The sequence below is a fragment of the Bubalus bubalis genome, chromosome 17, assembly GCF_019923935.1.
Source record: "Bubalus bubalis isolate 160015118507 breed Murrah chromosome 17, NDDB_SH_1, whole genome shotgun sequence".
In the NCBI taxonomy this organism is placed as follows: Eukaryota; Metazoa; Chordata; class Mammalia; order Artiodactyla; family Bovidae; genus Bubalus; species Bubalus bubalis.
The window spans coordinates 12,334,761-12,405,335 of record NC_059173.1 but is presented as its reverse complement, the minus strand read 5'-3'; the positions used below and the strand labels follow the sequence as shown (position 1 = coordinate 12,405,335).

The 70,575-nt window shown below is 48.6% G+C and overlaps 1 protein-coding gene and 1 long non-coding RNA gene across 5 annotated transcripts; one reads left to right on the top strand and one right to left on the bottom strand.

The window, feature by feature from the left end:
- Positions 1-11,308: 11,308 nt before the first annotated feature.
- LOC102390951 lies at positions 11,309-17,513 on the bottom strand. Of its 3 annotated transcripts, none has more exons than XR_006545520.2 (4): positions 16,908-17,513; positions 14,578-16,309; positions 13,315-14,502; positions 11,309-12,117 (listed from the first exon to the last, which is right to left on the bottom strand). It is a non-coding gene; the product is annotated as an uncharacterized LOC102390951 (long non-coding RNA). The 3 variants fall into 3 exon arrangements; XR_006545521.2 differs by having other exon boundaries at positions 13,315-16,114; positions 16,192-16,309; XR_006545519.2 differs by having other exon boundaries at positions 13,315-16,309.
- Positions 16,217-69,786, top strand: TBX5 (T-box transcription factor 5). 2 transcript variants are annotated; one of them, XM_006053037.4, is made up of 9 exons: positions 16,217-16,337; positions 20,324-20,508; positions 22,189-22,283; positions 24,421-24,540; positions 25,379-25,526; positions 29,371-29,523; positions 38,017-38,108; positions 56,325-56,551; positions 67,608-69,786. In XM_006053037.4, exons 2-9 carry the CDS (start codon positions 20,362-20,364, stop codon positions 68,183-68,185), a joined length of 1,560 nt encoding a protein of 519 aa, XP_006053099.1. In that variant the 5' UTR covers positions 16,217-16,337; positions 20,324-20,361; the 3' UTR covers positions 68,186-69,786. The 2 variants fall into 2 exon arrangements, with proteins under 2 accessions (XP_006053099.1, XP_006053098.1); XM_006053036.4 differs by lacking the exon at positions 16,217-16,337 and adding an exon at positions 18,238-18,628.
- Positions 69,787-70,575: the final 789 nt, after the last annotated feature.

The window sequence follows — 70,575 nt, the reverse complement described above, 5'->3', positions numbered from 1 at the left end:
GGGTGCCTTGATCTGATTCACCACTTAGGCTTGAAATTACACTCAATTTCCTGCCTTTGTGCTGTTCTCTACGTGGTGTGCCAAGCACTCCTCAAGCCTTACTTATAATCCTCGAAATCTCCCTACAAGGTGGGTGTTCACAGTCTCATCACTTGAGAAATAATCTACTGAGGACTGGCTTTTTTTTTTTTTTTTTTTTTTTTTGCTTTCCATTAAAAGGCCTGAATGCTTTGTTGTGGGTTAAAGGAAACAAGCTTTCTCAGTTCTACACATGGACCACAGAGAGGAAGAAGGATGATTCTCAACACATCTGCTGGCCCTCTGTCGGTGGTGTGCTAAGTGATAAACATGAATATCTTACTTTATCCTCTCAGCAATCCTAGAAGGGAGGTATGAGTAGGTCCGTTTCACGGAAGAGAGAAAATGAGGCTTAGAGAAGTTTAGTAACTCACTCATGGTCACCCAAGTCCACTAACGCCTTTCACAGGGCATTCAGCTGTGTCACAGAATCCATGGTTGGCACGAGAATGAAAGCAAGTGCCCAGGGCTGCTGAGATGTGAGAACTGGACTACGGCTGGTATGAGCGACCACTTGCCCGACCCTCTGCTCACCCAGATCCAAACAGATAGTAATGACTTCCAGCCAGAATGTGGCCAGAGAGATGAAAGGGCTTAGTTCAGATTTCCCAACCCTTAAGTCAGCCACCTTGACTTTTCGACCATTTTTTAAAAATATAATTTTCTTTATTTATTTGGGTTGTGCTGGGTCTTCGTTGCTGTGCAGGCTTTTCTCTGGTTGTGGTGAGTGGGGCCGGGTTTCTCATCACAGTGGCTTCCTGTGTTGCAGAGCACAGGCTCCAGGGCACCCGTCTTCAGTAGTGTGGCACGTGGGCTCAGTTCTTGGGGCTCCTGGGCTCTAGAGCACAGGCTCAGTAGTTGTTGTGCATGGGCTTAGCTGCTCTGCTGCATGTGGGATCTTCCTGGACCAGGGACTTGAACCCGGGTCTCCTTTTTTGGCAGGTGGATTTTTTGCCACTGAGCCACCAGGAAAGCCCTGGACCATTTTTTTTTTTAAAGCCTTTCTATTAAATTAATCTTTTTATTTGGCAGCATGGAAAATTTATTTCTTAGTTGCAGCATGGGGGAACTCTTCGTTGTGGCATGTGGAATCTAGTTTTCCAACCAGGGATCGAACCTGGGTCCCCTGTATTGAGAGTATGGAGTCTTAGCCACTGGACGACCAGGGAAGTTCCTGGACCATTCTTTGAGACATCTTCAAGATCCAGTGGGAGAGAACCTGTAAGTCAACTCTGAGCAAGATCATCCCCTAGCTTAAAAACTTCCTGGGGTCTCTTGGTATAATACAGCCCCCAATGGTTTGCTTTTTCTTTTTAGGGGTGTGGAAGGGGAAATAAGGCTTTTGATATAAGTAAATGGAGACTAACTTTCTTGTGAAAAGAGGATGTTGTCCTCGTGATCCACACGGGCTGTGCAAACACCTTCCTTTATTGAAATGCAAGTTGCTCCAGGTCCATTACTGAGATCTGGCAGATGAGTCAACACATTCACTCCATGTCTCTTTATGTAAATCAAGGCATGGCTACCAGATGAGCTATGAGGGCGGGGGTGAGTGGGCAGTGGGAAGCCTGAACCGTGACAGCCTGCAGCTGCGTTGTCCTAAAAACGATCCCCAGATCTCTCCAGGTGTTTGAACCAACAACACCTTTGCTTTTGGGTGTTGAGCTGCTGGAGACATTTTGCCATCTTAGCTTCATTCACTGCCACGGGGCAGACACTTCCTTGGGAACACAGCACGAGCTGATGTCTCATCCGGAAGCTTCCTCTTTCCAAAGAGACATGCCCCTCCTTTCCCTAGAGACTTGAGTGATCCAAGGCAGAAATTTAGGGTGATGTTTCTTGCTTGACAAGTGTCATCTCCTAGACTGGCTGCAGGACTCTGACATAATACATTTCTGTTGTGTAAGCCACTCAGTCTAGGGTACTTTGTTATAGCCGCCCTAGGAAATAAACACAGCCCTGGAGGAAAGGGAGACACTGAGGATGACCCTGTGAATAAACCTCGCCCAAACTCAACTGACCCTCTACAGACAGTCCTTTCTGCAATGGCCACATCTGTGCCTCTGGTGACCAAGGAGAGTTCAGGGAGGCTCATTTCAAACCTCTCCTTCACTAGAGCAAGTCAAAGGACGTGACTGATTAAAAGTTAGGATTCCCTCTGCTTGGAAAGACCAGCTTGGAATTGTACTAGCTCATCTGGAAGTAGATGCCATACAATATGTTTACCGGCATCCATGTACAGATGGAAAGCATATAGATCGTTTATTTTTAGTTACAAGCTAAATATCAGATACAGATTTAGGCCAATGGTTACACCAAATTCACCACAATAGCTAACATTTACAGATCACTCTACAGATCACTCACCTGGTAGCTTTTCATGTATTATCTCATTCAAACTCTCCTAATAATTCTAAGAGGGGACACGATTATTCTCTCTTTTTACATGTGGGAACACTGAGTCTTAGCAATGTCAGGAGCTTGTCATTTTGGGCAGGCTTTCCCCTGGTGAAGCAAGATGGTTATCAGCAGTGCTAGGCATTCCATCCTTAAAATTCTAAGTCCAGTAAACAGAGACCTTTTTTTTTTTTTTAATTGAAGTGTACTTGATTTGCAATGTTTCAGGTGTTGAGAAAATTGTTTCAATTATATATATATATACACACACACACACACACATATGGGCCCACTCTAGTATTCTTGCCTGGAGAATCCCAGGGACAGACAAGCCTGGCAGGCTACAGTCCATGGGGTCTCAAAGAGTCGAACATGACTGAGCGACTAATGTATAAATTATCTTCCAGATTCTTTCCATTATAGGTTATTGCAAGACATTGAATATAGTTCCCTGTACTATATAGCCAGAGACCTTCTTTTCTCAGTATTTCTGGCCAAAGTCCCACAGTAGTCTCTGATTGGATAGGATTTGGACACATGCTCATTGTTGAACCAATCACTGTAGCTGGGGGATGGAATATGCTAATTAGTGGTGTCTTGGGTAATTGAAGCAGGGGTTGTTTCCTGGTATCAGGATGCTGTATACAGAGGAGCGGGTGAATGCTGTCTACTCAGGCCTGATAATTTGGGCTGTGGAATAACCTGCCTTAGTGTTTCTCAGAAGAATCTCACTCACCCGGCCTCATTAAGCCCAGATCTATGTGTTCCACATGAACCAGGAAATTGCTTCAGTGTAGACCTGACTTAACAGAAGTACTCCCTCACTCCTTGTCTGCCCTAGTTTCCACAGTTTGAAGCCAGAAGCACCAATCTATTTCTCATGCTTTAAATAACCAACCCTTGAAATTAAAGCCCAAGCCTGAAAATTTGTAATTGGAAATTTTAAATGAATGCCATTTCTTTCTAAAAAAAATATTTTTAAAAAATTTATTTTATTTTTTGATACTCCCAGGTCTTCATTGCAGTAAAACGCCTTTTCTTAAAAACTGGAATGGGGGAATAGTCGGGGTGGATTTAGCACAAGACCTTGTATCAGCTACCATGATAAGGCTATGTAACAAAGAACTATTAACACCAGTGGCTTACAACAAGAATGTTTATTTTTGCTTACAAAATTTTAATTAACTAAATTAATTAAATCTTAAAATTGAATTAAAAATTTAAAGTTTAGTTAATTGATTCAAATTAATTAATTGCTTGATTATTTTGGCTGCACTGGGTCTTAGTTGCAGCATATGGGATGTAGTTCCCTGACCAGGGATTGAACCCAAGCCCCCTGCATTGGGAACGCAGCATCTTAGCCACTGAACCACCTGGGAAGTCCCTCCATTTAGTCTTTCAGCCATTCACTCTATGAGCATTTCTTGATGGCCTGGGAGCTGGACGACAATTATACATTTCCTGCCCCTGAATGGATGTTATCTTATGGGAATCAGACCTGGAAGTCAACGGTTACAACTTAAGTTCTTAAGCACCAGCAGTCCAGGGAGGACCCCTGTCCGATGATAATGAAATTGCAAAGGAGAGTCACTCCCTTCTTCTCAAGCAGGAACTGGGGCCAATGGTCTCTGGGCCCTTCAAACCAGGTCATGAATAGTTCTTGCCTCGTTCATCTGTCCTTTCCCTGCCTCCCATGCCCCCAAAACCTTAATCATTGGAGGCCCAGCTCCTCCCTCCAGACATTGTAAGTTGGTACTAATGCTTCCCAGCGGACCAGCTATACATATGGCTCTTGAGTCTGGTCCGCATCCTTTTTTCCCTTCTCCTCTCCCCATCCCAGGCTGCACCTTCACTGAAGCCTGCCTCTTCTCTTCCAGAAAGGACTGGCCTTCTTCAGAACAGTGCTTTCACCAAGCCCTACTCGAAGCCCCTGCCAGATGCTTGACATACACTAAATCATATCTTCTCTCAGAGGGGCTATCTGAGGCTGGTATTCTAATGAGTCCCATTGTACAGATCAAGAAACTGAGGCTCAGAGCGGTGGAGAGACTTGTTTGGTTGGTCCACCACCAGGAAGTGACAGGGTCAGCGTTTGAGCCTGCAGTGGAGCCTGGGAGCTGAGGAACCCACATACCCAGCTTCCTCTCCAGGCCTCTTCTACCCCAGGTATCTGCACTCTCCTCACTTCCTGGTCACAGTTTGGGTCTAGATTTGCTCTGAATATAACTGAATACAAGAAATGAAAATATAATACAAGTGTCCTTCTCCACGAACCTAAAAGAGAGAAGTGGAGAGACTAGCCTAGAAAATTTGGGTTGAAAAACAGCCCAGCAAATGTGCCTTGTCAGCTGATTTTTTTCTCGGCTCCCTGAATCTCCCCATCTCACTGGGAGCCCAGTTCTCCTCCTCCTCTGGCTCCTGGGAGCCTCTACCCAGGGCGAAACAGGAGGTCAGGCAGTGGGCAATGGGCCAACAGGATCAGCTAGAAACAGCTTTTTTTTTTTTTTCTGCCAGTGACGGGTCCACACCCAGGGCGCATAAATCCTTTCTTTTATTTTTATTATTATTACAGCTCAGGGTCTAGCATGGGCCATAAATGGATTTAAGAGGCTGCAAGAATATAGAATTTAATATAGTTGGCACCATTAAATAGTGGCACAGCAAACCCACTTGGAGAAGTGCGACCCCCTCCCTCAGCAACCCCCCTCCATGTCCTCTCACCTCCCTCCCTCCCAAAATCCTTCTGGCCAAGGTTTCCCCCTCCCCTCCCCCAGGATGGGGGGGGGGGAAGGGCAGAGGGGGATGGAGCGGAGGCAAGAGAGAGTGCCTGCAGCCCCAGTGGAGAGGGCATTGGGCAAATGGCCAATTAGGGACACTTGGGGAGATGGGACAGAGCTTTCTAGATAAGCATGGTTTTTTATCAGCCTATAAAAATACCACTTTCACTTATCTGCTGGCTCCTTGTCCAGGCTCCTGGGAACAGACAGAAGGGGGCACTGAAGAAAGGCCAGAGGACAAGGCAGGGACAGTCTGGGGTGGGGGCATGTGCAGCAGGCAGAGAGGAAGCGGCCCTGAAAGCCAAAAACATGCTGCGGGGAGGTTTTCTTCCCTCCCAGCTTATCACCCTTCAGGCTTCTATTCTTATTGCAGGGAGCGGGGAGAGTCCTATAGTCCTGGGCGTCTTCTGCATTTTATCAGTTCCTTATATATGCTTTGTCTATGTCTTGGGTCTGAATGCATCTGTTACGATATCTTCAGTCGATATTCATCTAGCACAGACTATGTAAAAAGGATGGATGCTGTGTTGAATAAGGCAGTCATGATCTCTGTCCTCCATAGTTTAGAGCCTGTGGTGGCGGCAGATGATTAACAAGCATGTAGCGAAGATGATAGGAGGAGACATCATGAGGAGAGCTGGGAGCAGAGGCAATGGCATATGCAAAGGTCCTGGGGTGGGAACGGAGGTTGGTGCAAATGAAGAACTGACAAGGAGGTGGACAGAATGTGGTGTCAGAAAGGGGGCAGGAGATGGGGCAGGAGGAGCAGAGAAGGGACTTGCCTTAAAAATACAGAAATGATTTTTTTTTTCTTTTTTGGGTTGCATTGAGAGGCTTGTGGGGTCTTAGGCCCCAGAGCAGGGATCGAACCTGGGCCCTTGGCAGTGAGAGCATGGAGTCCTAACCACTGGACTGCCAGGGAATTCCCAAAGAACCATTGAATTTTTTTTTTAAAGCCATGTGGCATGGCTTGCAGGGTCTTTGTTCCCTGACCAGGGGTGAAACACATGTCCTACAGTACAAGCACAGAATCTTAATCACTGGACCACAAGGAAAGTCCAGGAGTTGGGATTTTATCACAAACTCTTCGAGCTGCCTTTGTTATTATTTATTTCTTTTTGAGAGTCAGCAGCAGGAATGGGACATGAGCTGATGCCTCATTTTTACCTACAGGCAGGTCGCTCAGGCATCCTTGGGGGCTGGGTCAAACCAGTAGGTAGAAGGGTGGTGATGGCAGTCATGGTGGTTGGTGGTGGTGGTGGGGTGTCCAGTAATCTTGCAGTGTGGTTTCCACAAGGAGCAGAAGATGGGGGTCCCAGTCCTAGCTCCGCTTCAAAACTCCTTAGGGAATTTGTCAGTTTCCTTCCTGATCTTTGTGCCTCTAGACCTCAGTTTCCCCACATGTAAAATCAAAGAGATGGACTAGTTGACACTGAGAGCTCCCTTGGGTCCCGCCCTCTAGATGGGTCTATGTCAGAGCTCCAGGTGTTTGGAGGGGGGTTGACAGGCAGCGTGGGAGGAGAGGGCTGCAGCGCTGAGGCTGGAACTGGAGGAGGCTTCTCCCTGCCTGCTGCAAACCACAACCCCCTCCCCAGCATCCTTCTTCCCAGTCTGGTGATTCCCTGCCTGGGGAGGGATGCTGAATCAAGGGCTTCCCTCTAGAGAAGGTGCTACCTCGGTAATAAGCCCTGATCGTGCCCACCTCGTGTTTTCTGCCAGGCTGGTCAGGGGCAGCCTGCCCTGATGGCACCGTGGGCAGGCTACAGGAGAGGAGACTTGGCGTCCAGGGTGGGCGTGGACACAGTGACGGAGTACAAATCATGGGTGAGCGGATGTGAGGATGATGGTGTGAAGGCGTGTGTGTATGTGTGTGTGCATGTGCGTGCATGTACACACACAGACTGGTGTGTGACTCAGGGTGAAGGATTATAATTGTGTGACTTTCTGTCCATGACTGTGGGCCAGCATGACCGCTTGTGACTGAATTAAGGTGCACATATGTGCAAGTGTGAACCTGCTGTGTGCACAACCATGATTGTGTGTCTGTGTGTGTCTGATTCTGTGTGAATGTGTGTCTTTGTATGACAATGAGCATGAGAGTGTGTGTGTGACTGAACAGATATGTATGTGCCTGGGGGAGCTGGTGTGAGACTGAGGATAGGAGTGTGTCTGTGTATTTGTGTGGCAGAATCAGTGTGTCTGTATGTGTGTGTGTGTGTGAATGCATAATGGTGGGTAAGGTCACTGTTGTTTGCAGGAAAAAAAAAAAAAGCAAAATGCTGCACCAAGATGTGTAAGGGGTGACTCTGCCTGACGTGAGTGTGTATGTGTTTGTGTGACACAGATGCTGCTCCTATATATGCAGTGGGTGGTCGTGTGTGGCTGTGTGTGCTCCAAGTGGCTCCCAAGTGGCTGGATCTGGGGCATTTTGTTGCTTGACCCTTCAGGGTCAGAGGGCCATGGCAGTGGCATCAGCCAGGGGCCAGGACCCCGGGCACAGGCAAGTCAGCTCCCTCCAGCACCGTGGGGCAGAAGTGGCCAGAAACCTTGCTGCTTTCCAGGTGGGGCTGGTGGAAGTGGGAGCTCACTAGCCCAGGTAAGTGCTGTGCCCCTACCTGGACTCCAGGCGGATCGGCTGCGAGTGGCTGTGACCCTGGGTGGACCGGGATCCACCCTGGAGCAAGCCCACTGGGACCACACGGACTTGGTCGTTGTTCAGTCCCTCAGTCGTGTCTCTTTGTGACCCCATGGACTACAGCACACCAGGCTTCCCTGTCCTTCACCATCTCCAGGAGTTTGCTCAGACTCAGGTCCACTGAGTCGGTGATGCCATCCAACCATCTCATCCTCTGTCGTCCCCTTCTCCACGGCCTTGGGGGACAAGGTAAAGGCCACTTGGGGGGGCACCTGGGGGTGAGCAGCCAGACAGCAACACCTGATTTCTTAGAACCAACCTCTGAGAAGGAAACATGCTTAGGATTTAGAGTCACCTCCTCTTCCTTCTGGGACTGGGGCAGTCCCTGGCGGTGTGTGCAGGGCGCATGTGCCCATGGTGGAGGCGCGGGCAGGTGTGTGTATGTGCGCTATGGGCCAGTGGGTGGGGCGTGCTTGTGTACCAGCTCCCCACTTCCTGAACTCTGCCTGCAGAGGAAGTGACCGCCCCGCCTCCTGTCCAGGTGTGCATCCAGCACATTATTACACCTGACATTTCCAACCTGCCAGGAGTGGTGGGGGGCTTCCCTGGAGCCCCGGGGTCGGGGGAAGGGTTGGGAGGGGACTTCATTTACCACACTGTCCCCTCCACTCCCCTCCACTTCCGCCCAGTTCCCAGGAAGTGCTTGTGGAATTTGTTTCCAAATATAGACTCCAGTGGCCTGGGCTGCCTGTACACGAACCCTTTGGCCTCCCGGCTGAACGGCTGAGTTGTGACTGCCTTCCAGGAGGCCCAGGCGCACAGACCTCCGCTTGGAGCCGTTGGTAAAAATAATAATCATAAAAGTGGCCCATAAAAAAAGGAGGGTAGCTGAACACTCAGTTATGAGCCCAGGACACCAGTTGCCCCACGATGATGTTTGGGTGGTGACTGCCCTGCAGGCTGCACACACACACACACACACACAGGGCATTCCACAAGGACACACAGACTCACACCAGCCTGTGCCACACACACTCAGGACCCCAATGCTGGATAGGTGAGAGTGTTTTCACATAAGGAGGTGCACAAAAATATATGTGTGTGTGTGTGTTTTCAGTGCTCTCTCCAGGAAGGCCACACAACGACACACACACACAGACTAAAACAACAGCAGAGAGGTACACGTAGTCTCTCCTCACGAGACACACTGCCATTTAGAGAGATTTAAAGATACTGTCCTCTTCAGCCACACGCAAGGAGACAGACAGCCCACCTCTTCAGGTGGGAAATAGCAACTCTAGCTTTGTTACAAGATGGAAACTGGGGAGGAGGTTGGGGGATGAGCTAGGACCAGCCCTTGCCTGTGCACAGATTCGGGTGTTGTGGGGTCAGGCACCCACTCCTGGGTCCTGGACACTCCCTCAGAGGCACCAGGAGCTGGTAACTCTCCTCCTTGGGTCAGCTGTTGTTGGAGAAGAACTGGCATGGGAGAGGTCTGGGAGAAAACGCAAACAACCCAGCTGGTGTCTGGTCCACCACCGTCCTGGAAGTGGGGGTGCATGGAAGTCATCGGGGACCCTGGAGACAGGGCAACCCAACAGAATGAGCATTTTGCATGGAGGTGGGAGGCATCGGCCATGGCGGCCAGGCGTGGCGGCTGGCAGCTCCAGAGAGGAATCTGGAAACTGAAGACCACTTTTGCCTCCGTTGGGGTACTGTCGTGGGGCTTGGCTCTCATTGGATCTCAGAGTTGCCCCATTTCTGGAGAAGTCCTTCCCTTCCTAACTTGGATTTGTGGCAGCCAGCGCTGCGCCCGGAGCCAGCTTGGGAGAGGTATGCTCTTGGGCAAACAGGCGGCAGGAAGAAGGGTCTAGAAGTGGGAAGGTGAGGCAGGCACGACTGGGGAGGCTGTAGGATCGATGCCAGGCACAGGCTCCTCTAGATCCCAAGTCCGGGACCCCTAAGAGGCCCAGGACTTCCCTGAGACCCTCCACTGGCACACTCCCTCTGTGGAGCATTTGGGAGACCCCAGGCTGGCTCTACCTTCAGCCAGCTGAGCCTGTACTTCCAAGCACCACCTCGCTGTTTCCTGAAGAAGCGGCTGAGGTCCCTTCTCGGCTGTACCTAAACGTGGGAAGCCTAGGGATGAGCAGGGAGGGGGCGAATTTCCAGCACAGGCTGTGTGACTCTCCCTACCCTCTCGGAGCTTCATTATGTGTTTCCAAAAATGGAGCCAGGCACGTCTCCTCTCCCCCTCCATCTTAGCCACCCTGTTTCTCTCCTTCCAGGAGACAGAGTGTCCTGGCTTGAAACTGTGAGGAATATGGGCCAGGGAACAGGACGCTGAGGTTTGCAGAGGAGGCGGCAGTGGAGTCCCATCTTCCTCCCCCAGCTCCCCTCATCCTGCGAAATGCTCGGGGACCTGGGGCTGTGTGCCCACTCTCTTCTGAGTCCCTCTGCCTCCTCCCTGAGAGTGGGGGAGAGGAGACAGTGACACAAAAGATCTAAGCCTTTCTCCCACAAGTCAGGGAGCAACTGCCTTACTCTGCCTTTAGATGCTTACAAAGTGCTCTTTGCACCCCACCTTCCACCATTCGAGAGACATTTTCCTGTTCCCTCCCTTTCCCTGGCTTGTCGCAAAAGAGGAGCTCCTGGCTTCTGGAGTCTGAGTGCTTGGGTTCAGGTCCCCACAGGAGTGCCACTGGTCAGGAGCCACCGTCTCATGGAGCTATTTAGAAGGAGCTGAACTAGTGAGACCATGTTACAAGAGCCCCTGGCCTGCCATGAACGTTAGCTCTGACGGCACCTCTGGTAATAATGACTTGAATGGCTATTTGAGCCTCTCTCCTGGTGACTGTGTGGACGCAAGCAGGACTCTTCTGAAAATACGAATGGAAAATTCTGGGGAGGAAAGAAGATGGGGTTTCAGGTGTGCTAAGGGAACCCTTGCAGGCTGTATTCCAGACTCAGATGGGGGAAAAGTGGGTACGGACCCTGCAAGGCCAGCCAAGACCTTTTGGGGACAATCTCTGCCCCTCTGGAAATGGAGAGAAGTTTTGGCTTTCCTGAACAGCTAGGAGATGAATGAGGTCCACAGCAGAGAGTGAAACAAGGGAGGGTGAGATGGACCCAGAGCAGAACTGAACTCCTCCAGAGGCCAACCCTTTTCTGGCTCCCTCCATCCTGCCAAGCCCGCTGTCCAAGCTGGTCAGCACCTCAGTTCTTTCTGAGAGCTTGCTGCCTCGGAAAGGAGAACAGAAAAGCCGCCCTGTTATTGTCCATCCGCCACTCCACCAAGAAGGAGGGGCATTTCCCTTGCTAGCAGTTTTGAGAAAGCACTGACTGCGACCTCCAAATATTATTAATGCTCTTTATAGCACATCCTCTTTATAGCACATGCTCTTTATAGCACAATAGAATATTTTTCTCCTTTAAAAAGGAGTATAGTTTATTTTTTTTTCTTAAGATCTTGCAAACATTAATTTCCCCACGTCTCTCCTCCTTCTTAGGAGACCTTATTCCAGGCAGGAGAAAGGGTTACCTGGAAAGAACGTGGGGAAACTCGGGTGCTGATGGGGGTGACCAGTGAATGTTAAGAGACCCCCGATTCCTCAAAGCCCATCCCCCCTCCCGCGCTGAGATGTTCTGGATGCGGGCTTGAATGGATGTATCCAACTCGCTGCGTGGGCGCGCGTCTCGGAAGTCATCTCTCTCAGTACAAAAGTGGGAGCTTTTGCTGGAGACCGCCCCCCCAACCGACCCTGCAGAGATTCTACGAAATCCTAGATTTTCTCCCTCGTTTAAAAAAGGAGAGGAGTTTTTCAATCCCTGCCGTGTTGAATCCACAGAAGAGCCTCCGGAAAGCCCAGACCAAAGGGCGGAAGCGCCTTGCAGGCCTCAGAGCGCGCGGCCAAAGTACGAGGCGATTGTCCTCCGGGCGCCCGGTGGTCGAGAGCGTACAAGGGGGGCACTTCGGGGTTGCCATGGCGACCAGGAAACCCAGGGCCCTTGCGGAAACAATTGCCGGGAACTTTTCCACTAAGAACCTGTCAGTCGCACCCCACGGCCAGCCTCTGTCGGTTTCACCCCAGTGTTTTCCGGATGTGATTGTGGCTATGATGGGGGAGTGAGATGTTCAGGGTCCCTACTTCCGGACCCTTCTGTCGGGGCTGCCCCCAGAAGCCAGAAACCCAGCACCAGGAGGCCAGAGGAGACCCGCAGCGGCCCGAGCTGAAAGGGAAGAAAAATTAGAGGTCTCGACCAAGCAATCCTTTCGGTGACGGATCCTTCCAGTTTGGGGTTTGGCCGCCCTCGTCATCCGCACCCCGCACCACCCCGCCCCGCCGCCTCCCTTCACCTCCTCAAGGTCATTACTAGAGTTTTCACTCGCAGCTCCAGGCGGCGTGGCCTCCTCCATCCTCCACCCGCTTCTACCCCTGCACAGCTCGTTTTCCGGAAGTTTCTCCCCAAAGCGAAGAGGAGGCTTAAGCTCCGCAAATAAACTTGGCTATTCCCAGTGCATAAAACAGCCTTTAAGTTTCTCTTAAAACAGGTAAGCCCAAGGCTTGATAAGAATTTAGGGATCTCCCATATCACTGGCCTTGCCTCACTTTGGCCATAGGGCGACGGTGACCTGAATCACTGGGTTGACTGGGAGATGGCAAGCTGGGCTTTCTTAAAGGAGTTAATTATTCTCACAACAGGCCATCTCTCTTTTTTCTGCTACAGGTTCTGCCTCTACGCAGGTAGACAGAGAGAAACCATGTCCCTTCCCCCTTAAATAAAATGCTTTATGAAACATAGGATCGAATTCTCTCTGGTGGGGACGCTGGGCTCCAGGAGGCCGGGGCTGGCTGGAAAGAGGCCCTTCGGGCTGCCAGCACTGGAGGACTCCAGAGTTTTGTCTCTGGTTTTGAATTTGGCCCTTTGAGCAAGCTTAACACGTGTGGATTTAATTTCCCTTTCTTTCTTGCTTTCTTTTCTGCCCCCTCCCTCCTTGTGAGGAAACAAGAAAAATAGTCTGCCGTGTCGACAGCGCGACACCCTTCCTTTTGCCAAAGAAAATTTGTCTTTCCAGAGCCCCGGAGAGCAGCGAGCTCCCAAGTTTCCATTGCACCCTCCAGTTGAGGGAGGGGGGTATCCAGACAGCCCCCCTACCCCACTGCCTGCATCCCAGACCTGGAGGTATTACCCTAAATCTCTATCTTTACAGAGCCAGAGCCCTGGAATGTGGTCTGTTCCCCCCCCCCCCCCCCCACTTCTGGGGGCTGTGGGGACATTCTGACTACAGACCTGGTGGCTAAATGCAGAGGCCTTTCTGCACATTCTGGGCTGCAGATACAGTTGAAGTTTTCAGGCTCAGAGCAGCCTACGGAATGGGGATGGGGAGGAGGGTTGTTCCAGGCTTTCTCAGCTCAAGACCCTCACCTTTCTCTTCCACTGTGGACTTGCCAAATCAGAAGGGGCAAGATCTGGGGCTCCTTTGCATCCTAAGTGTAATACTGCTTTCTCCGATCCTTTGGAGCTTGGGAATCTCCAGCACTGATAGCTCCGCTGAGTCTCTAGAACGATGTTCCCACAGCCATTTCTTATTTCATTAACCTGAAGCGGGTGGTGGTGGTCGTAGGGAGGGGTCTCATCCTCCAAATTTGAGGGAGTGGGGACGGATAGTTCTAAAGCACAAGAAACAACATCAACACGCCTAATTGATAAAGTAAGTATCAGTGCTAATTCTTGGTGGAAATATTGGAGAATACTGGATATTCTGAAATAATAACCGCTAGTGTTCCCGAATACTTCCGGTCAAAAAGCAGGAAACCGAGAAGCGAAGAAGACATTGGGAAGGACGACACTAAAGTCCTGGAAAAAACATAATAAAGCCAGATTTAAGTAGGCAGCAGGCAAAGTGACCCCCTGAGAAAGGAGAGATTTTCCCACCCTCAGTCTGACCTTTTTTTCTTTTTTTTGCAAAACGAGTTGGTCAAAGTTAACTTTTGCCATCATTTAACACTGTTGTTACAATTCTTACTAATTTTTCCCAGCCCTATCCGCACTTCTACCTACTTTCTGCCTTCCACAGAGATCCGAGTCAGGCGGGGACACGTCGGGGGAGAAACGGAAACTGAATTCTTAAGCGAGTTCTCTTCGGGGAGGAAAGAAATATGGTGGTTTGGGATGCGGCTTTCTTAAAAGTAGAAGGCAAGAGTGAAGGAAAAAGATTCACAGCGGACGCCCTGGTTTTCTTGTTTTCGATTTTTAAACTGGGAAGCTCTGTTCTCCTAGGCATGGCAATATTAAAATCTGGGCAGGAATTTTGCAAAATGAGGAAAACACATTTCGGGAGAAAACCGAGCTGGGGGCGGTTCGGGAAAAGCCTCAGTCCTCCGAAAGAAGGGAGGAAGTTTGTATCTCCAAGTCTCTCTTTCCAGTTAACTGTCCAGTGATTGGGGAAAGAATGGAGCTTCTCAACTCTAGTTGAGGTCTTCGGTTTATTCTATCCGTGGTGCGGCCTCCGGCCCCTCTGGGACAGCGGGTTCGGAAGGTGAGCCTGCGGAATCTTTCGTGAGTCGGTCCGGGTGATTGCGGGGCCCGCGCTGGGGATGCGAGAGAAAGGAACTGAAAGGAAAAGAGCTCGCTCCGCTCGGAGTTTCGCTTTCCCCTTTGGGGCCCAGGCCTCGGTTTCCGGCTCACCTCAGCCCAGAGGTCAAATGGGAACCCGTTTCCAGGTTTTGGGCGAAGGATTTCGGGTTGCGCTCTTGGGCATCCGCGGGCGCAAAGGCTGCACCCAAAGGGCCTTGCATTGGGTAAAAAATAATTATTAATAATTTGATAAATGAAAGCGATGCTCGGGAAAGTTCTTGAGGCCTGACGGAGAAAAGGCACGCGGGTTCTATTTGCTGGAAGCAGCCGAGTCTGCGGCCAAACTGGCCGGGACGCCCGCGTCCGGCGCTGGAAACCACTGGTCGCTTTCCCCACGGGCCTGACCTTAGCTTCTGAGGCTGCTCGGTCGACTGCCTTCCTGCACATTTTGCTGCCGCTCCAGCCCCAGATGGACGGGGCCTGGAGCCAGGCCATGCTTCGGAAAGCCCTGGGGGCTTGCCGCGCGCGGAAACCCAGTCTCGAACTCCGAAGCTGGGGGGAGAGCCCAGATTCCGAAGTTCGGGCTCCCTCGGAGCCCCTCGGCGGGGAACTTACCCTTTCCGGAAGGTCGGACGCTCGATCGCTAGGAGTTGGGTAGGCCTACCTCTCTTCTCGGCGCTGCCGGGGACGTCTATGGGGTACGTTTCACCCCTGAACCCAGTGCATTTCCAGCTGCGCGCAAAGGCTTATGCGCAGCCACCACGGGGCTGCTTAGAAGTTATGCCCACTGATGAGACCAATAATAATGATGATCGTTATTACAAAACAAAATAGAGCGCCTCGTCCTTCTACAGGATCCGGCACTGCAATTTTTCTCTACAGAAATCACCCTTCTCCTCTCCCCTCCTCCACCACCCAATCGCACCCCACCCCCGCCGGGCCACGCTGGGACTAGCTTCATCCCCAGACCCAGCTAAAGGAGGATTTGCAGAATGTGGCTTTTTCTCAGCCAGAAACACTGGGGACGACTCTTCGTCCTAACGTCTCTGTCTCTTTTCCTCTGTGCGATAACCCAGTAATTGCTTCTATGCACGTCTGCAAGAGGGCACTAAGTTATCGCGTCCCAAACTTAACCAGTTATAGAGGCGCCTCAAACGCCAATGCTGAGAGCTCCTCCTGAGAAAATTAGGGGGAAAAAAAAAAAAGATTCTCTTAACCTCCTTCAGGAGACCTCGATTCCTGCCCCCCTTACCCCCAACTCGATTTCTTTCTAATCTTTGGGCTGAGGTGGGATTCTCACCTCCGTTCGCCCAAAGCTCCCCTCCTCCCTCCCTAAGAAAATCGATCTTGGTTCTATTTGGGGATGCTGTCCGCTACCCCCATTTTCCCCAGAGAGAGTTGGATTTGTTTATTTCTTTATTTTTCCCCTGGCCCACGCGTCTGGGACTTGTGGTTGCGCAGACCCCTGGTGGGAGTCGTAGGGGAAGTCGGGGATTCGAGAAATCAACATCCCGCCGCTGCCCCCCAATCGAGCGTGACAGCGCGCGGGCCGGTTGCGTGACTCGTGACGTCTCCACGTCCTATAGGTGCAGCGGCTGGTGAGATAGTCCGTATCGCCTGGTCGCCTCTTTATTTTATTGGGGTATGCCTGGTAATAAACAGTAATATTTAATTTGTCGAGGACCACAAACCAACTTCGAGCTGGGAGGTACCAGTATTTACTACCCTTGACAGACGCTGGAAGAAGGCTTGGCCTAAAAGGGGTCTCTCTTGGGGGGGGTCCTTTCCAAACTCTCCACCTGAACACATCCTTCCCAGCTGGGCGTCACTCCCCGCTTCTGCGCTGGAAAGAAGAGGCAGGATTTTTGGAGGTGAGTTTTGCTCTGGGGGTGGGGGGTATAGGATTGCCTTAGCGCTGGCCTGCCTACCTTCCCATGGGTTTACCACCCCAGCTTGACCCCGCCGCATGCCTCCTCTCCCAGCCTCCCGATTTTTCGCTATCTAGATAAGAATGCACTCATTTTGCCTCCCAGTGTCACCCGGCATGAACAGATTCTCTCTTGAGATCTCAAAATCCCAATTTCGCTCGGTGGCCCTCAGGATCTGCACTTCACAAACTAAGCAAGTCTGGCCAGGCAATTACTCGGGAGAGTACAAATTCTCCCTCCCGGGAGGGGCCTGCAGATTATTTATGGGAACTTCTTTTATCCGCAAATCTCTAAGAATTTAAAGGGATTGGAGAGCTCTTTCTGGATTTCCCCTTCGTTTCTGCCAGAGATGCTTAGATGCCGGTTCCTCCTAAAACCATGTTTGTTTTCCATCTTTGGCCGAGGGTCGCCCCCTGAGCAAGCCCAAAGTACTCTGAGCTGACATTTTGGAATGGTGAGGGTGTTTTCACAAATAAATAAACTGTCTCGGGGAAAGGTTGTTTGAAAGCAAACCTGGAAGGTGGAGTGAGAACTCTAGAGACTGCTGGGCTTGGTTTGCTTGCTGGTTGCCCCGATTTTAGGGTTGGACAGTCCTCCACTCTGGAATTCTGCAGCGATGCGTCAGGCCTGCCCTGGGATTGTAGTTCCCAGGAGCCACAGAAGATCACACTTCTGTGGTCTTCTGAGGTGGCTTCCGATCTCCAGGGTGGTTCTCCTGCCTCCACCCTTCTCCCTAGACCTTGGCCTGCAGGCCTGAATCTCTAGACCAAGCCTGAGTAAAGATCAGGGTGATGGAGATACGAAGGAGAAATAGAAACAGGAACCCTGACATGTGTTCCAAGCACTAATTCTTGATTTTCCAAGCTGGGTCTGCTCAGGCTAAGACCTACTGACTGTGTTTACGCTTCTATTGACCTCTTCAACCCGACCCTCCAAATAATACATTTCAGACAAGGGGAGGGCAGAGAGAGGAGCCGAGTAGAGATGAAACCCCAGCCAGCCCCCAGTGACTGTTTGATTATTTTAATAAAACTGGGCACTTGCCTGTGTACACCTCCAGCCAGGGAGGTCTGGTGGCTCTGGGAGTGGGGGGGGGGGGGCGGCGGGTGGGAGCCCAGGGTAATTTCTGGGCATCTTTGATCTCGGCCCCCATCCCAACGCACCTTCACCCTGCCTTCACCCCGGAGTCCTGAGAGTCGGGGTGATGAGTGGGGAGGGGGGAGATGTCAGGGCGGCTAGCGGCGGCAGGCTGGGCCAGGCGAGGTCAGGCAGCTCTCCTGTCTTGAGGTCAGCGGCAGAGAGAGAACGCGGGCCAGGCTGCAGAGGAGGCTCTCGGCGGGTGTGTGCACGCCTGGTGCGTTCAGACTCCCGTTCTCCGCACCGCCCGCGACACCGAGATTATTTACCCCGGCAGAAGGCGAGCGGGTTTGCGATGATTTGTGCAGGATTTTTCGCAGCCACCGAGCCGCGCTCAGAGAAGCCGAGATGGATGGAGGTTGGGAAGGGGGTGGAGAGGAGGGGGGTGCTCTCGAGGTCTGGGTTTGAGACTCGTGTTGTGATTTGAGTGTTCGGGAAATCTAATGGAAAAGGTGGTTGGGGGAGGGAGTGGGATGGGAGAGGGAGGGGGGAGGAAGAGAGGGAGGGAGGAAGAGACAGACAGAGGCAGGCAGCGTGCAGTGGGAGCTAGTTGGATAGGCAATTTCAGTACTCTGCAAGCATCAAGGCAGCCCAACGTCACTGAGCTCAGCTGAGTCGGCTTGTATTTCTGAGAGGGGGAGAGGGGGAGAGAGAGAGAGAGAGACTCTTACCTCGGATTCCGGAACTTTAACCCTGGAAGCCGCGCTCAGCAAGGACTTCAGCCATTCCCAGGCTCCCTCTTGTCTCCCAGCTTTCCCTCCCTGGGGGTGCAAGGGAGAACCGGGCACCGAGATTGGGGGTGCTCCGGGAGGCTGCTGTTTTGGCGTTCTTGAGAGCCCTGCTGGCGCCTGACAACTTGGAAGCCTGTAGGGAGAGCGAGCGCACGGCGCAGGAGGTGTGTGTTGGATTGTGGGCAGTCGCTGCGGCGAGGCTCCCGCGGTGGGTGCTCCCTTTGTAGGCAGCGGTTGCCGCCAGTCCGGGGAAGCAGTCTCCCCCGTAGACCCCGGAGCCACCATGCCCGCGCCCCCGCCTCGCCGCCGGCTTCCCTGCTAGGAGTCAGAAGGAATGCGGTGAATGCACCGGCTTCACCGAGCGAGGTAACCGTTCCGCCGATGGCCCGGGAGGCTGGGGAGGGAGCCCGCCTGCCGAGGCGGCTCGGGGAGGCGCGCAAGGCGGCTCTCGAGCCTGGCCCGGGGATTCTGCAGGGCCTGGCTCACCAGCGATTTTCCGCGGCCCGGAGCTGCCCGGCGCGTGGAGCCGAGGCTGGGGGAGAGGCGTGGACGTTTGCAGGACGCGCGGCCTGCTTCTGTCAAACCGCATCTCGTTCGGGCCCGCCAGCCCCCCAGCTCTCCGGAACCTCGGCCAGGGCTCGGGGTGGGATTGTCCCCGCGGCCGGCGGGTGCAGGGGAGCGCACGTGGGGACGCCAGCACCGCTTTCTTTTGTTGTGAGCCGGCTTCGGGGCTCCCATCACCGCCTCCCCCGAACCTCAAGGGCGTGGTGAAGGAGGCGGCTTGGGAATCGTGCTTAGAAGTCGATCTCCTCCGTACCATTTCTGGGTCTCCGGCCACGGCAGATGGGGGAGTGGGATCCAGCCTTTTGCTGGAGCTGCTGCTAAAATTGGGGGCGGCATTTCTTGCGCCTCCTTCCCAGAGTTCCCGGGTTTTGAGGGAGGAAATCCCTACTTGGGAACGTAGAAGAGATTGGAAGACGATCAGAGCATGGGGCAGGCTCCTCAGGGCTTGAACCGTTCTGCAGCTGCTATTTTGCGTGTTCCGACCTCACATGCCTGTAAAACCTGGGCCATTAGGTGCCTCGCATCGGATCTCAGTGGCGGGTTCAACGCCGGAAGCTCAGGACTTATCCGGGAACCGCTTTGGCGTCGCCAGCCCCAAGCTTAGGCCTGCAGTTCCAGCGAACCAGGCCCGGCTGAGGCTCGGAGAAGCTCCCCTCAGTCAGGCCGCTCGACAAAACGCCCGGCTGGGGCTGGAGAGCCGAGAAAAATGAGGGGAACGTGCTCCGAAGGCCGGCGGCCCCGTGCTGGCTTCGGGCACCCGGGCGCGCCTCCTTACGAACTGCAGCGCGACCGCTTTCTCGACTTTTCTGTTTGACTCCTTTTTTATTTTTCACGTTGCTTACGACTGGGGGAAAAGGGAGGACTCTTAATGTTAAAGGACTTCTAAGTTTAAGGCCCGGAACTGATGAACGTGAATTTTCAGGACCTGGCCTCTTCTGTGGATCTTTCCTCTCCTGTGTTTTTGATCTTTTGCAAGAGGCGGGTTATTTCAGGCATTTGGGCTACTGCAGGGAATACTCCTGTTGCCAATTTATATCAACAGGGCTCTGCTGGCCTCCTGTAATTTGACAAAGAGAAAAAATTCTCAGAAGGGCAGTAGGTTTGTGTTTTGTTTTGTTTTGGGTTAGTACCCAATGGCTTCCAAAAATACCCAGGCCTTATCTTTATTGGCTCTTCCAGAAGTCCAGACAAATTTGACGGGCAGCTCGCTTATCGCGGGGGAGCCTGCGCAGCGGAGATGCGGGCCTTGCCTCCTCCCGCTGTGACGCGGGGCTTTCGCAAGAGGATGTGCGTGGTCATAAAGTAATAGTAATGCTAAGAATAACGGGACCTTCTGCAGCCTCCTTCAGCGGGGGAAGGAGGTGCTGGGAGCTGGAAACCGCGAGTGGCAGCCTAGTAACTGCCCCCTCCTGTCACCAGAACTGTGCTTCCAACCTTCTCTTTTTCTCTCTCTGCGCCCCCCTCTCATCTGTCTGTCGCTGGCCTTCCCGTCCTCAGAGCAGGACCCCGAGCGGTCGCAGGGCCCAGGGATCACCATGGCCGACGCAGACGAGGGCTTTGGCCTGGCTCACACACCCCTGGAACCAGACGCCAAGGATCTACCCTGTGACTCCAAACCGGAGAGCGCGCTAGGGGCCCCCAGCAAGTCCCCGTCGTCCCCGCAGGCGGCTTTCACCCAGCAGGTAAGAAGGGCCTCGGGGCCCTTTGCAGAAGCCAAAGCCCCTCTTTTCAGGGGTTGAGGCGGAGCTGGAAGCGGGGGCAATGCCCATATTTACCCTTTTTCTTCTTCTCCCCATTCAATTCCACCCTTCTCTGCCATGCCTCCCCAAATGCCAGTGTATTTCTATCCGCTGTATTGTGACGACTATTTTTATGGCCATGGGATTTTTGAATCCGTGGAAGTGGTTAGGGGGAGTCATAAAGATCCGGCTCTTTGGAGCCAGCGAACAAGGGTCCAGATCCTTCCTTTCCTGCTGCACGAGGTGTAAACTCGGTCTGAACGCCTCATTAAGGGCCGGGTCAGCGGCCGCTTCAGGCCGGCATGAGCGATGGCTTGACCCCTCTTCAGATCTGCCTTAGCCTTCGCCTCCGCCCGCCTCCTCCGCGTCGCCGCCCCAGCCCCGCGCGCCGCATCGTATGTCTGGCGTCCGGGGCCTGGAGAACTGGCGCTGCCCGGGCCGGCGGCGGGGAGCGCGCAGGGCTGGGTGGGGAGGGCGCGGGGAGCCGCGGGCTCGCCTGGCTGAAAGCTGGGCCCCAGCCGAGCGTGAAGTCTCGCCTCTCGCTCTGCGCCCTTCACCCGGGCGCCCTAGGCGCTCAAGGCGTCCTCTGTAGACCTTGATGATTTTTAAATAGGTTGTCAGAGGGCTGGAAGTGGTTGTCTTGACCTGGAGAGATACTTGCACGTAGCTGAAACCCTTCTTTGGGATTTCGATGGCGTTCCTGGCTTTTCCATCGCCTCTCTCCTCTGCCCTTCCTATCTCAGGAATATGCCCCTATATTTGTAGCGTGGCAGAGAGCACGCATTTTCAGAAACTTAAGAGGTTTTCTTCCAGGAAAAAACAAATCTACCTATTAGATGTTTCCAAGTTATTGCAAAATGAAGACATATATATATGTATATATATACATCAGTTTTGTAAAACTTGTAGTTGATATCAGGGATGTTAAATCACTGTGCCCAGAATCAAAACAGCTTGAAGTGAATGAAGCTGGATGGGAGGAGGACCTAGGAGGCATATTCATAGAGATATTTGAGATTTGATAATTAAGTTTTGTTTGGGACTGTGGCAACCTATTATATAAACATTTAAAAAAATTAAATTTCACCTATGTCTATATATGCACCACCATAGGGAGATTAAACACACACATATACAGTATTCGCACATCTGTGTGTTTTTGTGTGGACATCTGGGTGCCTACATTGGAATATCCTGAGTGAGTTTTTCGAGATTGAGGCTTTTTTTCCCTTTTCCTTTTTCTTTTAGCTGCCTCTTGGCTAAAATGTAATTGGTTCTTTTTTTTTTCCCCTCAGCCCCATCCTCCCCATGCACATTCTGGAATGCCCTAATGGTTGGGGTTTTTTTTTCTCTAGCCTTATGTTGGTGGCATTAGAATGAGATGGATCTGCACCATGGGGTTAAGACCTTCCTGGACAGAGCACACACACACAAATTCCTGGGCAGGGGCTGCTCCAGAGCCCAGACAGTGCTGGGGGCTGGGGGCTGGGGGCAGTGGTTCAGCCTATGAGCCCACTGGCTTGAAGGGGAAGGAGGAGAAAACTCTGTGTTTTCAGGGTGTGTGGGGAGGGAAGGCTCATTGTCTCCAGGTCTTCTCTGTGTGACTTTTCTCTCCTCCTATAGGGCATGGAAGGGATCAAGGTGTTTCTTCATGAAAGAGAACTGTGGCTGAAATTCCACGAAGTGGGCACAGAAATGATCATAACCAAGGCTGGCAGGTGAGATGGTCTCCTCTGTGGTGGAGGTGCAGGGAGCTTGTGGTAGAGATGAAGAAAGATGTGGGAAATCAGAAAAAGGAGGGAATAGAAACAAAGAGAGGAGAGACACAGAGATGGAATATGAATATATTTTGTTTGACTCTATTGTGGTTAAAGAGGCATGGCGAATTCCCCCCAAGATCGCCATCAGTGTAAGGGAAATAAAGTACCTAAAAGATTTGATTCTTGAAACTGGGCATTTCTTCCACCTCCTATATAAGAAGACTCAGAGCTTGGGAGGCCATGCTCTCTGGATGGATCAGTAATGAGAGAAAGAAGAGATGAGATGGGAGAGCCCACGGGAAAACAGAAAGGTGCCGAGACACACAAAGATGAGAGGGGGGCTTTGGGTTTCATGGGATCTCAGACTTGATTCCTCGCCCAGACCCTCCTTCCCATTCTCCCTGACCTTGGAGCGGTTCCAGGGTCGCACCCGATCGCCAAACCTCGGAATCGTTGAGTGTGTTCGCTACCTCTTTCATTGTTTATAGAAAAGAGGCGAAGCCTTTGAAACTGAACCGGGGCTCGGCCGGGCTCTATATACAGACACCGATAAACACGGCAGTTTCGTCAAGACATTCACCCCCAGAGTTCCTCTTAAAAGCTCGCAGAGTTTTAGCTAGAAATGCGAGACTTCTGGGGGAGGGGGTAGGAGGGTCGTGCTGCTCGGTGTCCCAGCGTCTGGGTGCGCGCGGGCATGCGTCCCGGCGCGGGGAGCACCCCGCCGCGGCCCTAGCAATGCTGGACTGGCCCTCCTCGTCCTTTAGAGGCAGAAAGCCCCCGGCCTGCGCGGAGCAGGCGTGTGAAGCCGAGGAGCCGGTAGGCCCGAGCCACCGAGTGTGTGAAGGGGGCGGATGGAGCCGCCTCTCCAGACGCCCACCGCTTCTCCAGCCCAAGCCCCCCGCAATAAACTGACAACAGTGACATTTATTATTATTTGAAATTAAACAATGTCTGCTCCCCTGCTCGGCCCCAGTGAACTAGGAGGCGCGTTCTGTTTATACCAAAGAACTCAAGTCCTCTTCCCATTCCGCCGCCGAGGAAGGGAAGAGCGGCCGGGGCCTCCTTTCCCCCTCCCCAGCCTGAGCTGACGGGATTTAACTATAAAAGGCCTGCGAAGCCTTCTGCGCCTCCGCCTCCAGGCGCGCTCCCTCGGGCAGATAAACACTGCGAGGCGAGGCTCTAAGGCCCGAGGGAGAGGGCTCCCTCACCAATTCCCGCCATCCCTTGGCGAGCCAGGTTCCAGCCACTGGTTCTTGAATCCCGATCGGCCTTGGTAAGGCTTTCGGGGCGGCCTCCATCGGAGGCGGGATGGAGACCTGGGAGTGCTCCTGGACGCGGAGAGGGAGCGGCCACGGCGCATTCGGGGCTGCGGAACCTCCTTCCAAGCACCCGATTTCGCGCAGGGATCAGCTTCTTCCAAAACCAAATTTCTTCGCGGAGGGGCAAAACGTTTAGACTCTCCATGTTAGAGTGCCAGCGCCTTGGAGAAGCGGTGAAGCATTTATGAATGAATTCCTGGTCGAGATTCGTGTCAGAGGTCACGCGCTGAGCCATACCCTGGGGGCAGAGGACTGGGGCCAGGACGCACCTTGTGTGGGCACCCACGCGCGGGCAGTCCCAGGGCGCACCCACCTGGGTGCTCACGTGATGTGCAGCTCTGCGCAGAAGGGCCAAAGCACCTGGCTGGGCGAAGCAGGCCACTTTTTTCCGCCCTTAAACCTAATACGCATTTCCCTGCCCCCGAATAAGAAAGTAGGTGTCTGGCTCTGAAAGGAGCATTTAGCAAGACTCGAAATGCGGGGTCCCTTTCTGGCCCTGTTTGAAACCAGTCTCTAGAAGCTCTCTCCTCCTGGTTTCTGTTTCTTCTGGTAGATAGGTGTAGCCCCAGCTTGCTTGCTCGGCTCTGGACCTTTCTCCTCCCCATAACTTGGAGGGAAACCTGGGCTGGATCTTGGCAAGTGCGGAGCAGGGGCCACCGTATCTCCTCCGTTTCTTAAAAGATACGTTGATTCTTTTCATAAAAATTTGTGGATGCGATCTTCAGAATATTTGGATTAATTTCCTCTCTCTGTCTCTCCGCCTCTGCCCCTTCTAGGCGGATGTTTCCCAGTTACAAAGTGAAGGTGACCGGCCTGAATCCCAAAACAAAGTACATTCTTCTCATGGACATCGTTCCCGCGGACGACCACAGATACAAGTTCGCAGATAATAAATGGTAGGCAACACAGTAGCAGGGTGGGAAGGGCGGGGTGGACCCTGCAAACCCAACTTCCCTCTCCCCGAACCAATAAACATTGTTTTGAGCTCCTACTGTGTGCTAGAGGTTTTTGCTGCCCACGGCTCTGCATCCTCCTGACCTCACCCTGAGAAAAAGAAAGAGCAGCCAGTAGCTCCCATTTTATAGATGGGAAAACTGAGGCTCAGAGGAAGTAAAGTGCCGCTGTCTGTTGCTGGACTGGAGGGTTTGTGGATCTTTACACGGGGTATTGTTCCCAAGCGTTGGAGCTATTTCTAGGGGGCATAAACCATTAACAGTTATTATTTTTTTTATGAGTTAACCTGCTTTGAACATGCCTGTTTTATGAAATTGCAAAATCCATCCGGGGTATTTGAGTTAAACAGGCAGGAGAGGAGAGGTTCATTCTTTGGTACTTTGCTCTCCCAGCTGCCAAGAGTGCAGAGGCTTGAAGACGAAGCCCCTTTGGAAAGCCCGCAAGGATTTTTTTTTCCCCGAGACTTTTGTGCACATCCAAGCTTTCCAGAATGCGCCAGTTGTTCTGAGATGCTTCGAGATGGAGCCCTTGGTGCTGGGGAAGGAATTAGGTGGAAGGCGAAGGAGCCAGTCAGTTGGTCGAGTGTGGGGCAGGGGGAACGCTCACTTGGACACCGGCTGTAGGCTTTCTGGGCATCTGGCATTGTAGGTGCCCGAGCAAGACCTGAGGGTCAGGCCGTTTCCAGATCTGTCTCGTATTCAGCAGCCGTTGCCCGGCTCGCGAAGCAGCCGGCACCGCGGTGCGCTAAGTCTAGGCCGGTGGCGCCTCTCCTTGGTCTAGGTCTGTGACGGGCAAAGCGGAACCCGCCATGCCGGGCCGCCTCTACGTGCACCCGGACTCGCCGGCCACGGGGGCGCATTGGATGCGGCAGCTCGTCTCCTTCCAGAAACTCAAGCTCACCAACAACCACCTGGACCCATTTGGGCATGTGAGTACCTCCCGCGGTCCTTTCTTTTATCAGCAGGTCCACACCTCTCTTTCTCACCTTCCCCCTCCTCTCCCTCTTTTCCAGAACTTTCTCTCTCTTCCTGGCTCCTTGTGCCCACCCATGCTTTTTTCTTTGCTCCATTTCAACGCCTTGGCCTTTTTCTCCCTCTACCTTTTTGACCTGGCCTTCTTTCTTTTCCCTTTCCTTGCCTCTTTTTCATCCCTTTTTCCTTTTCTCTTATTTCTCACACCTTCTAATTCTTCCTGGCTTTCTCCTCCTCTCTCCTGCTCAGACATCTGCCCCTGGCAATCCTTCCTGTTATCCATTAATCCACACTCTGGAGTGTGTCTTTCCCGGCTGGCTGGTGATTGAGTCCCTCGGTTCTCCTGGCCTGGGGCTCACCCTGCATCTCTGATGCCAGCATCCAGCCAACCTGCTTTTGCTGAGGGACGGGGGTTGTGGGGTGACTAAAGCTGTTCACTCCGGGCCTGGAATTCCTGTTCGTTCAGCCCCATCTGTGATTAGGGACTGGTTGCAGTTCTGCAGAAAACATGGGCCCTCTAGCTCGGTGGGTACTCAGCACAGATCACAAAGGCTGGATCACAGTGGGAGCCTTATACCTTACCTTTTGTTGTTGTTGTTCAGACGCTATGTTGTGTTCAGCCCTTTGCGAACCCACAGACTGTAGCCCACCAGGCTCCTCTAGCCATGGGATTTCCCAGGCAAGAATACTGGAGTGGATTGCCATTTCCTTCTCCAGGGGATATTCCCAGCCCAGGGATGGAACCAACATCTCCTGAATTGGCTGGTGGATTCTTTACCACTGAGCCACCAGGGAAGCCAATGCCTTACCTACCTCCTTCCAAATCCTCTTATCATCGGAATGTTCTAGATGAAAGGGAGACCCTAGGCCCTCTGCTTCCTCTTTTACAGATGGGGAGACCAACCCCCCAGAGGCGAACTCTGGTACCCAAACCCCTTTGAGCTTGACACTCTTGGGTTTATCTGTTTGTTCCAGTTTCCAGCTTTTCCCTCTCCTCCCACCATGCCCAGAGTGGGCAAGCCCAGATCAGGCTCTTACACCTGGAATCTGGATTGACCCTAAGAGACAGGGGCCGGGGGAACCCCCTGAAACTGCAAGATATTGTGGGTGTAGTCTCCTGCCTTCCAAGAGAATATGTAGCTCCTAGCAGATTCTCTATAGGATATCATTCTCTCTTCCCCAAAGAAAAACCAACAGAACATGGATTTTGGGGGAAACGTCCCTAAATCTCTTCACTGGACATGATTACCAGGACAGAACACAATCTTTGAATTCAGAGTTCAGAAACTTTAGTTTGCTGATTCCACCAAATGAGTGGGGTGGACCATCTCAGGGCATTTGACCCTCAGAGCAGCTTAGAGAAGAGGATGGAAATACAGCATTTATAACTGGGAGCTCGCGGGAGGGGAGATGACCTGCCTGAGGTCACACAGCTTGTATTTGCAAAGGAGGATGTGAGGCTAGGTCTAATTCCAGAAGCGATCCAGGTCCTGCCACTGTCTGTTTAGAGAGAAGATCAACAAACACATGATCCCCAGTTTGGGGACATGAGGGCCCTGGGTGCAGATGCATTTGGTTAGGAGGGAGGAGGGTTTGTGAAGGTTCAAATGAAAAATCAGGTTCCTAAGGCCTTAGGGCTAATGCCCTGAGCCCACAGGGTCCAGTGGTGGAAGGGGACCACAGGTTCTTCACTGATGTCTTCAGTTCCGCTCTACATGTGGTTGGTGTGAGACCGGACTGGCCACTCCGGCAGAGCAGAGAGAAGGAAGAAGGTTCATTCCCTTTCTACACCGTAGGAAGAGATCGCAAAGGGGCAGAGTGGGTATTTTCTGGGCAAAATACTGGGGCCTCCTTTGCGTTTAAACGGGGTATTTTGCCGGCAGGGTCCAGCTAGTGGTGCATCCAAGCCAGGTGTACTCTCCAGCTTGCGTGGGGGTTGGCGCGTGGGCTGTTAGGTTTGGGAAAGCATGCTGAAGCGAGGCTTTAGGTTAAGCAACAGAGAGAGAGAGGACCATTTTGTAAAGGACCCGCCTGCATCTTCCCGGGACCGCATTCTTCTGGAGGCTAGGAGCCCTTGGTGGGGGGCCTCCGTGAATCCTTGGTCTGGGCTCCTTAGCTTTCCCTCTGGGGACTTGGGTGTGCCTTTGGGGTCGCGCTGGGGTAGACCCCTAGGGAAGGCGCGCGCACAGCCCCGCGCCCGAACACCGGGCGCCCATGCGAGTTGCAGGTCTTTCCGAGCCCGCGGAGGAGCGGCTCGGGACTCCTCAGCTGCCACGCATTCCCACCCTAAACTCCGGACTCGGAATCCAAAGCCGCCCTAATGAAATTAAGGGCCATTAGATCGCCCTCGCGCTGATGTCTCCACACTGTCCCCGGCCGTCAAAGCAATTTGGCTAAGCCGGGACGATGGCCGCGCCGGCCGGGGGCTGCGGCGGCCCGCGGGGCCCCGCTGCGTCTCTCTGTCGCCACGCCGCCCGGGCCGGCGTCGCTATCGGCCGGGGAGGCGGCCGGGCCGCGGCGGCCGGAGATTAGAGCCGCGCGGCCCGGGGGTCGGGGAGCCGCGGGGTCCCGAGCTTTTCGTGCCCCTCCCCCGGCCGGGTCGGGCCGTGCTCCCCTCCCCCTCCTCCTGGCCGATCTCAAGGGTTGGCCCAAGGACCCTGCCCCAGGGTCATCCATGCAAATAATCAAAGACACTGAGACTCCCTCTGCCGCTCAGTGTCGCGATCCTGGGGAAAAACCAGGCCAGATTTTTCAGCTCAGGAAACGCGGCAGTTAGCACATTCGGTGGTATAGCTCTAGAACGTTTTGACAAACATTAGCGTTACCAGCCTCCCGGCGGCTGCAAACTGCAAGGCGTCAACCAGACAACACATTCGGTTTTATTAGTGAGGATGCTCGTCTTCTCTGGTTGGTCCTGCTCCAGAGAGAGAGAGTGGTGCCTGCAGACCCGTCTTGGTCTTTACTGTGGAGGTTGTAATCATAGTACAGCGGCAACAGGGAGACCCCACTGGCCCCTGAGACCCCCTCCCCAAACATGGAGAAGGTAGAAAAGAAGGAGAAAAATATTGCCCATGAAGTAGGATGCCCCAGTTCTGTTTAGGGCCAAATCTGGAGATAATTCCAGTGGTGGATCCTGAAATGTAAAATTGGAGGAAGGGACTCTTGAGGCCACCCAGGCCCCTGTTTGGTGTTAGGCGGGGCTCTTTCTCCCCCCATCTCACACCCTCCCCCACCACTTTCCTCTCTTCTTCATTGACTCCCCTTTGCACATTATCCAAACAAAGGACCAAGCCCGTGATTTTTCCTTCAGTTCTGCAAATGCTTGGTCTCTTCTGCATCTCTTTGAACTTTTTTTGAGGGGCGGGGGGAGAGAAGGGGTGGTTATTTGTATGTATGTTTATTTGTTTCTGCACTCCTTTCATTCAAAAATTACTGCCCAGACTTCCTTGGGGGCACCAATTCCCCAAACTTGCTTCACTCACATGGAGGGGGCGGGAAGTGCCCTATGTAGAGAGTTAATTTATTAAGCAAACTTTATTAAGAATTCTGATTTACTACCCCGTGTGCTTTTGGTAGATTCCTGGAATATTACTGTGGCTTTTTCAGATGGAAATTGTCATTTTTGAAATGTTTCTTTTTAATGAAGTCACTGGCTTCTTTTCAAAAACAGGAGTGAAAAAAAATCAGACCTTTTTTTGAGAGTCTATATAAGGAACGTAACTTTGGGGTGGAGAGTGGGGTTTTATGGAAACAAAGGGGGTTTGATTTTTCTTACCATCTCATTTTCTTTATTATTTTTAGATTATTCTAAATTCCATGCACAAATACCAGCCAAGATTACACATCGTGAAAGCAGATGAAAATAATGGATTTGGCTCAAAAAACACCGCATTCTGTACCCACGTCTTTCCTGAGACGGCGTTTATTGCGGTGACTTCCTACCAGAACCACAAGGTAAGCCCAGGACCCAGGAACCAGCAGGCCTGGGGTCACTTGCTTGTTTGCATGAATCTGCAGGGGGCTTCTGCTAAAACCTTAAGCCTTATGGGCACCTTTATTCCACCCTACAGTGGGCATCAACTTCTGTCCAGGGGGCTGAGGCAGGAACAGAGCTGCAGCCTAAGGATTGCAGCTGTGTGTACTGTATTCACAGGCTTGGCTTGAAAGCCATACTCCCACACACTAGATTGAAATTGTCAAACCATAGCTGACCACCTGGTATCAACACTTATCCTCAAATGCAACAAGAAGTCATCCGCCTGCAGTGGTGGAAAGATCAGTGAAAAGAAAGGTCCCCTCATTGATGGGCTTGGTGCCCTTGGGTGGGGAACCTGGTGCCACCCTGCCTGGGGCCACCTTTTCTGTGTGTGTGGGGGTGGTGTGTCGGTGTCCTTTCCTCCTCTACTCTTGCCTTTTGGATGCATTTCAGCTCCCATCAGGGGAGGTGGCTGAGTTGCTGGAAACCTTGAGCTTGGATCTTCCCAGATGCTTTCTTACTTGTTTCAGTAATGACTGACCCCAAAGTACATACTCAAGCAAGACTGGCATTGCTAAAAGAAAAGCAAAAACTGAGAAACTTGTGTCACCAGCTGCCTGAATCGAAGCTCTGGGGACTTAAATAAGGTCCTGCCAGGACACAGCCTGGTGTGGGGAGATGTGCACAAGGCCAGCTCATTGTTTCTGGTGGCTGCAGTGTTGTGTGGAGGTGGGATGTCGCAGATGGGTTGTGTCACTGTCAGACCCCCACGCTGTTTGAAATTCAGGCCCCAGTTTGGTCCTTCAAAGCTTGACAGGGATGCTAGAATAAGATGCCTCCCTAACTGCAGGTCAGGGGGTAGAGATCTTGCTTGGGAGAAAGGGCTCATCTTGACTTGTCGTGGTTCATGTCTGTTCTTTAGAAACCCAAGTGCCCATAGTGATAGCGATAGTGAAGTCGTGCAGTCGTGTCCGACTCTTTGCGACCCCATGGACAGTAGCCAACCAAGCTCCTCAGTCCATGGGATTTTCCAGGCAAGAATACTGGAGTGGGGTGCCATTTCCTTCTCCAGGGGATCTTCCTGACCCAGGGATGGAACCCGGGTCTCCCACATTGTAGGCAGACGCTTTACCGTCTGAGCCACCAGGGCCCATGGATTCATCTTATTGGCCTGGATATTATTGGTGTGGGGAGGGCAGCACTGAATGATTCCTAAACCTCGATATGGAAAGATCTGGAAGCGGGAAAGGCAAAATATTGGGGCTGGGGAGGCATCGCTGCCCCCCTCTGGGGTGGTAGACTCTTAGGAATATTGTGAAGTGATTTGGGGTTAGGGGCTGTGGGAGGGGAAAGTGGTGAGGGGGTCCACATGAGATCAGTGAGGGCGGGTCATGTGGATGACTTACGGAGGTGGACAGGGAGCTAGGGTGCCCTCCCCCTCTATAGTGCCCACCTCTCCCCCATCTGCAAGAGAAAAGTGGGGTGGGGGGAGGCTGCAGAGGCTGTGGAGCCAGGCTGGAGAGGCCAGGTTAGAGTGAGAGATGGGCTTAGCACCCTAAAGCCTCCAGTCACCCCTTGAAGGTCATTTCATGCAGGCTGTGTGTCGGCTAATCCCCACCCCTAAGGAAGCCAGGGCAGTTACGAAATGCTGTGGGTAATCTCCAAATTCAGATTGTCAGTGACCAAGCCAAGCTGTGATGGATGGTCCCTTGCAGGCCACATGGCCTGTTTGGGATCCCAGGCCTTGGGCAAGCTTCCTTTCAGCAGAAAACGCACTCCCTCCTATCCCCTAAATGTGATTACTTTTTAAGGGAAAAGAAGGACTTTTTATGTTATTATTTTTAAAAAATTTCTACCCACTTTAACCAATAAGAGAAAAAAAACGGTAGGGTCAAGTGCCCTGAAAGTTGCTATGCTGTTACAGGCTAATTTGAGTCTGGCTGCTAGAAACCTGTTTCCTCTATGGCTGCTGTAAACCTATGTTTAACTTTGTGGTGACGGCTACAGGGGAAAAAAATGAAAAAAATAGCAACCAGAACGCTCAGTTCCCCATATGTGTGTGTGTGTGTGTGTGTGTGTGTGTGTGTATGTGTGTGTGTGTGTGTGTGTGTGTGTGTGCTTAGAGCTTCCTTGTCTTGACACAGGGTCCAAAAATATGTCGAATCTTTTTTTTTCTTGCCAGGAAAACCCAGGTTCATCCAGAGAGAGGGGACAGGAAGTGATAGACTTATGAAAGCGGCCTGGTAAAGAAACACATGAGTGTTCAGGTCCTTTGGGAGAAATCCCCAAGCTTTATATATTAATAGCAAAGATCTTAGGGATTCCTCAGGAATGGGTAGATTTGGGGGACCACACAGTCTTTCTGTGTTTATAGCTTTGTTGAGGCGTAACTGTCATATGATAAACCACACTATTTGAAGTATTCAATTAGCTGTTTGGCATATGTGTATGTCCATGAAACTGTCACTGTACTTACTTGTGAACACACTCAACACCCTTTAGATTTTATTTTATTTAAAGGTCTTCTTCAATGCATATATTTGCTCATCTATGTGTGTGGAGTGCCTGTCCAATGGGGTGTGTACGTGTAAGTTTTGAACACAATCTAGGAGATTGTGTATCTAAATGCTCATGGGTCCCAAAACGTGAGTTCCCAAAGATGCATTTGAATATATGTGGTTTTTTTTTTTTTTTTTTGCTGGCTTTTTCTTCCAGTTTTATTGGGATATAATTGACACACATACTGTATGAGTTTCAGGTGTACAGCATCACACTTTGACTTAATGTCATGAAATAAGGACCGTGATCAGCTGAGTGATGAATATAGGTGTATTTGAGGATCACACAGGAATTACTGATTTTCTTCATTGGTTGAGCCAAGAAGCCAGGCTGAGCTGTACATACAGGGGATTTTTTTTTTTTTTGAGCCATCCTGGCATCCATAAGAAGGATTTCAAGCACTCAAGGAGATGACTTTCAAGCACTCTCTCCCGCATGAGGTTTTCTCCACTTTTTAGTTATCAAGTACCGATAACACCTATTTTCTTTGTCAGGAGGAAGTCTAAAGCAGTGTATTTTTCCAGTTGCATTCAGGCCCCTGCAGACATTCCCCACGTGGATATATGATGTGTGACTGAAATAAGCGGGGCAGTTGGGTTGACTGTGATTTGTGGGCTCTGTTTTGTCACTTTATTGCCCCACCTGGATAGGGTGTTGAGACTCTTGGCTTTGTGGGTAAAAGCCACCTGGGCTGTTCCTCATCCTCGTGTGTTAGTGCCACAATCTGGCGGTAGATGCTTGGGTTCAAATCTATCTGACTTGGGCAAATTATTTAACTCAGTTTTCCCCATCTGTAAAATGGGAATATGAAGAGGTTTTTTTTTTTTTTTTGGTTATTATCATGGTGGGGATTAAAATAAGCTAATCCATGGAACGTGTAGTCACGCAGAGCCCGGGTACAGAGTCAGCACAGGTTGTTAGTGATGAGTCATGATCGACTTCATAACTGATCAGTTAACAGTAACAGGGCAACTCCATCCAAAACACAGGTTCTGGAAAACTCTTTGCCTATCCTATTTTAGAATCTGAAAAGCTGAGATTTTTAAATAAGCTCTTATTACTGTGGTTGAAACATAACTACAACTACTTTGTGGTCTAATTGGCTCATTTCCTGATTGTTCTGTCAGTCCAAGGACAGTTTGCCTGGCATTATGCTTTGGAAAGAAAAGCAGGCTATGTGATTGAATTGCCAGGACAGTTTGGAAAAATGTGGTTGTTCAATGGCAAAGTCCTGTCCGACTTTTTGCGACCCCATGGACCGCAGCACGCCAGGCTCCTCTGTCCTTCACTAGCCCCTGGAGTTTGCTCAAATGCATGTCCATCGAGTCGGTTGGAAAAATGCGAGCCACCAAGTTTTGTCCCAAAGGGCTTAGTGCCTCCAGACTGGTCTTTGCATGCAGGTACCAGGTGGAGGCAGGTCTGTGGCAGGCCTCATTTCTTACACTGCCATCACACGCCTGTATACCATGGGGTTCCTAATGACACGGCATACTTCCTGAGCCCAGCTGTGATCCCAAGCTGGATTTGGGGGTTATTTCCCCAGATGGTTGACAGCTTGAAAAAGATATTTAAACACTCGAGTCTTCCCCAGCGACGCTCACTCTGTGAAACAGGTTTTTGTAAGGTTTACGCTGCAGTTGGCAGCGCTCCCAGGGCAATCCCTAGAAATATTTAGGTGTTAAAAAAAAGGTCACATGGGCATTTCATTTCCCCGCTTAGGCAACAATGGCTTTGTATGCAAGCATGTCTCTCCCTTCAATATTAACTTACTTTGCCATTAAAAGGCATTTTCCTCCTGTTTAAATCATTGTGTATGGAGCCTGTATTTATGAGGTATGAGCTCTCTGGTCGGGACCAGGAAATGAACCCCTAATAGAGAGACATAATTAAGATTTTTGGCCCTCGCGAGGATTTTTTATTTTTATTTTTTTTTTCCCCAAAAGCGAGAATTCACAACAATTATTCTCATTAATTTTTACAACCTCTGTCTCAGTGGTTGGACCTGGCATTTATATTTGTTTTTCTCCCGATCAGGCCCCTCCCCCGGATATCCGGTTTTATGCTGATTTTGGAGGGAGTACATTTGTATGACGCATGGAAATCAGTTTCAGTGGAGCCTTTGGGTAGAACTCAGACATCCAGGTGTATGGGTTTGTGTGCCTGTGAGTGACTAGCTCCACGTTAGGAAGGGAATTTCATAGACAGAGTTATGGTAAATGAGGGGACTAGTATGAAACAAGATAGACATTTTCACCAGCCCCTAAGCTTACATGTTAAGATTTCTCAGGGGTAATTCTTGCAACCATAGCCATCTATCCTCAAATCTACAGAGCAAGGTAGATAGGTAAGATCCACACATCTCCGTGTATGTCTCACCAATTGTGCGCATCTCTGACAGCATATTTTTGGGAGGTATGGTATAAGAACAAGAATTCTTTTTCTGTTTGAATTCTGTTTGAGGTGCAAGGGATTTCATAGACAGGGTTATGGTAAATGAGAGGACTAGTATGAAATAAGATAGGCATTTTCACCTGCACCTAAGCTTACTTCGAGCAGAAGTTTTTTTGAGCAAAAGATTTTTGCTGATAAAGTACCAAAACCCACCCTTTTCTTTTTTTGCTCTGGGTAATTTTTTGTGTGGAATAGCGATGTCATGGAATAGGCATTAATTCAGCCCAGTTGCCCCACCCCTATTGTCTTATTGTTCTCAGTATTTTCAGGAGCTGGCTTCTGTCTCCGATGGGTGGGTGAGGGGCATAAAAATCGGGATAAGGGTTCCCTCCACCCTTTTTAAAAATGATCTAATTTTTACTCAACATTTTGAGAATCTCTCCCTCCCACCCCTCACCATTAAAAATGCTTTATGGTTTTATGGTTGCATTTTGCTGTCATAAAACTGGTGTGAGAAAGAAACCCCCGCTAGGTGATGGGGCTGAGTTGAGGAGTGCACATGTTCAAGATTGTTATCCAAAGAGACTTTGTATTTAAAAAAAATTTTTTTTATCGAGATAAAGTTGATTTACAGTGTTGTGCCAGTCTCTTCTGTTTTCCACAGAGGTTTTACAGATGTTTCTATATACTCTGAAGAGTTGATTCGAAGTCAGAAAGTTGCAGAAATGGGTTACCATGTTAAAAAAAAAAAAAAGGAGAAGGGAATGTGTATACATGGACATCCCCACACGTAGTTTAAAAGTTTTAAAGTTGATTTTGTTTTTTTGGAACAGTTTCAGGTTCATAGTAAAGCTGAGTGGGAAGCAGAGCCTTGTATAACCTCTGTCCGCTTCCCCCCACCATGTCCAACCTCCCCTACTAACAGCATCCCCCCACCCCCACCCTCAGAGTGGGACACATGATACCACTGATGAACCTGCATCGACGCATCATCACCCAGGTTCTGTAGTTTGCCTTTGAGTTCACTCTTGGTGTTGTAGATTGTGGGTTTTTTTTGTTTTATTTTTCGGTTGTGCCATGCAACTCATGGGACCTTACTTCCCTGACCAGGGATCACACCTGTGTCTCCTGCAGTGGAAGCTCCAAGTCCTAACCCCTGGACCACCAGGGAATTCTCTAGATTCTGTAATTCTCTAGATTCTGTGGGTTTAGACAAATGTGTAATGACACGTCTTCACCGTGATGTATCCCACGGAAATCATTTCATTGCCCTAAAAATCCTCTATGCGTCTCTTGTTCATTTTCCCCTTCCTCCTAACCCCTGGCAACTGCTACTCTTTCTGCTATTTCCCTAGTTTTGCCTTTTCCAAAATGTCATACCGTTGGAATCACATAACATTAAAAAATGTTAAGTTTATATATATTTTTATTGTGAGCACACAGACTCATATATAGTAATTTTTTATTCATGACAGAGTCCTGGGGTTAGAAGGAAATGCTATAAGACCATGTCTAGCAGAAAACAGAATGTTCTTGCCCCCAAATGGACAAATCTGTACATTCATTAATTATGCCTAGTTTCTCAAAGCAACTTCTTGGTTTCTCGAAGTCTGTAAAGATGTTACTGGGGGGTAGAAAAGATGGCTCTGTGCGGATCTGAAGATGATGGAACCATAGGAAAAAAATCTGTTCTTGTTCTAACTATCTTTCTATTCATCTACTACAGAAAGGGAGACTTACTTCGGTACTGGTTTATGTTAAATACTTCTGTAAAAGTGTCGGATTTTCCTTTGCAACAAAGGGAAGGCTGGCCTTCGGTTTGGAACTTTCTAGGGGTACCAGTAGAGAGAATTTGATACACTTGTTATCTTTGTATTGACTTGCAAGTGTTTCCACTTTGACATATAGAAAAGTGATGTAGTATATTTATAAAATAGATTTAAATAAAAAGTGGTTGATTTTGGACACGTACACAGTGGTCTATTTAAATGGATAACAACAGGGACCTACTGTAGAGCACAGGGAGCTCCGCTCAATGTTACATGGCAGCCTGGATGGGAGGGGAGCCTGGGGGAGAATGGGCACATGTGTATTTTATGGCTGAGTGCCTTCTCTGGTCACCTGAAACGACCACAACATTGTTAATTGGCGATACTCAAATACAAAATAAAAAGTTTTAAAAGAAGAGAATCAGTAAGAAGCCAGTAGAGGAAGAAGAATGAAATAATACAAATAATCAATCTGAGTAAGACCAAAACTATGAAAGAATAAATAAAAGACAGTAAAAACAGAACATAATTATGACTACCTTAAATTTTAATCAGTAATTATAATTCAGTAGTTAAATTGAAAATAAACAGAATACTGGGCTTCCCTGGTGGCTCAGTGGTAAAGAATCCATCTGTCAATGCAAGACATGTGGGTTTGATCCCTGGAGAAGGAAATGACAACCCACTCTAGTATTCTTGTCTGAGAAAATCCCATGGGCAGGGGAGCCTGGTGGGCTACAGTCCTTGGGGTTGCAGAAGAGTCGGACACGACTTAGTGACTAAACAACAACAAACAAAATACTAAGAAGTAAAAAAAGTGGTTTGATTTAATAAAAATATTAAGCAGATTAGTAGACCAAGGCTATATAGGTATAATAATGATGATGAAGTGATTTTTGCATGACCTCTGATGAACACTGCCTTGGTGTCTGTAAAGCGATCTGATATATAAAAATTCAATTCACACACAGTTTTTGGGACATACTTCTGGCAAACTTCATAGGGATGTACTCTTTTACCTAGATCTGCTACTATACATTCATGCTAACAGAATATGTTGATGATTTCAAGAATATGTGTGATGGACCTTGAACCAAAAGACCCCGTTCTATCACTGAGTTTTAGACATGGCAACAAAAATTTCCCAGAAGAGGATTCTTTCTTCCTTATATAATTAAAGAGGTTTGGAGCTGTTAGGTAGCTCTTGTGTATATTATAATTCTATATGTTGGTCTTTATTTAATTAGACACCCTCCTTTTCACTGGAACTAGCAAACTCTGTGAAAACTATGAAATGAATGTGAAATGAGGCATAGTAGGATTTCGAGAGCAATAATCAAGTCCTTCCCAATGGAGATTGCCATGCTGCAGGAAACTGACATCGTGTCAACATGGTATAATTTTCCAAGGGGGTGGAGGACCAAGTGTTGAGGACTGCATTGTGTTTGAAACACAAAATGCTATGATTGAGACAAAAATGCCAATCCAGCTGGAATGATGCAGAGTATGACTCCAATTAGTGGGCAAACTGAAACCAGGTTTTTGTCCCCCCTTTTATAGACAGTCTGATCTAGGACATTTTTCAGAGCCTCCTTTTGAATGCAGTGGTGGGTCCCGTTGATGTGACGGGCTTAATTTGCTTCTTTGGGTTGCCAGAGACTGTGTTTCCATGATATTTATCATTAGCCGGGTCACCAGGCGGTTTTATAGCAACCAAGTGAACAAGGAACTCCCTCTCTGTGCTTCCTACAGATCACCCAGTTAAAGATTGAGAATAATCCCTTCGCCAAAGGATTCCGGGGCAGCGATGACATGGAGCTACACAGAATGTCGAGAATGCAAAGGTAATAAAGTGGGATCCTCGGCTCCCTGCTCTCTGCATCCCTTGCCCTTCAATAGCCAGCAGCCCCAGAAGACCAGGCACAGAGAAATGGGGCCCTGTTGCCATAGAGAGAAATGAGAAAGAGCCTCTGGAATCCCACTTTCTGAAACCCTTCATGAGCACAAGTGCATGCTAAGTCACTTCACTGTCAGCCACCAGGCATCTCTGTCCATGGGATTCTCCAGGCAAGAATACTGGCGTGGGTTGCCGTGCCCTTCTCCAAGGGATCTTCCTGACCCAGGGGTTGAACCTGTGTCTCCTGCAGCTTCTGCGTTGCAGGCGGTATTTTTACGGCGTAAACCAAACCCTTCATGTGGTCTCCTCTATCAGACGCTCTGGAGCGTGTAGATTTGGGGAAGACTGTGTATGAGGGAACTTGACCGTTTGCATCAACCCACGGAGCAAAAGCTACAATTTTCTCCTCTTTCTCTGCTGTCTTCCTCTCTAGTGAAGTCCCCTCTCTCTTTCTTCCCATAAGTCACCGCCGATGAATGATTTTCTTTTGGCAACAGCTCTTGGTAAATGAAAGGGGAGTTAATGGCTTGATTTCTGTGGGGTGATATACAAACTTGACACCACGTGGCCTCCCAGGCATGGGGCGGGGATGGTGGATTAGAAGCTGGTGATAAAAATTGTTTGGTCTTTTTACATATCCTGTGGTCTTGGTCGCTGATATGATGAATAGGAGGGGCTGTGGCAAATGCACATAGTGGGAATTCGGTCTGATTTGAAACGATTGTACAAGCATTGCCAGTTTTGTCGAATATTCTCTTGGTAGAGTTCCAAAATAACTTACCATATGGCAAGAGAATTCGAAATACATTTTGATCCTTTTGACCAAGAAATGTTGTTTTTTTCTTCCCATTTTGGTGGGTTTAGCATTTCAAAATAAAATGAGGTCATTTAGGAAGCTTATCCTTATCCTTTCTGGAAAACCCAAAAAGGGAGAGTTGGGCAGATGGACACATGTACTCATTCAAAGGAGGACAAGAGACCCATGAAGAAGGAGAGAAAGGTCCCACAGCTTTGTGGTTTAAACGTTGGGTTTGGAAATCACATGCTGTAGAAATCTTTTTCAGATAGCGGGCTTAGCAGATCTAATTTTGCATGCTTTTAAAAAATAAATATGTCATTATCTTCGGGTGGAACAGGTATACCAGACTCATATGAATTCCTGTTTTCATAACTGATTTCCTTCATGATGGTGGACTTGTAAGATGCTTTATGTGGTGAAAATAACGAAGTCCTTAAATTATTATTTAGAAACATTTTTGGCTTTACGTGTCTTCACTTGGAAGTTGGAGTTGAATTTAGCCTGTGGTTGGTGGAAAAGTTGATAACAAACATCACTTGAAGGTGAAAGAGGCCAAACTATTTTCAGCTGTCGGCTCAGGGAGCCACGTGTTGTTTATATGGTGTCTAAACCCCATCCTGTCCTGATGGTCATCTTGTCATCATGGCAGCTTAGCCACTGATGGACGGTCTCATCTTGGTCATCCTGCAGGTAGGGGTCCAGGCTGTGCAGCTGGGGACTGAAGGGCTTTTTCCATCCCCTACTTCTTCCCCCCTTTCCATCAGGTCCTGGGCAGGTGGGATTATGGGTTTAAGGTTTTACAAGTAGCCCCCTCAATTTTACCTGGTCACCTGGTCTCAGAGGTGCTACTTTCTTATCATGTCTCACAGTTCACCTCCTTTCTCCATCTAGGCTGCCTTTCCACCAGCAGCCTCACCTGCCACAGCCTCCTAACCTCTTTAGGCCTGACACCAGCTCTGTTCCCCTCCCAGACATGTTCCAGGCAGCTGCCAAAGACGTCTTGTCCCTGTGCTTGGTCGCTCAGTCGTGTCCAACTCTTTGTGACTCCATGGACTCTAGCCCACCAGGCTCCTCTGTCCATGGAATTTTCCAGGCAAGAACACTGGAGTGGGTTGCCATTTCCTTCTCCAAGGGATCTTCCCAACCCAGGAATGGAACCGGGGTCTCCTGCATTGCAGGCGGATTCTTTACCAGCTGAGCTACCCAGGGAAGCCCAGAGACATCTTTATACAGCACAAATAAGACACATTTCTTCACAGCCTCAAACACTCCTATTGCCCTCCGTGTCAGGTCCAGACGCCTTGGTGTGTTTGACCACGCCCTTCCCATCCGGCCTGGCCACGCCCCCTAGCTTTGTTCCTCCCGGTGTCCCCTCTCCCTTTCAATCAGGCTGAAGGAGTGGCTCCAAATCTGTCTTCTATCTATTGTTTTTGGCCCCGTGAACACCACGGTTGGTTAACTAAGCTACATCTTTCCCCCCTCCCCTTCCGTCTCCTGCCCATCACTAAAGCCTCCTTGTAACTATTTCTCCTTGTAGCTGTGCCTTCCTCCAGGGAGCTGCTTCTGGCCACAGACTGCCTGGTCGGCTGTGTCTATTCCTAGGAGCCCTCACTGGTTTTCTGTGTCAGGCTGGGCGCCACACTTTGGAAGCTGGTTGGACAGATGATGGGCATGGAAGCAGAGACAGTGGGGGACGGACAGGTGTTTGAGAGCTCGCATGTCAGCAATCCCGGAGTCTCTTCCTATAGCTCTGAACCATGTGCCTGGTGAGCTATTTAGGCAGAGGACTCTGCCCTAACTACTCCTTAGGGTTATTGCACATTGGCTGTGGGCTTCTTCCCACCTAGGCACCTGGAGTTGGAAGGAAGGAAAGGTAATTGGTCCTCAGTAAGGGGTCAGGGATTGACATGTTGGATTGAAACTCTCAGCCTCACAGACACGTGTGTCTTTGTGGCTGCGTGAGGAGTTGCATTGGGAAACAAAGAGAGTTGGACTGACCACTCTCCAGGCTGAGAGAGTGGACAGGGTCATCCACCCAGTTCTCTGGAGCTGTCCCCTGACGGGGAGAAGGAGCAAAGCAGAGAGGCTCCAGTAAGGTTTGGAGTCAGACAAACCTGGGTTCAGTCCTTGCTCTGCATGTATCAGCCCGTGACCTCGGGCAAGTGATGTTACTGCAGGGAGCCTCAGTATCCTCATCTGTAAAATGGGCATAAATAAAGATAGCTTCCCCTTTCAGGGGTTCTTGTAAGATCTATATGAGAGAGTGCCTGAAGGGTGCTTGGTTCCTAGTCCATGCTCCAAAATATGATCCGAGTCGGGGAGAACTCCTCATTACTCCTAGTTTTGCCCTTGTTCAGAATTGAGTCTGGGCTGTGGTCCCAACTCCCAGGTCACAGTTGGTAGTGACAAGTGGGGAAGATGGCTCTCCGGAGACGGCTCTGATAACAGCCTGGCTGGAACGGCGGGCTCACTGTTGATCTTGTAATCCTGTTTCCTGTCCCCCACACACCCGGTGACAGCTGGCTCAGGCAGCAAAGCGGGAGGAATGAAATTTCCTCTAATTCCAACAATCGGAACGGAGGGAGGGAGAGGGGTGGGGTGATGGAGGGCTGAACCTTAACTCTGCCGTGATCCCACGTAAATAACTTTTGGATTAGCTTGGCAAATGTCTGGGCACGTACCCTCCTCCCCTCTCTTCACCCAGCAATCTGTGTTTGGAACATGCGGAGGGTATCTTAGTTATTTTCCAACGTTTATGTATGGTTTCTAGTTACAGAAGCGATAACTGCTTATTCTGAAAATGGGAGAGCGAAGGGAAAGCAGGAAGAAGAAAATAAAATCATTTTGCAAATCCTGTCTCTAGCCGACTGATTAAAATATGTGCCAAGGTTATTTGGAAAGGTTAATCTGTGGCTTAAAAACATCTTATCCTAAAAAACCAATATTTCCCAAATTGCAGTGCCCCTTCCCCTGGTGACAAATGAGATGACTTTAGAGTGTGCCCACAGATACCAGGCACATCAGGCTGATTTCATAGACAATATTGTTTAGAATAAGACTAAGTTCTCTTTTATTGACTTATTTCTTTGGCTGTGCTGCACTGCATTTGGGATCTTGGTTTCGTGACCAGGGGTCGAACTCATGCCCACAAAACACAGAATCTTAACCCCTGGACCGCCTGGGAAGTCCTCAAGACTAAGTTTGAAGGAAGGAAGGGAAGAAGGAAAAGAAAGAAGGAGGGAGGGAGAAGGGAAGGCAAGCTAAGGCTTGTTGTTTAGAGAAAATATTCTTTGTGACCCCATGGACTGTAGCCCACCAGGCTCCTCTGCCCGTGGAATTTTCCAGGCAAGAATACTGGAGTGGATTGCCATTGCCTTCTCCAGGGGATCTTCCCACGAACTAAATAGCAGAAGAGGTGGTATGAAGATTTGGCCAGCGTTGTCAAGGTGATATGCAAATCACAGAAATTCGGGAGATGCACCTAAATGCTCACCCTAGTGAGAAAGCGTGGGCACTTCACTGTCAAAGCTGAATGGGAACTTCCTGGGAGTCAAAGGTCCCGGTGGGGCCAAGGACAGGGGCCATTGAGTGCAGGGAGGTGCTTTTATTGAGAGGATGGGAGTCAGGTTTTGTGGGATGAGTGGGATTTTTTCTTTTTGCTAGCTCTTGTTTTTTAATTTTTTAAACTCTATTTTATTGTCAGCTGTGACAGGTCTTAGTTGCTGCACGCAGGATCTTCATCGTGGCATGCAGGCTTCCCTCTGGTTGAGGTGCTCGGGCTTAGTTGCTCTGAGACATGTGGGGATCTTAGTTCCCCTCCCAGGAATCGAACCCACGTCTCCTGCATTGGAAGGTGGATTCTTAACCACTGGACCACCAGGGGACTCCCTAGGGCTTTTTTTTTTTTTTTGGCTGAGCTGAGTAGCTTGTGGGATCTTAATTCGCCTACCAGGGGTTGAACCCACATCTCCTGCATTGGAAGGTGGATTCTTAACCAGTGGACCACCAGGGAAGTCGTGGTGAATGGGATTTGAATCTGTTGAGAGGAAGGGTTTTCTGGGTTGGATCGGAGGAGTGCCCAGGGATCTACCCGTTTGGGGCTCTGGAGGAGGCATCAGACTCTAAATATCTCTGAAAGTCAGCTGCCGTGGCACTGTGACAGGGAACAGTGTCCCTAGAAGCGTGGGATTCTAGCGGTAGAAGGGACCCTGGGAGGCAGCATCTGGTTTAACCTTCCCGCTTTTGCAGAAAAGAAAACTGCAGCCTGGAGACTCATTTGTCTTTATTTTTTTAAATTAATTTATTTTAATTGGAGGCTAATTACAATATTGTAGTGGTTTTTGCCATACATTGACATGAATCAGCCATGCGTGTACATATGTCTCCCATCCTGAACCCCCCTCCCAGAGACTCATTTATTTATTCAGTTTTGGATCTGTTGCTTTCTTCTTCAGCGGACACCCATTCTTTCAGGGCTTACTTTGTGCCAGGTCCTGAGGATGCAAAGGTGAGTCCATGCACCGAGGGGCAGGGTTCACCGATGCTAAAGCAGGCTCTTGAGCTGGGATCCTGGCTAGCACTCTGATGAGCCCTGGGGCTGGCTGCCCTAGCTCTATCTCCTCATCTGTAAAAGGAAGATAATTATAGCACCTACCTCCGGGGCTGTTGCATGGATGAGGTGAGGTAATATGGGTGTCCTAATTACTATTGCTATGCAATGAATGACTCCACTCCTAAATTTCCCATCTACTGGCTGCGAAACCCTGGACTCTGAGCTGGCTCATCATCGCTGCATGAGACTCTGAATCCAGGACAGCCAGAGCTCCAGCACTTCGCTTCCAACACCTCTGCACCCACGCAAGGGGGAGGACCTACAAGCAGCCTCGGTCCTCCCATGAGGAGCTCAGAGACCATCACAGTGCTCCGGATTTTGTCCACTTAACAACCTACTCCCGCTCAGGAATGCTCCCTAAATGCTGCTTAGGACGGAAAAGCCAGGCATTGCTTGTTGTCACTGTGCCCAAAGAGAAGCCGGAAATCCCCAGGGAGGCACTTGGGTTTAGCTCAGGGTTTGGGGGTTGGGAAGGATGCCTCTGGACAGGTGTGATTGCTGTCAGGTTTTGGTGGGGACGGCTGCAGGTAATCTGACGGCCAGACAAGACTGGGTGTTCAAGATGGCACACCCCCACGACTGCAGTTAACGCTGGCTTTTGGCTGGGAGCTCATCTGGGTGGTCCCCTGGAGCGTGTGCATGTGGCCCATCCAGCATGGACTCCCTCCATGGTGGCGAGCTGTCCTTGGAGAATCTTGAGAGGGCCTTTACTCACTACACCTTGGGAGCCTGTTGTATCTCTTCTGCTACTTGCTGTTGGTTGAACAAGACTCAGTAATGGGCTCAGATTCCAGGAGAGCCAGGGATCCTCCCTCTAGACAGAAGGAAGTCGGAGAGTGTGCCTGGGTGATTTACCACTGCCCCAGCTTGCCTAGGAGCGCCTGACACTATCCCTGGGCTGGAGTGACCCTGGATCACGTCAGGAGGAGATGGGATCCATTTCCTCTTGAACTCTGAGCCCAGGTTGACACCCAATTATGGTGCAGATACCTGGCGGTGAGCATCTTCAGGATAGAAGGAATCACCTGTCTGCCCCGGCAGGCTACACCTGGTCTTTCTGTAAAGACAAACCCCAGAATAGGAACAGGCAGCAACAAAGTGCTTCCTTGGGCACTTCTTGCTTTATTTCACACAGTGTGGCTGTGACTCATGCCTGGTCTTTCTGGCATACGAGCATTTGTGGAGCATGATGGGGAGACCGGCAGCGCTCAGTGGTGGCAGCTTCAGAGCTCTTCATGGGAGAATTGAGGTTGTCTCTTCCTCAGTCTTCTCGTGGACTGCCGATGCCTTGGCAGGAAGTAATCTCCAGAGCCGGGGTCCCTGGAGTCTCTGGTTAGCCTGTAAAGACTGATACCAAAGTTCTAATATTTTGGCCGCCTGATGTGAAGAGCCGACTCATTGGAAAAGACCCTTATGCTGGGAAAGATTGAGGGCAGGAGGAGAAGGGGGCGACAGAGGATGAGATGCTTGGATAGCATCATCGACTCAATGGACATGAGTTTGAGCAAACTCTGGACGATAGTGAAGGACAGGGAAGCTTGGTGTGCTGCAGTCCATGGGTTCACAAAGAGTTGGACACGACTGAGCGACTGAAAAAGAACAGCAACCAGAGAACAGATAGGAGAGCCCGGAGTCCAGGTTGGCAGCCCCAGGCTGGGGACATCTCTGTCCACCCACGTGAGAAACAGACCATTGTCCCCTGCCTCTGCAGGGTAGGTCACCTCTTCCTCTTCCACCTTGAGGGTTAGGCTTCTTAATCAGTATCTAAGATCCCTTTGGAAGATCCAATTAAAGCAAGAACTCTGAAAAACTCACAATATATAAATAGAAGAAAAAATGTCAAGCAATTTTGAGGAATTTATAGGGTCTGGGATCCTTAAAAGATTAAAATCCAGGACTTTCCCTGGTGGTCCAGGGGCTAAGATTCTGTGATCGCAGTGCAGGGGGCCTGAGTTTGATCCCTGGTTGGGAAACTAGATCCCGAGTATTGTGACTAAGACCCGGCACAGCCAAATAAATAAATAAATATTAAAAAAATTTTAAACCTTTTTAAAAAAGGTTAAAATCCTTGCACTGGAGCCATCCTTTCTTTTCCAGCAACCCTCCCCCCCGCCCCCCGACCACCCCTGCCTTCCTAATTTTAAATGACTATTCAGCTCCTAACTTCAAATGGTCATTTTTCAAAAAGAAGGCTCAGTGCTCTTGTATTCTCATGCTTGTGGTTAAAGCTGATGTGCTTAGTCACTCAGTCGTGTCCGACTCTTTGCGAACCCATGGACTGTAGCCCCCCAGGCTCCTCTGTCCATGGGGATTCTCTAGGCAAGAATACTGGAGTGGGTTGCCATGCCCTCCTCCAGGGGATCTTTCCGACTCAGGGATCAAACTTGTGTCTCTGATGTCTCCTGCACTGGCAGGCAGGTTCTTTACTGTCTGAGCCACCAGGGAAACCCATAGGATGTCCAGTTAATGAGATGTGATCTCCAGGACAGCGAACATTCTGGAGGTGACATTAACTCCTCACTCCTTGCTGTACTTTTGGCTACGCCTGTGGCTTCCCCCAGGAAAGTGTGAATCTATGTAAAACAAGAAGGCTCTTTATGTTTGGGAGGCCAAGCCAGCCTAAGCTGTAAGTGGAGGTTTGTCCCGAGAGGTCTCACCTTGGTCCTGGTTGTCCATCATTCATCTGCAGCCCCACACCCAGCCCTCTGCTCCCCCAGTGAACCTGCTCTTCAGGGACAGTGTCTGAGGGCAAATCCCCCATAAGCGTTGTTTCTCAAACTTTTGGCAGACATCACAGTTAGCTGGGGGTGGGGAGGCTGGTGAAAAAAGCAGGTTTCTGGGTCTCACCCTTAGAGGTTCTGAATCAGTGGCTCTCGGGAGAAGGTACAAAACTGTCCTTTATTAAGTTATTTAATGGAGGGGTCCCCTGGTCAGACCTGGATAATTTCTTGGCCCTACAAAATGAGCAAAGATGTGCAGAAAATATTGTGTGACCTTACCTTCTGGAAATGGAGCTCATGGGCTGGGCTATTTTATAAAAAGGAACCCGTTTCTCTACTTGGTGGCCAACTTTGGCTGAACGTTGGAAGTCCCGAGAGTGTGTCCAGTGTTGTATTATGAAAAATGTAAGACATATAGAAAACATGGAAGAATTGCACGGAGACCACCCATATACCCACTGATTTGGTTCTACAATTAATATTTTGCTATATATTTGCTCTATCACACATCTATCCACTGATGTATCTCTCCATGCACCAATCCATCTATTTATCTTTTCATCCTTCAATGCATACATACATTTATCCATCCACCAATCTACCTATTCACCAATCCATCCATCCATCCATCTACCATCTTATTTTTTAAAATTTCTATCTTATTTTTTTAATTTACTTTTTTTTCTCAATAATAGAACTATTTTATTAAACATATGAATGTACTTATTTTGTACAACACGCATTTCTTTCTTTCCTCTGCACCAGGAAGCCAGCGCTCTAGAACCCCATGTTTATAAAAACACACTTTGGCAGCTACTATGACAAGATGAAAAAAGTGCAATTCCGAAAGTAACAACACATAACCAAAGTGGGGAACAAAAAAAGGCAGAGGTGAGTGGGCCCAGTGCTGCTCATCTTCTCTCAAGAGGAAACAATTTAAGAATAGAAACTCTTGAGCATTATTTAAGCAGTACTGCCCAACTCTCTTGGTAGCATCTCTCTTTCAATTCCATTTATCTTGATGTTGTAACTAACTAATCTGTTACTTCTTTAAGAAATTCTGCCCTGGTTTATATCCTTTTCAGTGGCCCATATCCCTTTGAGCTTCAAAAACACACAAGTCGCTCAGTCGTGTCCGACTCTTTGCGACCCCATGGATTGTACCCCACCAGGCTCCTCCGTCCATGGGATTTTCCAGGCATGAACACTAGAGTGGGTTGCCGTTTCCTTCTCCATAAATTTACTTTTTAATCGGAATAAAATTGCTTTACGTTGTTTGTGTTGGTTTCTGCCATACAGCAATGCAAACCGGCCATAATTATATATATATCACCTCCCTCTTGAGCATCCAGCCCCTTCCCCATTTTTTTGGATGTATTTCACACTCAGTTGCATTTGTGACTACCTTTCATCCTTGTATACTTCAGTAGGCGTGCCATTAACACGGATTTAACTTTTGTTCATGATTCTCTGTTTCAGGTAAAGTCTACATATTGTGAAATGCACAGATCTTAAGTGCACCATTCACTTCTTGACAAATGCATATACCTGTGAAACCCAAGTCCTTATCATAATATAAAACATTCCTTCACCCAGAGAGTTCCCTCATGCCCCTTCCCAGTTATTCCTCTTCCACCTCCCCACCAGAAACAATTAATATTGTGATTTTTTTTAAAAAAACTGTCAGGTTTGTCTGTTATAGAATTATATATAAAGGAAACCATATACTATTTACCCTTTGCATAAGGCTTTTTTCTCCTGGGGAGAACTAGAGATCCTGGGACCTCTTTTGAGTAGCAGATGCAAGTATGGACTTATCCTTAGAAAAACTGACAAGCTCTAATGCTCTGGTATTTGGGATGGCATGGGGAGTGGAATTCATAAATCAGGTGAAGCCCTTGCAAGGTAAGAATGTTTGCTTCAAAATATAATCATGTGGTGTATAAGCTGGGGTTTATGGAGCAATATGTCTCCAATATATGCTAAGCCTTTCCAAGCATTGTATTATTTGACCACCCAAGAAGGGGATGATTCTGACTATTCCCATTTTATAGACAAGAGACTGAGGCTCAGAGAAGGGAAGAACTCAGCCAGTCCCGCAGTGGCCAAATTGGTGGCTGTATACCATCAAAGGCAGGCACATCTGTACAGCCTGACTTCAGAGTCACAACTCAAAATGAGCACCCTGATATGAAGTTATGCAGAGATTTACTATGGGAACCCCAAGGTCGCCCACCAAAGTCGTCATGAATGCTAGGCGCTCTTGGCCAGTGAGGGCGTTGTCTTTGAGTTTCTTTCTTTTTTCTTGGTCACGCATATGGCATGCGGGATCTTAGTTCCCTGGCTGGGGATTGAACCCATGCCCCCTGCAGTGGAAGCTCAGAGTCTTAATCACTGGACCGCCAGGGAAGTCCCAACCTTTGAGATTCTTGGTGCTGCTCACATCAGACAGCCCTGTTAGAATCAATGGTGGGAATTCATGTCACTTCTTCGTGTCCCCCTGGTCTGCCCAGCAAGATGGAGCAGCTAGAATTCACAGTGCTTTTCTCCACCTCCCTGGTGGGGTGAGACCTGAGTCATAAAATGGTTGCGAAGCACTTTGTAGATGAGAATGAAGGGAGTGATTATTATTTGCTGAGCTAAAATCCCGCTTGGGGTGAACTGCCCCCATCCCTTGAGGGTCCACACACGTTAGATCGGAATCATTTCCCCAAGCGTATCAGAAAGTTAATAAATCGGGAAGGCTCTCGTGGGATGGGGGGAGTGTCCTCTTTTTATTCTGATCGCAGATTAAAGTGTTCGTGAGAGGAGGAATTTGCTTGCGAGAACAGATTTTACAGTCTCCAGCCTTGCCCTAGTGCACTGCTTTAGTGGTTGGAGAAAGGCTGCCAGAAACTGAGTAAGCATCGCCAGGGGAAAACAACAACAGAAACTCACCCCCTCCTCAGCACCCCAGCACCCCTGCCACCTGCTCCCGTGAAAAGGCCAATTCAGTCGGCTGCAGTGGAAAACATTCTCGGGGCCTTTCGTTAGCTGGCGGCCGGCTGCGATGCCGTTTGGCTGTGGATTTCAATATTCCCTTGTAACGTTTTACAACCCAGAGCCGGCGACAATGGCGTCATTCATTGCATCCGCTCACGTGGAACAGAATGTGAGAGAGTGGTGGAGCCGGGAGAAGCTGGTTGGTGGCCCTGGTACCCAGGGTAAACTGGGGTAGTCGGGTCCCTGTGTCTGGGCTGGGCAGATCGTGTCTGTGTCAGCCAGGGCAGTGGGATTTGACTTTTGGTAAAGCAGGAATGATGGACAGTTGGATCGGTAGAGGTTGATGTTACCTGATAAAACCAGTACCTAACTCTGGTACCCTCAAAGATGCTCTATGTGACAGAAGTGTTGTGTTGCCCTAGCAGCGATGGGAAGGCAACGATTGCCTATTATCAAGTGTAAGTTGGGAAAAGTTTTGGAATACCACTGACCCTGGGTGCAGCTCAGCTTTACCTTTTCTTAGCTGGGTGTTCTGGGACCTCTCTGAGTCTCATTTCTTTTCTTTGTCTCTAAAGTAAATGTCATCATACGGATGAAATGGGATTCTTGCCAGGATCAAATGAGGGAAAGCATATAAGTCAACCACTGCAGCGGCTGGAGAGCTGCCCCCATGACTCAGTGGTAAAGAATCCGCCTGCAATGCAGGAGACCTGTGTTCGATCCCTGGGTTGGGAAGAGCCCCTGGAGAAGGAAATGGCAAGCCACTCCAGTATTCTTGCCTGGAGAATCCCCATGGACGGAGGAGCCTGGTGGACTACAGTCCATAGGGTTGCAAGAGAGTCAGATGTGACTGAGTGATTAAAAAACAACAGCCGTGGCTGGAACAGTAGGATGTGCAAAAAAACAATGTAAATGATAAGGAGGAAGATGAGGATGAGGAAGGTAGTGGTGATGGTGAGAATGGTCATGCTGATAATGATGATGTTGGAGAAGACAATAGCCCCCAGTTGCTATTCTCTTCGCAGACCCATGAGGGCTTTTCAGCTGTCCTTTTAATTCTCTGCTGCCTGTATTCTTGAGTGATGCTGCCTGTATACTTGAATGATGTAGAGGAAAATAGGTGATCTTCTCCTCACGGGGACTTTAGAGGCTTTTGCTGTGTTGTTACTCACGAGTTCCTTTGATTCGTGCGTGGATGAGCCCAGGAAAAATGATCCTGGGAATTTCCTGGTGGTCCAGTGGTTAGGACTCTGTGCTTTCACTGTTGAGGACCCGGGTTCAATCCCTGGTTGGGGAACTAAGATCCCACAAGCCACGTGGCATGGTCAGAAAAAGAGAAATGATCCCAAATGGTGTTTATTGGGACCATTTTCTTCTCTTTGCCTCTGTTACTCCATCCTGACTGAGAAGTCACTCCGCTCTTCTATGCCTTGATTTTGACACCTGCCAGGTGGATTTGGGGATGTTGTATTGCAGACACCAGGGGAGACATGCATGGTTGATGGTGGGGCTGATGTTTCAAGCTCCTCAGAGAGAAACATACTGAGAGGGACAAGTGGTTATTGAGATAATATGCCTTTCCCACTTCTGTGAGTATTAGTAATCAAAAACAGGATTTGGCTTTTCCAGAGGGTAATTTTGCAATCTGGCAGTGCTGGAAGGGAGAATTCCACGGAGTCCATTGATATATTCTCTTGTAAATTCCCTCAGCCAACATTTTTTAAGAGTTATTTCCTTTAATTAAAAAAAAAATAACCATCCCCATTAAGAATATCAAACTAAAAAGAGACTTCTCCTTTCCTATTGGATCTCTGACAGCCTAGTACTCGAACTAAGCAAGATCTAAATTGAATTGCTAGCGAGATTTGACAACTTTTTTGTTTTATTATTATAATGATTTTTCTTCTTCTTCTTTTTTTTTTTTCCATTACGTAGCTTCAGCTGCCAAGCGAGAACTATAAAGCTAATTTCATTCCTTTTAGCCTCCTGGCCCCAGGGGGAGAGTCTGAGCAGTGGAGCTGCTCAGTATGGCTCCAGCTTTGGTTCTGAAATGACACAGTCCACAGGAAAGCTGGGCTAGGAAACCCCAGGGTGTCATGAGGGTGTCTGTAACCTCACGGAAACTTGGCAGACACTCTGTTGCCCCCTGTCTGGTTACTCTGACGTGGTTTGTGATGACAGACAAAGGAGGGGCCCAGAGTGGGAGATCGTCACACCCCTGAGAGGTGGGTGAAATGAGAGAGGAGTCTTAGGCTCCAAACCCCGGCACCCCTAAAAGCATATTATGTTTTAAAAATGGAAAGAGGTCAGTAGGAAATTGTCTAGAAGTAACTTGGAGACAGTTGGGTTAGAATTCTGGTGGTGTCTCTTTCTAGCTCTGGGACCCTGGGCAAGTTATTTCATCTCCCTGGGCCTCGGTTTTCTAATCTGTAAAATGGGGATAAGAGCAGTCCCCACTTCAGAGGGTCACAGAGAGGATGAAGGGGGTGAATGCAGCATCCTTCAAAATGTGCTAAGTGTTGTGCTCTTTGTACGTGGGATAATTTCAGGTGTACTTTTAAACATTTCAAATAGGTAAGTGTTTTTATTTTAATTGCATTAGAGGACCTTGCACCACAAACCCTTTAATGTCATGGCTGTTATTACTCAGAGTAAGGCAAAGCTCATTTAGGCAAATAATTCATTTAAAAATGGAGTAAGGTGAAGAATGGTTGGTTCACAGCAAACATCATAGCTAAGTTCAGGATTTCCTGATTCGTATATCTTCTACAGAGGGATTCTTATCCTGGTTGGGGCCCTGGGCTCCTCTGGCAGTCTGGGGAAGCTCAGGGATCCCGTCTCAGAAGAATCTGATTAAATGTGTAAAATAAGATGCATTGATTGCCAAGGAAGCCCATTATATTAACACAGAGTGATCAAACTCTTTTCTAAATGGCGACATAGTAACATATGCACTTTATAAATGTCTTAAGTAATGGGGACCTAGTAGCAGATCGAAAATGACTGTAATTTTGAAGTCATCATGAGTATAAGTGGTATCTGGAGACCTGTACAGCTGCAGCAAGATGGGAAGTTATTTTGTTTCTGTTGATGACAGTCGCTAGGGCTGCTAACTCAACTGTGGCTTGCTGCCGACACAGACGCTTACAGAAAGAGATACTGAATTCCAATTCAGGATTACTGAAAATAAAGACATCATCTTGAAAATCCAAGTTTACACCCATAAGTTTTTCCCCAAAGTTGAGACCTCCATGTTCAGGAGACAGGCTTATGGCACGGCTCCCTCCTGAGAAATTTTATGAGCTGGAAGCGCGAGTCATCGTGTAACGGCGGTCATGACAGCTTCTACTATGTGCCAGACATTTTCTAGAATATGTTGTTGGATAATTTCAACGATCTTGAGAGATAACTGATGCTCAGAGAGATGGAGTGTCTTGTCTAGGATCACACAGCTGTTAAGTTGGTAGGTCTGATACAGAATGCACTTTTGCCTGAATCTAATATCTTTTTTCTTCCCATTATACCCTGATTCTTAGATACTCAAATAAAAATCAGAGTTCAGTGAGTGGGTTATCAGGGAAGGGAAGGTGTCTGGGGGACTCAGGGCTGGCTGCTGTGGTTTCTTCAGATCATCTCTTTATTTCCCCATTTTGCAGGTGACGCTTAGCTAGGTGACCTGCTTTATCCTAGCTCACTGAGTTAGCAAGGATGTTGGACCAGGGGTGCTACAGGCTCAGTGGGGTGGAGGACCCAACGGAAGGTATTGCATGAAAAATGGACATTTCAGGACTTTCCTGGTGGTCCAGTGGTTAAGATCCTGTGCTCCCACTGCAGGGGGCAAAACTTCGATCCCTGGTTGGGGAACTAAGATCCCACATGCTGCGGGGCCAAAAAAAAAAAAAAAGAGGACAAGGAAGCACTTTTTTAAAATGTTAAAAAAAAATTAGAAGGGACTTTTCCCCAGAAGTAGCAGCTTTTCTGGACCCACAGATGACGAGATCAGATTCAAATCCTCTTCTGTCCTCCTCACTCCCAGGGACCTCTCTGGGGAGAAATGTGGGGGAAGCTTTGAATATCTTCTACTTCATTTTCATTTTGCTTCCCAACCAAGGAAGATCTTCCCCTGTGAATTTCACCTCTGTTTCCATTGCCTTTTGTTGCCGGAGGTGGTGTGGAGGGTGGGGGACATGGGGAGGATGAATGGAGAACCTGGACGGTCGCATGTTGTCGTCCAGGAGACTGCAAGCACTTCTTTTATCTTGCATGTATCCCTCCTAGACTAGTCCTCCTGCTCTGCTGTAATTAAAATTATGTTAATAGTTTATATAATGTTCTTTTAACAATTAGTAATAATTATTATTTTCAACATGGAAATATTCATCTAAACTTCATAAATGGTGGTGGTTTAGTTACTAAGTCATGTCTGACTCTTGTGACCCCATGGACTGTAGCCTGCCAGGCTCCTCGTCCATGGCATTCTCCAGGCAACAATACTGGAGTGGGTTGCCATTTCTTTCTCCAGAAACTTCATAAATGCTCACTGTAAAAAGAGTCAAACAATGCAGATGGGCAAAAAGTAATGTTTAGTAGCTCAGTCGTGTCCAACTCTTTTACAACGCTATGGACTGTAGCCCGCCAGGCTTCTCTGTCCATGGGATTTCTTAGGCAAGAATACTGGAATGGGTTGCCATTTCCTTCTCCAGGGAGTCTTCCCGACCCAGGGATGGAACCCAAGTCTCCTGCATTGGCAGGTGGGTTCTTTACCACTGAGCCACGAGGAAAGCCTGCATAAAAGTAATAAGTTGATCTAAAAGTTCTCCCATAACCCCAGCTTCTGAAGGGACCCACTGGGATCTATTTCATAATTTAGATCATGTTATATCCTACCTCTTTAACTTCGTTTATCTTGCACAGATTTATGAATTTATTCATAAACAGGCTTCTCATTATTGTCAAAGGTTGCATGAATATTCCACCATCTAGCTCTGTCAGAGTTGACTCAGCCATTAATGAGGACATTTAGATTGCTTCCAGTTTCTTCCCTTTGTTCTGGAGAAGGAAATGGCAACCCACTCCAGTCTTCTTGCCTGGAGAATACAATAGGCAGAGGAGCCTGGACGGGCTGCAGTCCATGGGGTCGCAAAGAGTCGGACGTGACCAAGCAAGTGAATACTTGCACTTTCATAGACCATGCAGTGGAGAAAAATCCTCATACTTACCTTCTTAGGAAAATCCATAGTAATGGGATTGCTTGGTCCACCTTGTTAAAAATTTCAAAAATGAACGCCATCGGGAATTCCCTGGTGATCAGATGGTTAGGACTCAGTGATTTCACTCCCATGGCCCTGGGTTGAATCCCTGGTCTGGGAACTAAGATCCTGCAAGTTGCATGGTGTGGCCAAAAAAAAAAAAAAAGGGTGATATCATATTGCTTTCCAGAAAAGATGGGCTGATCACCTTATCCACACTGTACTAGTTACTGTCCTGCTCAAGATATCCTTTCTGATCCCAAACACTGGCAGCCCTCTTCCCTTAGTGGATGTGAGAACGTTATGGGTTGGACTATTCTCTTCTTTAACACCCCGAATATTTCTGTCAATTATTCCTTTTGCCTTTGAGCTTCTCTGCAAATTCTCACTTAGTCCCTCCATCACTCACCTGGTTTCCTTTGGGGCTCTTGGTGATACTCAGCTCCACTTTCCTTCTTTCCAGGACAGGTTTCTGTTGAATTGCCTGAGCTCTTATGAAGACAAAAATAGGAATACCTGAAAGCTAAAGGGAAGGGAATTTGGGGGACCTATCATAAAAGTGTGAGGGACCAGGAATTTCCCTGGGGGTCCAGAGGTGAAGAATCCACCTGCCAATGCAGGAGACATGGGTTTGATCCCTGGTCTGGGAGAATCCCACATGCCGTGGAACAGCTAAGCCCATGTGCCAAAACGACTGAAGCCCACGCACCTAGAGCCCATCCTCTGCAGCCAGAGAAGCCACTGTGATGAGAAGCCCGTGCACCATAACCAAAGAGTAGCCCCCGCTCGCTGCAGCTAGAGAAAGCCCATGCAGCAACAAAGACCCGGCACAGCCAGTAGATGAAATGAAAATAATGAAAAAGAGAATATGAGGGACCAGATTTTGAGCGCCTTGGTAGAGGCTGTCCATATGGCATTGTATGCTGAGGTTTGGAAAGGCTGTGGTCCAGTGGTGCAGATGAGACCCGACTCTGGACCTGCCTCTCCTCAGATCCCAGGCTCTGTTCTCTATCTCCTCTGACCTCTTTCTTTTCCTCTTCCTGCCCCCCTCCCCCACACTGTATCTCCAAAACTGTAACAGTCCTGCTGACGGCTGTCATTTGTTGTGACAAACACCACTGAAAGGCTTTCACATGTATTAACTCATTTCTTCTCTCAACAATCCTTTGAACCTAGATTTTGTTTATTATCCCTTTTTTACAGGTGGGGAACCAAGGGACAGAGAAGTGAAGTATTGTCAGAGGCAACAAGTACAGCAACTCAAAAGGAAATTCTAAGGCACAGGCAGCAAACTCTTCAGATTGGGGTGACCTAGGTTTTTCTGTGACTACCCTAGATGGTCAGCTGCCATTCTTGATTAATGTTAGGGAAAGACCACAGCCCCATTTTAAAGATGGAGACCAAGAAGTTAAGTCGTAGTGACTTCTCAGCTCTTTAGCATTTGAGTTAGGGAATGCAAAGACATCTAGAATAGGGTGAATATTTCAACTGATGTGTGTTTGTTGATTTTTAGGAGGAATTCTGAACTGGGGGTGCTCATTTACCTTTTGGCATATGTATAGAGCTGTTCATGAACCTACTTGCCTAATGTATAAGACATGAAAAGATGGTGACCAAACATATATGTCCATGACATAGGATGCACTTGAGCATAACTGTATCTCTCCATTCATCAAAGATCCCTTTGTTTCTTATTCTGTGATTTTTTCCCCCAGTGGATTCTTTGACCCTGTGGTTCAGACAATGAAAAGATCTCCATCATGCCACTGATCGATGTCATTTTGTATCTTCTCTCTTTCAGTAAAGAATATCCTGTGGTTCCCAGGAGCACAGTGAGACAGAAAGTGGCCTCCAACCACAGTCCTTTCAGCAGTGAGCCTCGAGCTCTGTCCGCCTCGTCCAACTTGGGGTCCCAGTACCAGTGTGAGAATGGCGTGTCTGGCCCCTCCCAGGACCTCCTGCCCCCACCCAACCCATACCCGCTGCCCCAGGAGCACAGCCAAATTTACCATTGTACCAAGAGGAAAGGTGAGTGTGACTGCGCTGCCCACCTGGCCACTTTCTTTTCTTCTTCTTTCCCTTGAAAAAAGGAAATCCACCTAACTACATGTATATTTATTTTTAAAATGTAGGCAGTGCACTGAGAGACTGAGAGAATGTAACAGAGTCAAACCATTCTGGTACAGCAAAAGATTCCTTTGACACATCTCTGCCAAGTTCTAGCCCCTTCCTTGGGGAAAGCTTATTTGAAATGTTCAGACGCATTTATTTATTTACATTTGCACACGCACACAAATACAGAGTTTTGCTTTTACTTTTAATTGTTGATATCATACTGTACCTATTTTGCAACTTGTATTTCTTAAAATTATAGAATATATTGTATTTTTTTAACTTTTTATTTTATATAGGAATATAGTTAATGAAAGGGCTTCCCTGGTAGCTCAGCTGGTAAAGAATCCACCTGCAGGGCAGGAGACCAGGGTTCAATTCCTGGGTCGAGAAGATCTGCTGGAGAAGGGATAGGCTACCCACTCCAGTATTCTTGGGCTTCCCTGGTGGCTCAGCTGGTAAAGAATCTGCCTGCAATGCGGGAGACCTGGGTTCAGTTCCTCGTTTGGGAAGATCCCCTGGAGGAGGGAAAGGCTACCCACTCCAGTATTCTGGCTTGGAGAGTTCCATGGACTGTATAGTCCATGGGGTCGCAAAGAGTCGGACACAACTGAACGATTTTCACTTTCATAGTTAATGAACAATGTTGTGTTGGTTTAAGGTGTACAGTAGAGTGAATCAGTCATACATATACATGTTTTGATTCTTTTTCAAATTCTTTTCCTATTTAAGTTGTTACATAATATTGTGTAGAGTTCCCTGTGCTCTACAGTAGCATACACTGTAGATGTCTTTTCATGACCCTAGAACAGCCTCATTCTTTTTAGCTGCTGAAAAGGAAATATTACCCCAAAAGGATAAAGCCAAGTTTATGTTGTCAAGGGTAGTCAGGGAGTATGCTTTCAGAGTCTTGGTTGTATTATAAGCCTACAACCTACACTCCAGGGAACCTCCTTGGAATTTGATGTGCTGTTTAGTCCTTGGGCAAGGTTTTTCCCAAGTGAATTCTGAGCTCTTCTTTATTTTCCAGATCAATACCAAAAAAAAAAAAAAAAAAAAAAAAGACGGAGAGGGAGAAAAGAAAATCATGATAGATTTTGCCTCCTGTGCATCCCCTCTTTAAATCTCCTAGGTTGTTGTCTGAGACATCTCATCATTTCCTTTGCCTAATGAGAAATGGATGACTTCTTCCTAAGCTATCTGAGTCCAGAGGGGAAGTTAAGGCAGGAAATTCCTGGTGGCACATTTTCCAAGGCAGAATCGAAGGTGTGGATGTGGGCAGTAGGGCCAGGGAAACAGATTTGAGTCTCAACTCTGCCACCAACTTCCTGGATGACCTCAGGCAGGTGTCCTAGCCTCTCTGGGCATCAGTTTCTCACTTTGTAAATGGTGCTAAGTTCCTGAGAGCAGTTGGTGCTTGATGAGCACCCCATGGGTGGCAGCGAAGTGAATCCCAGGAGGAAGTAAAGAGACGGCTGCTCATTTAGGTGAAGGTTTGGGAAGACAGACATAAGGTGAGGGGACTGTACAACCTCCTGCTTACACCTGTGATTTTTAGAGTCAGACTAGTGAGATAAATCTGACTTTTGCCATTTTCACATGTTTATGATTAGGGGAAAGTTACTTAGTCAGTGCCTCTAATCCTCACAACAGACCTCTGTAGATTGCAGCCCACAATTGGACCTGTCTCCTTGGCTTGGTGTGAAGAGGCTATGAAATCAGCGCTAGGTTGACTTAATAAACCAGCTCTGTTTTGCTCCAGACGGTCCACGGTCCCATCATCAGAGTGCTCCCTGTTGGATCTCAAAGCCCCATCAGCCAACACGACGCCTTTCAAAGTCCAGTGGTGCCTGGACCTTCTTTTTTGACCTGAGAAAAGGAACACAGTCTGGCTATTTGACATTTACCAAAGTCACGTTTTGAAAGAGGGAAGAGCTGTCATGGGTCCAAACATGGGGCTGGGGAGCTGACCCGGTGAGACCGGGCTTTCCAGACTTACATGAAGCCCATCCAAACTCTTGGATCTGGAAGGCCTGAGCAGCATCAGCCCATCAGGCCCCCTGGCCCGACTCCCAGCACACCCGCTGCTGGATGGGCTGGAGCCCAGATGCCTGCAATATGCCTCTTCAGGCACAAGCAGGGGTTAAGAATGTCCTGTAGAGCATAGATCCCAGTGCAGAGATGCTGTTTCATATTATATTTCAGGGAGCCCTGCCGAGGTTCCAGGCTACAACCTTTTCAGGAACATTATTAAGTAGGCACTGTTATATAAACCCATTTTACAAATAGGGAACTTGAGGGAATATTGTGAGCTGATGATTGTTTTTTTTTTTTCTTTTAATTAATTAATTTATTTTAATTGAAGGCTAATTACAATATTGTAGTGGTTTCTACCATACATTGACATGAATCAGCCACGGGTGTACATGTGTCCCCATCCTGAACCCCCCTCCCACCTCCCTCCCCATCCCATCCCTCTGGGTTGTCCCAGTGCACTGCTTTGAGCGCCCTGTTTCATGCATCGGGCTTGGACTGGTGATCTATTTCACATATGGTAATATACATGTTTCAATGCTATTCTCTCAAATCATCCCACTCTTGCTTTCTCCCACAGAGTCCAAAAGTCTGTTCTTTATATCTGTGTCTCTTTTGCTGTCTAGCATATAGGGTCATCGTTACCATCTTTCTAAATTCCATATATATGCGTTAATATACTGTAGTAGTGTTTTTCTTTCTGACTTACTTCACTGATGTTCTTTTTTTTTAAAGCTACTTTTAAAAATATTTTATTTATTTTTATTTACTTATTTATTTTGGCTGCATTGGGTCTTCATTGCTGCGAGTGGGCTGCTCTCTAGCTGCGGCGCTTGGGCTTCTCATTGCAGTGGCTTCTCTTGTTGGGGAGCACAGGCTCTAGGAAGCACGGGTTTCCGTATAGCAGCATGTGGGCTCAGTAACTGTGGCTCCCAGGCTCTAGAGCACAGGCTCAGAAGTTGTGGCGCATGGGCTCAGTTGCCCTGCAGCATGTGGAATCTTCCCAGACCAGGGATCGAACCTGTGACCCCTGCATTGGCAGGCAGACTCTCAACCTCTGGACCACCAGGGAAGTCCGAACTGATGGTTCTTGAAGGCAGAGTCTGAACTCACGCCTGGCCTGCAGACTCTGCCTGGACTGTGAACCATCACCTTACCTGCCTCCATTACCTTTGCTTATGAGCTGTAGTCTCCAAATTTCATCGTCCCACTAGAGATCTGCTCTTGAGATTGGGTCCTATTCGCTGATGAAGAGCTCACAGGTTTGAATTAAAGAGTTCTTTTGATTAAATTGATGCCAGACCTAGTTACAAAGAATCAGGGTGCTGTTTTAGGTTCGATATTGATAGCAGCATCCTTGGAAATGCACTCCTGGAGGATACAGGAGGAAGGCTTTGAATGCAAGGCTGTGAACCTCTCTGGGTGATGGGAGTGGTTGTCCTACATGTGGTGCTTTGCTGGGATCCTTGCGTGAACTTGGAATCAACTTGAGGTGGCCCCCGGGAAAGCTGGTGTTGGTGGCTGGTCCATTGCAGTCTCCCCCAGCAGCTGGTACTTCCCAGCAGCATGATGGTGGGTAACTTGCTTCAGTTTTCTGAGCCTCAGCCAGCTTTTCTGCAGAATGGGGGAGGACAGTAGCGCTTACGCTGCAGGGTTGTCATGAGATGAAATGAGATAATCCCGGTGATGCCCTTGAGAACCTGGTACCTATAAGTCCTCTACTGAAGGTGAGCTCACAGCCGTCTTGACTTTGGGAAATGCACACCGTTGCAAGCAGACATTACTCTGACTTGTTACTGACTTGTTTGATGACAGTGGAGATCCAATGCTATGGACATACACAAAGTGCTAACAGAAAGCAAAGTGGGGGACTTCCCTGGTGGCCCAGTGGTTGAGAATCCACATTTCCAATGCAGGGGACGTGAATTTAATCCCTGGTTGGGAAACTGAGATCCTGTATGCCACGGGGCAGCCGAATCTGGGCATCATGCTGTAACTAAGATCTGACACAGCCAAATAAATAAGTGTTTTTAAAAAGTTATTAAAGAAAAAACAGCCAAGTGGATTATTGGACTAGAGTGGGGTCTCAGGGAAGAACTTAAGTTGAGGTCTGTGGAGAGTGGGTGTCAGATATGAGATTGGGGAACCAAGTGGGTGTCTAGGCATAGAGAAGAGCAGACCCTTGGAAAATGGGGAGCCCCCTCTCACTGGGGGAGTGGACATAAGGCCAGCATGGTTTGAAGACAGAACAGGGAAGAGTGATGGGAGAGAAGGCTGCTGAGAAAGGCAGGGACCAGCACAATGCCAGCCCTTGTGAGCCACTTTGAAGGGTTCGGATTTTATCTTAACACTGACACGTGGCCTTTGCAGGGGTTTGAATCCATGAGGGATGTGATTCTGGTTTTGTTTTGAGCCAGTCCTTTGCTGTGACTGAACTGATGCCAGAGATGGTTCATAGGCTCCAAGGTGTGTGAGATGGTGATGGCTCAGACCAAGGAGTGTGGAGAAGAGCTGGAGATGCCAGAGGAGTCAGGATGTTGTGACTGGTTGCAGATAACAAGGTGAAGGATTGCCCCCTCTTTGACAGATGTGGACCCTGAGGCTCAGAGAGACGGAGTAACTGGCACAGAGTCACCCAGCGAGTAAGCAGCTCCACCCCCTGATTCATTCTGAGGTCTGTGCACTTGGGGTGCAGGGCTCATTTTAACTTTGCAGAAACCTCTGCCCCTCTTGCCTTCCTCCACCCAGAAAAGACAGCTCCTAGGGACAGAGAACATTCCAGCCAAGCTCCATCTGTCCTGCCTGCCTGCCTCGGAGACGACAAAAAGCAATTCATCATCAGCCTCCATTGTAAAGCGATAAGGAATCAGCCGAGGTTTCCTTCCAGTTTGGGACTCCCGTTAAGTGATAACTCCATGGGTGGCTTCTCTCCCACCCTGGCCCCTGCCTGCCCCACTATCTGACTTCCCCTCATTGTCTGTCTCCTTTCCAACCGGCCCAGGAGGCAGCCCCAGTGAAATGTCAAAGGACCAGGCCAGCCGGGGGGCCCCTTGTGTTTGGACCCAGCTGTCTCCAAACTATCTCTCCTGATGGGAGGAGCCAAAAAAGCTGGGAAAGTGTTTTATCAACGCCACTCAATCACATCCAGTTCACCCGGGCCTGGGAGACCACTTGTCTGTCTTTCTCTCTCCTTCCCACCCTGACAGCTCTCCCCAAGCACTGGAAACCAGAGGCGACCCAAATAAAAGTTTTAGCAAAGCCAGTTACTGCACTGGATACTGAGGGGGAAAGGGGAGAGGAATTGGGTACCGTCAAGGGCTTTGCATTTCCTCTGCCTCCTTGGTTTTTAGAGCAACCCCACACCCTTTCCTTCACTGGAGTCTCCTTGTAGTCTTTGAGTCACAGGAGATGCCTTCCACCCCCATGGCAAATAGGAGGCAAATAGAGAAATAAGAGCTTGGGATAGATTCCCAAGGTTATGTGGCTGATGAGTGGCCGATCCAGGCTGCAGTCATCAAATAAATATTAATGGCACACTTACTTTGTACCAGGTGCTGTGCTGTATGCTGAAGATAAGGGGAGAGAGATGGCAAAGGTCTCTATTCCCAGGAAGCTTGTATTCTTACTGGGGGAGACTGATAGCAAGCAAGTCAGTACATCCCATGGCTTTGGATAGTGGCTCACGAGATTTGAACTGGAGTCTTTGATTCCCAATCTTCCCACAGTACCATCCGAGTTCTTTTTACTTTAAGGTTAAGAGCTAACAACATGGGGACAAACACATACACACCAATCCATCCATCCATCCAACTATCTATCCATCTGTCTGTCCATCCATACATCTATTCATCCACTACCCATCCATTCATCCATCTGTCCTTCCATCTATCTATCTGTCCATCCATCCATTCATCTGTCCATCCATCTATCTACCCATCCACCCATCCATCCACCCATCCATCCATCCATCCATCCACCCATCCATCTATTCATCCATCTGTCCTTCCATCTCTCTATCTGTCCATCCATCTGTCCATCCATCTATCCATCCATCCATCCATTCATTCATCCATCCAAAGAATCAAGGTTATCACCTGTTCATAGTCTCTGAACACACTGGGTTTCCTGAAGGCTGAAAGGCTGGGGCCATCTATCAGAAAGAGCATTGTTCAGAGTCATAAGGCCTGAATTAGAGTTCTACTTCTGACTTGGCAAAGGTCACTCAGCTAAGGAGTGGCATTTTATCTCTCTGCCTCCAGTGTCTTTATCTGTGAAGACTCCCCCACAATCTTTCATCTGAATGAACTCCATCAGCAAGGGAAGTGACCTGTTCGGCAGTGGTGACAATCTTTGCTCAATGGGATCAGAGATTTGAAATTAGCTTTGTGAGTTTCCTAGCTCTGGAGTTCACCCAAATACCTTCCAGTATCAGACGACCTTCACAGAGCCGTCTATCCAGTCTTCCAAGAGGGGAAAGAGAGTAGAATTGTATTACTTGGACAGATAAGATTGGAATACTTAGTTTAAATACAAGGAAAATAGAAACTAGACTGCACTATTATTATCTCAATTCCTACATGAAATTTATCTATCATTCTCATGTATAATGGGTTTCCCTGACCGCTCAGTGGTAAAGAATCTGCCTTTGATACAGGAGCCACAGGAGACTCAGATTTGATCCCTGGGTTGGGAAGATCCCCTGGAGAAGGGAATGGCACCCCACTCCAGTATTCTTGCCTGGAGAATCCCACAAACAGAGGAGCCTGGTGGGCTACAGTCCATGAAGTCTCAAAGATTTGGACACGACTGAAGTGACTTAGCACATTAGCACCCTGTGTATAATACAAACAAGATCTGAGATTGGAATGGTCTAGGGGTTTGCCCAAGGTTATGTATCCAGTGAGTCAAGAGACATAACTCAGTGCCCTAAAATCTGTATCCTGGATTCATCATTAAAGCCATTTTATCCAGAATCAACAACATCTGGAAACATGCCAGGCACTAGGGTTTTTCACGGTGTGGCGTGGTGATTGGTGGTAAGAATCAGGAAGAGCTTTACTGTTATCCAAGGGACTCAGCTGGGTTTCAGACACTTGAAGTGTAATTGACCACCCATATACAGCTTTCTGAAAGCAAGCTGTGGACTCATCTCATCGAGGACTTGACCTTTGACTGCAGCCCATTCCCCCAACTGTGGAAGATAAGCAGGACTCGGCTGGGACAGATGTATTTGCTGTTGATCAGTTATCAGGCTTCCAATAAAAAGATAGAAACCAAGCCATCACGAAAATAAACACAGAGATTACATCCCAAGCATTTATCATGACCAGTGTGAAGTTTTGATCCTGGCTTTGGAATTTCGTTAGAGTATGATGAGGATCAAGAGAAACTGGAGAATGCTTAAGTCCTGTTTCCGTCAATAACCCGGCATCAAGTTTTTCTTAGGACTCTGCATCAGATCTTTGGAGTATTAAGCCTTGGAATGTGTAATTTTACGATTTTCAAAAATGTGGCTCTGGCCTTTTTCATATTATCCTTCCTTGTTTTACTTGTAACCAATCTGGAAGGGGATCAGAAACTTGGGACTGGTTAGTTTGCCTTTTTTTTTCTCTTGCCAAGGGTACCCTGCAGCTGTACTTTGTATTATTGAAAAGGGGAACGCCCTGGTTAAATGGAAAACCCAAAGGTTATGATTCCAGCAACAATGGAAACATTCAGATTTATGGATCTGAGGGGTGGAGGGAAGGAGGAATGGAGGGAAGGAATTGAAGGAGGAGGTGGCCAGGACAAAAATAAATAAATAAATGATGTGTAGCAGTGTCCTTAAGATGCCCCCAAAATGCTAGGTTGAAAAGTGAAAAATATGGACCCTTGCTCATCTGGATGTCCTCAAACATCTGGATGGTTGGCATCATGTAGTTAGAACACCTGGAGGAAAAATTATTGCAGTTTTCAATTTTGGGGGACCAGTGTTTGAGTATCCTATGGGTCGCAGATGTGTCCCAGAAAAAGTTTAGCTGAAAATAAGTGCTTGCTATTAGATGGGTACAACCTAGATGTGAAGATACACGTTTGGGGGGAGATTTTGGATGTTCCTGGGGGTATCACCTGGAGAATGATGAGAGTGGAGGTGTTGGGTGGAACCCACATCCAAGCTACCCTACTTGGCATGGGCTCTTGGCTTATAGTCCAGTGCTAAGCCGTGGGACTTACTGGGGGGAGAAGACTAACTTGAAGCTTTACCCCTAAGGACTACCTGCTCATCACAGTGTCAGCCTCCTGCTCTTGTAGGTCCTGCCCTCGTTCCCTTGCCCCTGGACGGGGGAGGATGGAGAGGAGCCAAGGATGTGCTTTGAGCAGGACCGCAGCAGTTGACCAGCGCCTGGTAGGGGATTGGTGAGGGCTCAGTCAGTATTTGTTGGGAGGCTGAAGGAGCGGCATTGGATAGTAGAAATCTAGAGAGCTGGAGGCAAGGTGCAGTCGGCAAAGTGAATTAGTCATGTCTTTGATTCCAGCTTCCACTCCTTCCCAGCTGCGTGGCCTTGAGCAGGTCACTTCTCTGAGCTTTGGTTTCTGCCTCTAAGAGCCGAGAATGAGAACAGCCACCTCGAGGAATGATGGTGAGATTGGAGTTAGGTCACTTAGTAGGTGTTCAATAAATTCTAGCTTTTATTTCCTTCCTTATTTAGTCCTATGTCCTGCCATCAACCATCATTGTGCTCACAGGTGTGAGAGTGTCCCAGGGTTTCACTTTTCTTCACAGCCCAAACATGGCATATTTCCTTTTTTTTATATAGACTTTTTTTTTTAAAGAGGCAAGTATGTTCTTTTATTGTAAAGTTTAGGCATGAAAGATAGAGTGGTTTACCCAGACCGTATCACCATTTGACAGCACAGCTGGGAAAAGACTCTGTTTTCTAAGTCTAGTTCTCAATTATTATTGGCATATTTCTTGGTGTTGTTCATTAGAAGGAGATCGGAAGTGAGGAAAGAAAAATCTCCAGCTTGGGGAGTAAAATCCCAGCCAAGGAATGAATCCGTGTGAGGTTTATGCCTCGGTAGAAACTCCCTAGGACTGCTTCCCCTGAAGGAAACACCTGGAGGTGTGTTATTACGGATGGGGTCTGCCAGGACACAGGTGGTGTTACCCTGGCAACACGAGCTGCCCTGGGTGATGGATACAGGAGATTTCCATGCTCGATATTATTATGCCTGAGTTGCCCAGTGAGGTAAGTATTGCTGACTCTGATTCGAAGATGGTAAAAAGGAGTCCCAGAGATGGCAGATACCTTGGTAGTGTCCCACCGATATTAAGTAAAAGGGCCAGAGTCAGGCTCATGCATGTCTAGGTTTTTTAACTGAGGTCTGCATCTTAGGGAGTCTTTGAGCCCCTTGAAGTTGTATGCATTGCTTTTGTCTATGCCTACAGTTCTCAAAATGTTGTCCTTCAGTGTTTTTTTCCTAGGAGAGAGCCCACCACTTTTGTTAGAACCCAAGGGGGTCGGTGACCCCAAAGTGGTTAAGGGAGACCCTCTTCCAGAGACAGAACTCTCTCTCCATTGCTCTCTCTTAGGGATTAATTAGTGCCCACAGGAGGGAAGTGACTTGCTTGGCGAGGAAACGGTGACGCAGTAATTGTACTGTACCAATTACCGTGTCCGTTACCAACTCCACCGATCCTAACTGGGCCCTTGTTCACATGAGATGTCAGGAAGGGGTTTTGGGGATTCATTCCAGTTTCCATCCATGAATCCGTCTGTCCACTCACTGTTCCATCCATTCCAGAAGTATTTGCTGCATGTCTTAATGTCTAGCATGGATTGAAGAGCAGGGATTTTATCATCAGATTCCTAGGATGCTAATCCCAACTCCACTGTTTATCAGCCATAGAGGACCATGGGCAAGTTTTTTTTTATTATTGTTGTCGTTTGGTCACTCAGTCATGTCTGACTCTTTGCGACTCCATGGACTGAGCACACCAGGCTCCCCTGTCCTTCGCTATCTCCCGGAGTTGGCTCAGATTCATGTCCATCGAATCGGTGATGCCATCCAGCCATCTCATCTCCTGTCATCCCCTTCTCCTTACAGTCACTTTACAACGCCATGTTAGTTCCTCCTGTACAGCAAAACGAATCGGCCTCACATATACATGTATCCCCTCCTTTTTGGACTTCCTATGCAGGTCACCATGGTGCAACAGGTGGGTTTCTCAACCTCTGTGTGTCTCCTTTCTCTCATCTGTAAGATGAGGATACTAAGAGAACCCACCTCATGGGGTTGTTGAGATTAAATGGGTGACCTCATGAAAAGTACTCAGAACAGTGACAGACAGTAAGCCCTGTAGTGTTTTTATTGTTATGGTTGATGCTGTTGTTATTGTGGTTATTGGGTATAAGCCCCAGGTTCTGGGAAGATAGTGATGGGTATTCCAGACCATATGTTGCCTTCCTGAAATTTACATGCTGGGGAGGAAGAGAATAATAATAATTGTCATTTATTGAACGTTTCCTTGTACCAAGCTCAGGACTAAGTACTTAAGCTATATTTTCCTATTTCATTAGAGCTTCCCTTTCTAGTGCCGTTATGACTCTTTCCATTTTATAGGTGAAGAAGCTGAGCTCAATCTCCCCAGCTTACTAGAAACTATACAAAGCATCTTCTACAACAATTGCATTAATGTTCTACTGAGGGAATACACTGAAATTTATTTTTTAAAAAGGAAACTGGGCTCGGAAAGGTCAAACTGTTTGCTTAGGGCTCCGTAGCCCAAAGTCTTAGCCGTGACAGGCCATCCCCTTAATGATCAGAACGGAGGTTGGAGCTAATCATCTTCCAGACTTAATCCTTCCATCCTTGGGCCAAATGGCTGTCTCAGCCTTGAGCTGTGGGGTGGCTGGTCCCTGGCCTCATAGGTGTCTGTCGTCCTGTCTTCCCACAGATGAAGAATGTTCCAGCACAGACCATCCCTATAAGAAGCCCTACATGGAGACATCACCTAGTGAGGAGGACCCCTTCTACCGCTCTGGCTACCCCCAGCAGCAGGGCCTGGGTGCCTCCTACCGGACAGAGTCAGCTCAGCGGCAGGCCTGCATGTATGCCAGCTCCGCGCCCCCCAGCGAGCCCGTGCCCAGCCTGGAGGACATTAGCTGCAACGCCTGGCCCAGTATGTCCTCATACAGCAGCTGCACGGTCACCACCGTGCAGCCCATGGACAGGCTACCCTATCAGCACTTCTCCGCCCACTTCACCTCGGGGCCCCTGGTCCCCCGGCTGGCCGGCATGGCCAACCACGGCTCCCCGCAGCTCGGAGAGGGAATGTTCCAGCACCAGACCTCCGTGGCCCACCAGCCTGTGGTCAGGCAATGCGGGCCTCAGACTGGCCTCCAGTCCCCGGGCAGCCTTCAGGCATCGGAGTTTCTGTACTCTCATGGTGTACCAAGGACCCTGTCCCCACATCAGTACCACTCCGCCGTGCACGGAGTCGGCATGGTTCCAGAGTGGAATGACAACAGCTAAGGCCAGGCCTGCTCCTCTTCTGCCATTTCCAGAGGGAGGGGAGAGAGAGGGAGAGAGAGACAGCCACAGGGAGAACCCCACGGACGAGATGTCTCATTTCACCCCACGTTCACGTCTGCACTTGAGAACTGCCCCTGCCCCCACACCCCCCCACCCCGACACTGATGTAATCAGTCGCTTGAAACCACAATTCAAAAAATGTGACTTTGTTTTGTCTCAAAACTAAAAAACGACAAGAAGAGATGAGTCCCCGTCCCCCCCCCACCCCCCTCCACGACCGGCCACAATCACACCACCTCCAGGACGCCCTCCCTGATTTCTTCTTTTGGACTCCAGAAAGTCCTGCCTCCTGGAGTGTTTGATCCTCATGCGTAGTTGGAGTCCTTCCCTGTCTTGGTGTTAATGTTGACGTTGTTATATAATAAATAATAATATATTTTTTTTCTTTCAATTTTCTTAATGGGACCCAGTCCCTTATTTGGGGGAGGTCTGAGGCAAGTATGTTTCAAGATATGTACTTGTGGGGTTCCCCTCAAATACTCCTCTAACCCCCCAAACCTAAATTGGCCACCCTCCCTCTTGACTAAGAAATTACCTACCTCTGCCAGGGATGTTTCTGCCAAGCTTCCCTGCGTCCCAGCTTCTCTCTGATCTTGGCCTCCCTTCCCTATCCTCACAGAGTCCAGGTTTGCCTCCTGCCCACCAGTGGGGTCAGGATAACGCTGGACTCCATCTGGCATCCTATCTCCCTCGGCCCTCCCGTCTCCGCGTCCTTCCCGCCCGCTGAAACATGGCCTATACCTTCCCAACCGGAAGTCTCGCTTTGAAAAACTTAAAAAGCCCCGGTTTACATGCGGGCAGAACTGTGATAAGGAAGGCGCAAGCTCTGTGCTGACAAGCATTGTGAAAAAGCCAAAATAAATATTCGTCCTGATAACCAAAAAAAAAAAAAAAAACCACCAACAACAAAGCCAGCCCCCAGCTTCCAAACCTCCATCACCGCCACCGATGACCCAAACTGGATGCAAAAGCAGCACCACCATCCCTAAAGAAGAAGCCAGACTTATTCACTGAGGCACATTCTCCAAAGACATCACACCAGCAGCAAATGCAGACCCTAAACTGTGGTTACTGAAAGCAGAAAATGGTATTAAAAAAACGTGTGTAAGTAAAATGTTATTGCAGGGTTCTTCAGATGTAATATTTTACTGGTACTATTTATTTATAAATAGGAGTTCTAATTAAGTAATAACCTGAAACGGAATCCAGCATGGGAGCTGGCCAAAAGCTTTTAATTTTATTGATACTCAAAACCAAGTTTGCATTTTTCCTTCCCTTTCAAATGTGCTTTGCTTTCATGATTAAAAAAAGTTATTGTGTTTTTTTTTAAACTGACCCTAATAAAGAGAACAGGGTAATATGTGAGACTGCGTATGTTCAAGTACGTAAGAGTGTGTGAGGCTGTTTGTCATGTCAGTGTCTTTCTGCGATTATGTCTTTTTATGTTGCTAAGGGCGGGGTGGGATGAGAATTAAGTACTCGTTTCGTATATTTGTGTGCCAGTTAATGCCTAATAAATACCATGTGCTTTAAAAAGTACAAGGGACTTGAACACCCATTTTTTCCCCCTGTGTTCTTTCAATGGACTGAATTGAGAGGAGATTCAGTGGAGGAAACAGAAGAAGTTGTCTGGCAGGTGAATTTTTTGCCCCATCTGCTTTCTCCAGCTGTTCTCAGGGGTGCTTGAAATCCTGTATTCAAGCATGATGGAGCTGAATGTGTTTATCCACTGACTTAGACTTCTGGAATGGAGATATTTGTTTTAACTGAATTTGAGTCGGCACTGGAAAAGAAAAATCAGGAATCCTAACTGATAAAAAAAAAAGATATTGGCCATACCTAATACTCCTTGGTTTTCCGAAAGATTTCTTTCTTTGAGTTAATTTACTGCAATGACTTGTTTCAGAGGTCCCCAATTCAGGTAACTTTCTGAACCTTCTGTGGATATTTACTCAAAGCCCACAGACTTAGGATGTATGCGTTTGTCCTGACACTTACAGGGCAAAACAGAGCAGCAAACCAGTAACGAGTTTACGGCTGCCATTTTTTTTTCTATTTTTATAATTTTGGTGCCCATACCTTTCAAATGATCTAGAACCATCAAATATGTTACATTGCCTTAAAACAGGAAAACCTGCCTTGTTGATTCCAAATTATTCATTTAATCGGGTCCCCCTGGACCTTTCCTAGCAGAGAACTCCCAGAAAGTGTGAATTAATTATAAAGAGATGACAATTCAGCTTCTCTCAAGTACGATGGAGGAACTAGGTCAATGGCCTTCCTGTCCCCACAGAGAATGAATGAGCTAAGTTTTACTGGAGAAGTTCTGA

What these genes read in the sequence shown, in the direction of transcription:
- TBX5 (XM_006053037.4), top strand. Translation starts at nt 20,362, where the DNA reads ATGGCCGACGCAGACGAGGGCTTTGGCCTGGCTCACACACCCCTGGAA. An exon ending in CTTCCTACCAGAACCACAAG is followed by an intron (nt 29,524 to 38,016) that starts GTAAGCCCAGGA and finishes TGCTTCCTACAG; the next exon opens with ATCACCCAGTTAAAGATTGA. An exon ending in AGAATGTCGAGAATGCAAAG is followed by an intron (nt 38,109 to 56,324) that starts GTAATAAAGTGG and finishes TCTCTCTTTCAG; the next exon opens with TAAAGAATATCCTGTGGTTC.